General features: G+C 46.5%; 13 protein-coding genes across 13 annotated transcripts; 6 read left to right on the top strand and 7 right to left on the bottom strand.

Annotated features, from left to right (window-relative positions):
- Nucleotides 1-4884: 4884 nt before the first annotated feature.
- PtA15_11A633 (uncharacterized protein) lies at nt 4885-5343 on the bottom strand (the record flags this gene model as incomplete). Its single annotated transcript, XM_053161562.1, has 2 exons — nt 4885-4946; nt 5211-5343. The coding sequence occupies 2 exons, from the start codon at nt 5341-5343 to the stop codon at nt 4885-4887; spliced, it is 195 nt and encodes a 64-aa protein (XP_053025496.1).
- Nucleotides 5344-6472: 1129 nt separating this feature from the next.
- PtA15_11A632 (uncharacterized protein) lies at nt 6473-7499 on the bottom strand (the record flags this gene model as incomplete). The annotated part of the gene is made up of 2 exons (XM_053161561.1): nt 6473-6875; nt 6949-7499. The coding sequence occupies 2 exons, from the start codon at nt 7497-7499 to the stop codon at nt 6473-6475; spliced, it is 954 nt and encodes a 317-aa protein (XP_053025495.1).
- Nucleotides 7500-16323: 8824 nt separating this feature from the next.
- Nucleotides 16324-17680, top strand: PtA15_11A631 (uncharacterized protein; the record flags this gene model as incomplete). The annotated part of the gene is made up of 2 exons (XM_053161560.1): nt 16324-17580; nt 17672-17680. 2 exons carry the CDS (start codon nt 16324-16326, stop codon nt 17678-17680), a joined length of 1266 nt encoding a protein of 421 aa, XP_053025494.1.
- Nucleotides 17681-22838: 5158 nt separating this feature from the next.
- Nucleotides 22839-23311, bottom strand: PtA15_11A630 (uncharacterized protein; the record flags this gene model as incomplete). Its single annotated transcript, XM_053161559.1, has 3 exons — nt 22839-22943; nt 23023-23081; nt 23167-23311. 3 exons carry the CDS (start codon nt 23309-23311, stop codon nt 22839-22841), a joined length of 309 nt encoding a protein of 102 aa, XP_053025493.1.
- Nucleotides 23312-23954: 643 nt separating this feature from the next.
- PtA15_11A629 (uncharacterized protein) lies at nt 23955-25088 on the bottom strand (the record flags this gene model as incomplete). Its single annotated transcript, XM_053161557.1, has 6 exons — nt 23955-24005; nt 24078-24167; nt 24239-24359; nt 24443-24573; nt 24652-24759; nt 24855-25088. 6 exons carry the CDS (start codon nt 25086-25088, stop codon nt 23955-23957), a joined length of 735 nt encoding a protein of 244 aa, XP_053025492.1.
- A 97-nt stretch (nt 25089-25185) lies between these two features.
- On the top strand, nt 25186-26782 carry PtA15_11A628 (uncharacterized protein; the record flags this gene model as incomplete). Its single annotated transcript, XM_053161556.1, has 7 exons — nt 25186-25484; nt 25561-25730; nt 25806-25847; nt 25943-26079; nt 26161-26286; nt 26356-26491; nt 26616-26782. 7 exons carry the CDS (start codon nt 25186-25188, stop codon nt 26780-26782), a joined length of 1077 nt encoding a protein of 358 aa, XP_053025491.1.
- A 344-nt stretch (nt 26783-27126) lies between these two features.
- On the bottom strand, nt 27127-28325 carry PtA15_11A627 (uncharacterized protein; the record flags this gene model as incomplete). Its single annotated transcript, XM_053161555.1, has 6 exons — nt 27127-27201; nt 27341-27418; nt 27529-27705; nt 27832-27937; nt 28022-28161; nt 28245-28325. 6 exons carry the CDS (start codon nt 28323-28325, stop codon nt 27127-27129), a joined length of 657 nt encoding a protein of 218 aa, XP_053025490.1.
- A 9455-nt stretch (nt 28326-37780) lies between these two features.
- Nucleotides 37781-38453, top strand: PtA15_11A626 (uncharacterized protein; the record flags this gene model as incomplete). Its single annotated transcript, XM_053161554.1, has 3 exons — nt 37781-38059; nt 38131-38273; nt 38342-38453. The coding sequence occupies 3 exons, from the start codon at nt 37781-37783 to the stop codon at nt 38451-38453; spliced, it is 534 nt and encodes a 177-aa protein (XP_053025489.1).
- Nucleotides 38454-40696: 2243 nt separating this feature from the next.
- On the bottom strand, nt 40697-41500 carry PtA15_11A625 (uncharacterized protein; the record flags this gene model as incomplete). Its single annotated transcript, XM_053161553.1, has 2 exons — nt 40697-41035; nt 41201-41500. 2 exons carry the CDS (start codon nt 41498-41500, stop codon nt 40697-40699), a joined length of 639 nt encoding a protein of 212 aa, XP_053025488.1.
- Nucleotides 41501-44784: 3284 nt separating this feature from the next.
- Nucleotides 44785-46270, bottom strand: PtA15_11A624 (uncharacterized protein; the record flags this gene model as incomplete). Its single annotated transcript, XM_053161552.1, has 6 exons — nt 44785-45059; nt 45188-45272; nt 45370-45609; nt 45694-45742; nt 45827-45850; nt 46011-46270. The coding sequence occupies 6 exons, from the start codon at nt 46268-46270 to the stop codon at nt 44785-44787; spliced, it is 933 nt and encodes a 310-aa protein (XP_053025487.1).
- Nucleotides 46271-46293: 23 nt separating this feature from the next.
- PtA15_11A623 (uncharacterized protein) lies at nt 46294-48153 on the top strand (the record flags this gene model as incomplete). Its single annotated transcript, XM_053161551.1, has 10 exons — nt 46294-46325; nt 46394-46535; nt 46612-46633; nt 46710-46788; nt 46872-46945; nt 47024-47198; nt 47267-47456; nt 47550-47782; nt 47869-47984; nt 48062-48153. 10 exons carry the CDS (start codon nt 46294-46296, stop codon nt 48151-48153), a joined length of 1155 nt encoding a protein of 384 aa, XP_053025486.1.
- Nucleotides 48154-49166: 1013 nt separating this feature from the next.
- PtA15_11A622 (uncharacterized protein) lies at nt 49167-50005 on the top strand (the record flags this gene model as incomplete). Its single annotated transcript, XM_053161550.1, has 3 exons — nt 49167-49281; nt 49418-49755; nt 49961-50005. The coding sequence occupies 3 exons, from the start codon at nt 49167-49169 to the stop codon at nt 50003-50005; spliced, it is 498 nt and encodes a 165-aa protein (XP_053025485.1).
- A 1180-nt stretch (nt 50006-51185) lies between these two features.
- On the top strand, nt 51186-52993 carry PtA15_11A621 (uncharacterized protein; the record flags this gene model as incomplete). The annotated part of the gene is made up of 6 exons (XM_053161549.1): nt 51186-51215; nt 51311-51370; nt 51434-51673; nt 51746-51960; nt 52022-52496; nt 52637-52993. 6 exons carry the CDS (start codon nt 51186-51188, stop codon nt 52991-52993), a joined length of 1377 nt encoding a protein of 458 aa, XP_053025484.1.
- Nucleotides 52994-53310: the final 317 nt, after the last annotated feature.

Genomic DNA, 53310 nt, shown 5'->3' with positions numbered 1-53310 from the left:
TGCAAAGTTCAACAAGCAGAACAGATTGTACCTGATGAAATTTGACCCAAATGTGTTGGCCGATCCATCATATCAACTCCTAACCTGGGATTTGTTTGTCAGCATGGAGCTGGATGATGCCTTTTGGAGCGAGGCACACTTTTATCATTTGCAGGCCCCTTGGGCCATTTCGTTGGACGTGCGGGTTGGGATAAGGGCATCTCTAATGGTTGATCGAGCAGAAGAGGAGCTGGATCTCATTGCCCAAGAATTAGGCCGGGCAATGACATGGGCAGTGGAATACCATAACTTGCTTCTGGATCTTGCAACCCGAATACGTAGGCCTGAATTTTTTGGTTGTTTTAACTAGTACTGATGGTCCTTTTTCTGCAGAAAATCTTCCACCTGGTTCTAATGAGGTAGTTACACCAGCACGAGTTGGCACTTTTGATACTCAAAGCGGGCAACAAGTGCTCATGTGTGAGTTGCTTATGCAGCTTTCAGAACATGAAGAATTGATGCGTGTATGGGTGAAGGATGTTGACTGGCTGTGGGGCAAGAGCCGCTTGCCAGGTAGCTCACATGCATGGTTTGACTTAGTTTGATCCCTTGGCACAAATATGGGTTTAGATAACTTGACTTCTGATGACGTGCCGCCTGTGGGTGACAAGGCTGATGAGGCACTTCAAGAACAAGCATTTCTGGACAATGCTGAGGATGGAGAGGAGGCAGAGGACGGTGATGTGAATTTGATGAAGGGAAATAACAATGACACAGGGGGTACAGCAGCCAACTAGCGGGGATCAAAAACAATTTATTTCTTTATATATTTTTTTACCTTTTCCCTTCATCAACCCTTTTCTTTGTTGATTTTTTTCTTCATCAATCCTTTACCATTGGTCCTTTTTCATTGATGTATTTTCTCAATTGGCCTCTCACTGCATCAATCTTCTTTTTTTTCCGTTACACCACTTTCTATTTTTTGTATGTCACACCTTGCAGGACACTTCAACACAATTTAGAGTGTTTCATTGCTGAACAGAGTGCAGATAATACTCGGAAGCAATTATAATGAACTAAGCTTTGGGAAGATTTTGATTCCAATTGGTCAAGAAAAGGAGGTGAAAGGTGCCTTTTGAATGTTCTTTGATCTCAATAGACAGATTGAGGTACCCACTCATATTGAATTATTCTGGGCTCAGGTGGGACGCGGTGGGGATGGAGATGGCTTGTATTGGATGGGTGGAGAGGAGATGGAGTTCCCAATGGTGAGATTGAAGCAGGAACATCAGTGACACAGTGTCTACATAAGTGGTGGATGAGTGGACTTGGGGGGGAAAGTGGGCCGGGAGGCTGTGAGGTCAAGTGGTCCGCGCGGTTGGCAAAATGAAGCGGGGGATAGCCCTCTAGCTTAGCTCAGCTGTGCGTCTGAGCTAGGCTACAGGGTATGTATTACAAGGTCCACAGGTGCACACAACTCGACCATTTCACGCTACAGGCATGTAGCTGTCGCTGCGGGATGCAGCATCACCCTGTTGTTGCAAGCCCACGTGACTGCGCAAGTAGGCACAGTCACTGCGGCCGCAATCCCAAATGCAACGTCAGGTGACGCTGTGGGCCGCAATGACACCTATTTGCCCGTAGTGTCACATTGTTGAGGGTAGCGCTTTACGCATGATGAACCCCCCAAACGATGGTTTGCAATTGGTTTTTTTGTTAAGTTTTTTTTTCAATTTTTTTTTCCTCTCTTAAAAATCCAGCATTCTTGGACTTTCAAAACCTCAGGAGCAGCCTGTGGTGGTCCTGGCTGGAAGTAAAAAAAAAAAATGCTGTGGAACCGACATGAGCAACAAGCTGATGTGGTCTCCACGCGTGCCAGGAAGGCACATCGTGGAACCGACGGGGAAAAGTGTGAACCCCATTGGTTCCACGTGGAAAAAAAGCGTTTTGTGGAACCGACGGGCTTACCAAGGGGCTACCGAGCCAATCCTTGTTGGTCCTACGGATTACCCTCCTGTCGTTGGTTCCACGAACAGGTGTGGCAGGAAGTACCCCCGCTGTGTACACCAATGCGTTCGGCCACTTGGATTAGCTTACTGCAACTGTAATCCAAGCTAGTTAGTCCAGACTAACTTAGCAACGGATGCGGATGCTCTCAGGTTGTATTTATCCTCCATATTCTTTGACAGGGTTAGATTGGGTGAAGTGCTCCAAAGGAGGTGAGATCCAACCCCCGTTTCCAGTGCTGTCCGCCGCCCAACTGGTCCTTGGCCTGCATGCAGGTTCGGCCTCAGTCTTCTTCATGTTGGTGGCGGCTTTCTGCTTGCCTTCTCTGCCTGCCGGACGGCCCGCCTTACGCCAACCCAACGCTTGTTTCAAGGGACAAGGGAAAAAAACCAAAGCTCACTGCTGACAGGCAAGTGACACTTTGGGAGTGAGAAAATATTGTTCTGATTCACTAAGGATCAAACTCCAGGCGCCAATCTAGTGTAGACTAAACACAAGAATGGCCGTGTTTGGTTGAAGCATACAATGTACTAAATATAAGCATATATGTGTCTCAACAACGCTGGCTGAGCCGCGTGTCCTTCGTACGGGCCTCTGTGGGCTTCCCAGGCCAACTGGTGCTGGCTGCGTGCGGGGGAGCTGGATTGACAGCTGGGCTCTTCTTTGTCTGCCGTTTGGCTGGAGCTTTTCCCTTCACCTTTGATTGCCGGCGGGCGACTTCCTTCTCCTTGTAGGAATACAGACAAAGCGTTGCAGCAGCCTGCGAGGAAGCTAGCGCGCCTAAGCCAAAACATAGACCCAGTTGCAAAGAAAGGTAAGCCCTTTCGCAACCCAGTCCAAGACCTAACCCAGGCACAGTCAGCTAAGGCCCTGTTTGGCACCAATATAATCAGCAATATATTTCACAGATTATATTGGTGAAATACCGATGGTGTTTGGCGGAGCGATATATCCAATTTCCTGTAATTACATTACTACCCCTTGATATATCGGCAGCCCAGACCCGGCACACACATACATATCATACACCCTCTCCACCGGTCATGGAGAGGATTGACCGGTGCTCAATGTGTACACCACCTCTCGATGATCTCAATGACCAGTCAACCGGTATGGAGCTCCGCTCGGTGCTAGGCCGGCGGCAGCGCTGGGAGGGGAAAAGGTGCTCTGGGAGCTGCCCTCACGGATGGTCTGGATGAGCCGTAGGGATTCGGGTTGATAGCGTTTGGGGAAGTGGTTTTGAGATGTTTCGCCGGGGTTTGGATCCTTGGCGGCGGTTGTGTTGTTGAGAAGGGATTTGAGGAAAGGATTCTTGTTGTTTTGATGAACTCTGGGATGGGACTCGGAAAAAGATCAATATTATCAATAAGCCCTGACTTGGATCAGAACAGGATGCTATGGCCTCCTGTCCTCCAAGTTCGCTGGGAACTTGGATTCCTGGAGGCCTGTCACAAGCATGTCATCATCTCCTTGCGCGCCGTGCGCGCACACCCACAAAAGACAACAGAGAGAGGAAAAAAAAGAAAACACAACACAAAAATGAAACAGGAACAGGAACAGGAACAAAACACAACCAGACACAAGGATGAATCAAACAAAAAGGAGAACTGCATGAGAACAACCAAGAGGTAAGAAAGAAGAGAAAAAGATGAAAGAAACGACACAAAGACAAATCATAAATAAACCCACAGAATTCTGTGTTAGGACCAAGAAAGGGAAAGGAGTAGGGGAGAAGGGAAAAGAATTGAGGAGGTTAAAATGAGGAGAGGTGGAGATGGACTCTGAGTCTTGAGTATTGCAGAGTGAATCTTGAGAGATTGGAAGTCTTGAGGTCTTGAGGATTAATCTTGAAGTTTGGATCTGAAGCTGACTACCATTTAGACCACCACACCGGTCATTGAGAAGGAGGATACATACACCTTCTAATGGATGACGGGTCACACAAGTCATCCAGGTGTTGTATATTCCTTCTTGATGAACATTCAACCGGTCATTGAGAGGTTGGGCTCCTCTGGATGACGGTTTGAACAGACCATCCCAAAGCCTCTTGATGGCTTGTTTGACCGGTCACAGAGATCAACCGGTTGATCTCTTTGACTGGTCATTGAGATCAATCAAGAGGACTTCAACCTTTTGATGACCGGTTGACCGGTCATTGAAAGGGTGAAATCCACCAGAGACCAACTTAAAGAGGTCAAGTTTCCTGTTTTTGTTTTCGACGACCGGTTGAGTGGTCATCGAGAGGGAGAAGTTCCTGGCAGGGATGACTTTTTGGAATGGTCATCCCAAAGGTGTACAATCTGCGTCGGACCGTGGTGAAGTGTACATAATAATTATTCCGCATGTACTGACAAACGCTAGCGATATATTAATTTAATTTTTATTTTGGGTGTAATAATCAGCATGTCATAGATTATATTGCTCGTGATTATTTCACTGATTATATCGGTGCCAAACGAGGCCTAAAGCATATCGCTCCGTCGATTGCGCAAGCAGAATCAGAGAGAACTCTAAAGATCAAAGCCCAGCAAGAAGAGCAAACAAGCTCCAAAACCTTGTACGTCCCGAGCCAGGTGATAGCAGATCTTCTACAGAGACTGACTGAACCTTCTTTTGTTAAAGAACGCTCGCGGAACGTCTTGGACCCCAGACCAACTCAGACCTGCTCAACAGGATCACGGAAGCAACAGCTACCCGTAAGCCCAGTGGATTTCTCCATCAAAACATAGAAATAAGCTCCAAGCTAACTCAGACGAACCTTGTTTGTTAAGCAGCTCAAGACCCAGCGGACTTATTCCGTCAGAACAAAACCAAGCTATTCAGATAGCCGGCCCACACCCGTGAGTCTAGCAGCAGAACAACCAACCAAGAAAGGAAAGAAAGCTGAATAAGTGAGGATCAATGCTGGTTGCACAGGATCGCATATCTCGCTTGGATCGCCGGACATCCCATCTTCACCACTTTCCTTTCCTCGTTTAAAACCAAAACACCCCCAATCAGCCCAGCAGCCCGGGCAGCCCTTGTTCTGCTTTCAGGTATATTCAGCCTTAGCTCTATTACAACTTATTACTTAGGCACTTGTAGTTACAGCTCTAACAAGCAATAAACACTTTCAGTTGTACCAATTCTTTTACTCCTGCTTGGCCTTAATTGGGCTGCTTCCCGGAGCCTCATCCACAGCGGCTCGCCTCTTCGGCTGTCCTTTCACTGTGGTTTTCCCTCACCCCTTCGCTGCTGGGCGGGCAGCCTCAAGACGCTTGATGGCAGGGCCCGGGGGGGCTCCGGCTTCTCTTCGCCGCTTCGATCGGGTTTGGCAGCCCGAGCGGCTCGCGGCATCCGAGGTGCTTCGCGCTGCATTCTGACCACTCTCCTCCTCGGCCCGGTTGGTGCTGGGTTCAAGCGCAATTTGCCGAGATGACGTCTGCTCAACATTCGCAGCCGGTGGCTGAGCGGGTACGACAGTCCGTGCCGGGGCAACCGCTGCAGAAGGCACGGCAGTGCGTGCCGGGGAAAGCCGAGGAGAAGGCACGACAGTGCGTGCCGGGGAAATCAGACGAGAGGGCACGACCGTGCGTGCCGGGGATGCAGTTGGAGAGCGCACAAGGGGGCCTGGCGGGGAACCAATGGAGAAGGCACGGCGGTGCGTGCCTGTGGGTGAGATCGAAGAAGAGCGATATGCCAATGGCGAGGGCGGTGGAGAAGGGGAATTGGAAGGCGGTATGTTGATGCCGACTCAGGGAAGGAGATGTTGTGGCGGCGAGGAGGCGATGGCGCGGCTGAGGTCGTCGGCACCGCTAACGGGGCCAGAGACGGAGGGAATGATCGCCGAGAGTTAGCTTGTGGGCCGCGAGAGATAGCCCGGACTCGACGAGGGCTAGCGTGGATTCGAGCAGAGGAAGCCTGCAATCGGCTCGAGCCAGCCGGTGACCGAGCCGAGCGGGGAGGCAAGTCCAAGCTCACCCGCCCAGGCCGGGATCGCCGTCCTGGCAAGGCCGATGGAGGACTTGCAGATGCAGTGGAGGCTGCAGCCGGTCTGTTGAGTTGCTGGGGAAGAGAAATGCACTCTTTAACTCAACCTCAGCCAGCCCCAGAGGGACTGAGTCTACTCAGTCACTTTTTAGACGGAATCAAACTCAAGTATGCTTTGTTGGGGGCGTGAGTAAATATTGCACAGTGCTGGAATTAGCAATACATACCACTCTTGCTTATTTCTCGGAACAATCCAGCACTCGACATCCGCGCCTTCCATGCCCTGTTGTCCACACGCCGTTATGTCTATGTCACCACTGGTCCCAAACGAAACGGGGCCTACCCAATTTTGGCTTGAGCTTTGAATCACTAGTTTTCCGAGCAAAACCAGGCCAAGTGACTCTTTTTCAGTATAACTTCTCTCTGGTGTATTTTTACTTGTTGAAACATGTGGTACAGTTCTTGTTGAGGACCAAGAGGGATACATAATTACAGTGTCTTATGTGGGTCAAGATTATTATTCAGTCATCCCCAAGCGGCTGACTTGCTTAGCCAAGGAGCTACTCTGGGCATGTCGCGTGTTTGAGCGGCGGGGGACAGGCCAAGTGGGGGAGAGATGGGAGTGGTTTGCAGAATCGGGGAGGGCGGGAGAGGCGTTGAGGAGGTCGATCAGGCTGGCCTCGGAGTCCAGCCCGTCGTCCTCATCCTCCCCCAGCCAGAGCTGGCGCGGCGGCTGGGCCAACTCGGAGAGCGCATCGCCCGGGAGCGAGGAGACGAGGGAGAGAGGGTTGAACTCCCGTTGCAGGTAGGCTTCGTGTTCGTGGCTCGTCGAATGGCCGCCTTCGAGGCCTTCGAGATTCGCACGAGTCGCCGAACAGCTCGTCGAGGGTAAGAAGGACGGCGGAGGCGGATATCGCCATCTGTGGTAGGAGAGAGCAGCAGGAGGTGAGCAAACATGATGATGATGAACATGTAAAAGAAAAAACACTCAACTGGTCTTCAGAAAGGTTGTTGACGATCGAGCCGAGATTCTTCTTGATCGCGTTGACCAGGTGTTCTTCCTCCTGAGGGTCTGAGGGGGGCGTGAAGAGGACGGAGTGGCGGAGGCTGCGGAGCCAGGGAGGGGCCAGCGCCGAGTCGGGGTCGAGCGGTTTGGCGGAGGCCGGGGCGAGGCCGGAGCGGAGGTCGGTAGCGCCAGGCTTGGCCCAGAGGGACTGGAGGAGCAGCTCCTGGTCGGCCGAGAGCGGCAAGACCCGGCCGTCGGCGTCCAGGCCGAGGATGTCCAGCGCCCGCCGGACCACCTCGTCCTCAGACGCCTCCGCCAAACTGTCCAGCTCCTCCTCGCCGAACTCCGACATCTCCCTCGTCCCCTCCTCCCGACCGACCCCCTCTGCGGGCTCGTCGCTCACGATCATATCTTCTCCGGCTCGCATCGGCTCGCCGAACCGTAGATAAGAGCTCGCCTGGAACTCCGAGCTCGTCATTCCTTCCTCTTCCTCCTCGTCTTCGTCTATGTACGATCCTTCATCGTGTTCGTCGCTCATCCTGGGGATTTCGAAGAAGGGCTGTGTTCACGCCAAGCTGTTCTTGTGGGTGTCGAGAGGATCGGATTCGGATTCAGTGGGTGTTTGTTTCCTACGCGGGACTGGCTGCGAATAATATGTAGATCTTCGCATGTGGACCCGTGCCATACGGGGATACCCGACCCAGCCCCGGTAGGGTAATAAAGCTTTGATAGCTAGCATAGCGCTCTGCGCTATGGTCCCGCTATATTAGCGCGCGCAGTAGCACAGGGGCGCTGTGCTACTCAAAAAGCGCGCTTTTTGTAGCATAGCGTAGCACTTTCACCGTTGCACCCACAGAAATTCCAGAAAAAAAAAACACAAACAGCTGGATTTATAAGCACTGGTTAAATTGACCACTGCACGTGGCAGCTTGTGTGCACAATTGGTGGCTGTTTTCTTGGGTAGCTTTCTCTCAGAGGATGCTAAAAGCCCTCAAACACCACACCTTTTCACCAGATGTGAACATAACTGGATGAAAAAAATAATCAAAGTGGCATTCTTGCTGTACCAATGTGGGGAGGTACAGTGTAAGTCCCACCTGCAGAGGCTTGCTTTGCAAGTTCAGTCTACCCTCCGGAGGCCCAAATTCTTGAGGGACTTTGCTAAGTTTGTGCCTTGAATGCTAAGCTACAGAAATTATACAGCAAATCACAATAACCACGGCAAGAGCTAAAGCAGAAAAACGGCAAAGTATAACTTTAGGTTTGCCGCTATCTAGTGCAAACACATTTCGTAGAAATTTGGAGAAAGACTCGTATTCGAATGGCCTGGTACCAAAAGTGTTGTCGTAGACTTCCCTGTTGCCAGCTTGTTGACGAACTGCTTGCATGTCCATTTGCCTGGGATTTTGAAAACCTGCATTTCTCGCCGGAACCTGGGGTGGACCTGGAAGAGAATTGATGGGGCATTGATCAATGGCGCACGACAGAGCGGGCAAAGGTTATTTATGCCAGCGGTTTGCCATGAATTAATACATTGGGGGTGAAACATGTGGTCGCAAGTAAACGGACTACCTTCTTGCAAGGGAGCTTGTTTACTGTGTAGCCGAGCTTCTTTAACTGGTAACGCAGCTTGTTTCTCTGGTAACGCAGCTTGTTTCCCTGGTAGCGCAGCTTGTTTCTCTGGTAACGGCACTTCCATGACGAGGTCTAGTAAGCATATCGAACATTCCTCCGTTTTTTGGTTGGGTTGACTAGCAGCTTGACACCGGCCGTCTGCTTTTGGAGGATCTGCAATTGGGATGGATTTTGTTGTGGTAGCTGTACTGCTTGATGTGGGATCAGTTGGTTTTTGAAGAATGTAAGTTCCCAAAGTTGGTGAAGTTGGGCTTCTTTCTGCATCATCGTGATCAATCCTAATTCTGATCTCAGTCTTCTGATTCTCCATACATACACAACATTCCCAGAAACTCATCAGGTCAAGGCTAAAGGGAGGTTTAATATTATGATCAAAGACAATAAGATGGGTCACACTTACACATCCATTCTGTTCAGATGGTGCACTATTCAGAGTTAGCCCAACTGAATTTGGTGGCTGTACGTGGGCAAAAATTGGGGAGGAGTGACTAAAAGAGGTCCCTGTTATTTTTGGACCTGTCAAGCAAGAGGGTTGTTGAGTATTTCTCAGGGAAAATTCAGCCCCTAAGATCCCTCCAAAAAGTGGCTGTGAAAAGACTCCACATTGGGTGTAAGTCTTTGAATTGACTTCCATCAAGTGGAACTGAAAATATTGAATAGGATGCTTAACTGTTAGGAGCATTGAAAAGGAAACCATCTCCACAAATTATACTCTTGAGAGTGTAATTTGGGTGAAAAATTTGGTAGCCAATAAAATCTAAGAGGGGTGGATAACACTACCTTGTGTTTTTCTTTTTTTGCAATATTTATTTCCAGTCTGCTACAGATGGAACCTATTCAGTATGGTTGCTCTGACAGTCTGCATTGATATTTACATGAAGCCATGCCTGATAAGTACTGAAAGTTTCCTCAAGAGGTACAGTTTTGCAAGACTTGCTGAGACTTGAGTCTTAAATTTGTCAAAAATTATCTGCAGAGGGATAATTACAGCAGTTTCAATAATGAAGGCTCAAGGGGTCACAAATTTTCCTCAAAAATTCAATCTCATCAGTTTGATATCCAAACTTAACCAAATCACTCATTCTTATTCATAGTGATCCAGTTTTGAGGCAAAATGAATTGTAGAGATCATATAAAACCAACAGTTTTAGGGTCAATTGACCTCACAACATGTCAGGAGTGCTGTCAATAAGGGGACTGAGGTTGAAAAAATGTGGTAAAACCTTAAATCTGAGAATTCTGGTGGGGCCAAGTATCAATGATGTGCTGTTTCTGCACAGTCAAAGTTTGACAGAAGTGGAAACTTCAGTAAAATTGACTAGGTGAGGAAAATATGTGATCCCTTTCCCATCAATTTCTGAAACTTCTGTAATATGTATTTGAATATTAATATGGCTGCATTATGAATATGAATGGACAAATTTGCAAGTAGGATTTCATGATGAGATGAATCAACTGGAGCAGCAGAACAGCGTAGCGGGTGAGTTTGTGGAAGGATGATTCATTGCAATGACAAAGAGAAAACAAACAAAGAGAGAACAAAGAGAAACATGAGAGAAAAGAGAAAGAGAAGAAAACTCACCTGGAGCAGCAGAACAGCGTAGCGGGTGAGTTCGTGGAAGGATGAGGAAAAGACCTTCCACGTCTGCTGCCCCAGGTGACTAGACTACACTACATGAGATGTCACAGAGTGTGACAGGGAAGTGAAGGTTGGAAGCAGAGAGAACACAAGAGAAAGAAACCTCAACATTTCAAAGGAAGAAAGTACTGAGTTCCGCTCCTCCATTTCCTGCGCCATATAGGATCATTTGCAGCACTTTTCAGCCATGGTATCAAATGGCCAAGCCAATTTCTTGCAGAGCTCTGCCTGTTTCCAAATGTGTCACTTGATCTGCAATTCATCTGCCACCAAGTCTTCTCAATTAAAAAGGTTTGTTCTCCAATCCACTTTCTCTGCTGTGTTTCAACAAGTTTGGCAAGGCAGTGAACTCTTTCCTGGGGAGGATTGCCAATGTAGAAATAAATAAAGATCTCCACAAGGACCTGTGGGCGGGTACCTGGCACCTGTGGGCCGTTACCCAATACATAGTGTTGGGTACCTGCGGGCGGGTGCAGTATATGGGTCTGGGTGCGGGATTTTGGGGAAAATGAAGCTAGGTACCCGGGTACTCACAGGGTATGCTGCAGGGACATCCGTACTGTACAACTGTGCTGCATCAAACTAGAGTAGGGGGTGCGGGTACACCATATCATAATCATATCCACCATATCTTGATATCATTCCCCCGCTCCACCATCCCCCATCAACAATGAATCAAACACCTCAAAATTGAAAGGAAACTTTACAAAAGTCTCCATCACATTCAATTGCACCAGCTGATAAAATCAGGCTTAAAAGAAATAAATTTCAGGAAAAACAAATAAAAATGTAAATACAAAAAGAATGGTTTTTACCTTAAAAGAAACAGGAACAAAAGATAAGATGAGAACAGAACAGGAAACCATCACCACACACTAGGTTTCATGGCTAATAAAATAAGATAAGGTTAGATGATGGAATACATGGTCAACAAGGATAATGATGAAGAGAATAAGAACCTATTATTGAGCTGCCTAGACAGATGACCTCAAGAAAATTGATGATTTGAGATGTCTTGCAGGTTGAGAGATAGGTGTCGAGATGAGGAAGAAAAAGAAAGAGTGGTAAACTGGAATTGACAAAGGACGGTCAACAGCGCTCTAGAATTGAAGCGTTCGCAGTGCGTCCACAACGTTGACGTCATAGTCCGAGTCCGTAAAGCACACTGCGCACAAATCCGTAATGTACACCCCGCACACCGTAAGCTGCTCACTGATTACAACACCAGCCAACCAATCAAACACCAACAGGCCACCTCCCTTGGATGATTCAGACTCTGGTTGGATTGTTCTGGTCAACGATCTGATTAGTCTCACCAAGACAGAAGCCCCTAGCACCAGCCAGCCTATTACATCAGGCCCTCGCGAGCTCACTGACATGGAGGAACTAGGTAAGTATATCACATTAGGTCTTCTTCCAATGTTTTTCCTGTTAAATGTTTGCCAAGATTCTTTTCTCAAATGAAATTTTATATGTTGAGCTTGAGCACAGAAAAAAGCCGCCAATGCTTTCAACACAGCCTACAGCAGCTACCATAAATGATAAGCCAGAGAAACAATGCAACTGTTACGCTAAATGTAATTAGCGCCACTAAAAAAGTAGTGTAGCGCTAACGCTAATAATCTGGGCAGTTAGCAATAGCGGTCAGTGCTACATGTAGCGCGTAGCGTAGCGACACCCTTGCTACACCATTTCCCTCCTCCGTGTAGTTTAGCCTTTTGAAGGCGCTAACGCTAAAAATAGCTGTATTTTAGCGCCAAAGCCGCTACACCCGCTCAAACATTGCTACATGCCAGTTTAGCGGGATGAACACTAATTATTCAGATTAGCACAGTAATTAGCACATCAATAATGGGGCTAATGCGCATTCTGCTAAATCTTTAACTTAGCCCAAACATTAGGGCATCAATACACGCTGGGGGGACTTCTTACCGCGAGGCAGTGTGGATCCAACGGGTGACACCAGATTGGTGAAACCAACATGGAATTCACCGTGCCCCCGGCAATTGTGGGCTCCCTGTTGGAAATGGACAGGGGTCTCAGATCCTTGTCGCTCCAACAAGAAAACTTCAGTGGACTCCCCGCGAGTCAATTTATTTGCGGTGGAGTCCACAAGAGTAGCTATTGTGTGCCGTGGAAGCCACACTTCTCAATTTATGTGATGCTGATTCCCCAGCTGCTCCGCTTATGCTTTTACATATGCTTGTAGCGCGGCCATGGTGCATTGTGGGTCTCATCACTATCAAATGGCTCCACCCGGTTAGGTTTCCTTTGCTTTACCCAAAAAAAACAACAAAGTCCCCTTGTGGCAAGGTAAACCCTGATTAACCCCGACTTAACCAGCACCACCATCACCTCTACTGCCAGCACGCCCGGATCACACACCCAGCCAGCAGCAGCAGCAGCCCCCAGAGTTACCTACTCCCACAGCCCTTTTCTGGCTCGCCCGGGGAGTCCTGCCAATGATGAACACCCCCAGCCGACCAGACCTCCACCACCACATACACAAACACCCAGTCTATGCCGCCGCGCAAGGCAGATTTGGCCGGGTCAAGGAGTCCACCAAAACCGCAGCGCTTTTTGAAGCGCAGCACCTTCACCCTTGACTAATTTGACTCAATTTATTTGATCCAATAAAAATCATTGGCAATGGTTTCAAATTTTTTCATTTTTTATCATTCTTTTTGCATGCCCTACTTTGCACTCCAATTTTTCCTCCTTGGTTTCACCAGCAATTATGAAAATTCTGAGAAACTTGCAAGAATCTAGAAAATTTCCACATTTTTCATTTTTCCATTTTTTCATTTTTACTTTTTTTATTTCATGATCATTCTTGGGAACTTATTTTCCACTCATGACTGGCTGTGTCCTGAGCTTCTGCATTCAAAAATGTGGAGCCAAAAACATTTGTTAGCCCACTGTACACACCCGGGCTAGCTTAACTAAGCCTCTTGAACGGAGGTTCCGTGGTGTGGTGAGATCAATCAACCAGCAAGAAAATACAAAAGACGTAGATTTTAATATTAAAGTACAGTATAAACTACATACAAAACATATACAGTACAAATAACCTCCATATTAAATTTCACATGTCTTTCACAATTATTTTCACACCCAGAAAACTGGTAACATTTCTTTACATAAGTACCAGGCATGTAACACATCTCATAGTAGCATCCAAGAATCACCTCTAAGAAACAGCTCATAGATGTATTTTCCATATAAGAGTAGATATACAGTAGATACACAGTAGATCTTAGAATATTTTCCACTCTCAGAGTAAAATCACATCTGATACACTCTTCTGTGAAAAGAAATTCCTACTTAGATAGTAAAATACCAAGCTCTTTTGTATTTCACACAACTGTACACATCACATAGTAGAAGAAGCTTTCAGCTACATATTTCTAGTCTCAGACAAGTTTATTTACTATAAAAGGAGGTCTCTTCTGCCCCTTCCTGTTTTCTTTTCCTCATGTTTGCACTTGATAGTAATATTGTAGATTACTAGCACTCATCACTTGATATAAATAGTTGAATTATAATATTTTGAAATATTGATTGAATTATATAACTTGCCCCTTTGACACAGATAAATTTCATACATATAACAATTCTCTTTACAACACTTACATATAACAATTCTCTTCACAACACTTACATATAACAATCCTCTTTACATCACTTACATATAACATTACTCTTTACATCACCTACATATAACATTCCTCCTCTTCATCCCTTACATATAACAATCCTCTTTACATCACTTACATATAAAATTCCTCATTACATCCCTTACATATAACATTCCTCATCTCTTGCGCACTGAACACAGGTAATTAGGGTTCAGAGTCAGATAGAATTAAGAATATTTCTAAAGATTGCGCCACACTATAAATTCTTAGTGTACATTCTCCCAGAAGCTTATTCAAGGAAGGCAGCCCTTCAAGCACCCGTGTAGCCTGTCATTATCCGTGACTTCTACATTTCCCTTCCAAGCTCAGATCACGCCCTGCGTAGAAGTTCCACAGCGGGACCCCGCCCGGAGGGCTCTCTGTAGGAGAGGCTTATGAATAATGTCTGCAGGCTGGCAGACAAAGGAAGGATTTTCAATCCTAAAAACACAAAAACAGAAGTTAAAAATCAGCAACATATGTACAAGAAAAACTGAATAGACAGTTTTTTTGGCAGTACTGATGGGCACCCTCACCCAAGTTTTTGAGGCATAAACTCCAAAACTGATTGAAGGAATCCATTTTGAAGTTCAAAGGAATCCTGAAGCATATTCAATTGCTCTGAAGATCTAATTTTGGATTTTCTGATAATATGCACAATTGAATATCCTATCTGTAACAATTGGGTGGCTACAGGTGTAGGATCTGCAGATATCTGTAGGCTTGTGAATCCAATATCCACAAGGCATGATGGTTCTAATTCCTTGGTTTACATTTCTTTGTGTTTTTTTATTTTAAAAACATTAGTACAGCAAAAATGATAAGGATTGGGGAGATGAGACCACCACCATTTGAAAGCTGAGATCGAGAAGTGTAATTTGGCTCTGGGGCAGGTCCACAGGAGCTGAGGGGGAGGCTGGGAGATGCTAAGTATTTTTCCTCCAGCCATTGGTGATTTCTTTCTCAGCCAAAATTTTGACTTTGTGCACAAGTCCCTCCCTGCAGGAGGGGCCGCTTTGCAGCCAGCCACAGCAAGCCTCCCACCAGGGGGGACTTGTGTCAAGTTAGACACCCGGGCAAATTTGGAAGAGCCCCTGCACCCACCTGATGCAATTTGGGACATTATATTCAAGTCCCTCCTTTGGAGGCGCTTCACGCCTCCTCGGAAGGAAGGGACTTGTGTTAAGTTAGCCTGATGCAGGAGTTGTACAGCAAAAGCAAAAAGCTTGCGGGTGCGGGAGGCTGAAAATTGCCTGCTGCATTTCAGCCCTACACCTGTACAGCTCCACTGTACAGGATGTCACATTGCCTCTGGGCAACTGGTTGAGCTTGAGTTGCGTGTTGGGCCAACTGTTGGGTGAGGTGCTTGGTCCTGGCGAAGGGGTTGATAGGGGTAAAATTGCACCAGGATTCCAATGGTGCAACCCTCAATACCCCAATGTCAATAATGAAGGAAATAGCATTTTTCTTCCAATGATATTCCTGTATGCAGCTTGACATACAGGACCTATACAGGCTTGAAGGGCAGTGGCTCAGATTCCAAAATTGGGCCTGCCGGACTGCAAGCTCTTTTGCTTTTGCTGTATGTACATGCACCAGGTGGGTGTTACAGGACTCTAGCGTAGTCACGGTGGTGTCACCATGATACACCCCTTGGTCCACCCAAGCCCAGGAGGCGTCAGCATGTGCACTATGGTGGCGGGTCCTGGTCATGGCATCAGCTGGACGCCTCAGCGGGTTGCCACCGAGGCATTATGGTTAGGGCGGCATCCTCTGGTGCCACTGGCACCAACTGTTGACGGCACCCAATTGCACCGGTCATGCAGCCGCGCAACCAGGGCGTCCCCTGGTTGCCTGCCTGCCTGCAGCCTAGGTCGCCAATTCTGCGCCTTACAGAGGCGCAAGGCCAGTGTGCTCAACTGTTTGCGCCATCTGGCCGCCCCTTGATAGGCATCGGGGTGCTATGCCAAAGCCCTGGGGAAGTTGTCTCAGGCAATACTATTATTGGCTGGGTGTGGTAGGTGCCACGTAAACGTCCCAAAGTTCATGAGAATTCGCGCAAGGACGCTCCGCGCCAGCCCAGGCTGTACCAGGGTCCAAAGGGGGGACTTGTGTTAAGTGAGGGTCGCTTCGCGACCAGCCAAAGCTGCACGCGTGCCCGCAGGAGCAGGAGCAGGAGCTTGCAGTGTTAAGTTCGTCTCTGCCCCTGCCTCGGCTATTAGAATTCTCTCACCAGCAATCGCACAATATTTGGACTCCCGTATGCAGTTGTCGAGTGTTGAGGTTTTCGACAGGAAGTAACCAGGCCAATCATTCCAAGAACCATTGAGTACGCCATATCTTGATACTTATCCGCATCAACGGTTGTTCCCTCAAGCAGGACTGACAAACATGATTGACTTGGAACAGGAATGCCAACTATTCTAGATCTTCCGAGGGAAACAATCGAGCTGATATACAAACACCTGATCACGACACCCACCCAATGGCTGCATGTGACCTATCCGAATGCCCTTGCCAGCAGTACAGCGGCTTGCTTGCGACTGGTTTGTCGACAATGGGCGGAATGGCTATATGAACATCATCTCTACCGCGGATTGAAATTCAGTAGCGCTGATCGAACAGAAGCCTTTGTCAGGCACATATACGGTCGGCCACCCTCTCTTCCACGAGCTAGATGTCAACACTTGGTCATCGACCGTATCTGGGCAGTCCATCCTCCCCCGAACGCAGGACAACAAGACATGATGGATTCGGAGATTCTCCAATACTTGATCGACCTATTTTCTGACACGATCATCACGCTGGATCTGCAATTCGTCGACTATCCCTCGCTTTACCTCGAAGACATGGCAGCCATTGGCCGGATTGAAAATCTACGTGATCTTCACATAGATATCTCAAGCACTCCCTCGGGGGACCAACTGTGGCCTTCAACCCACCCGGAAATCTTTAACGACTTGATGGTGGCAACTCAAGGCGTAAATTCACTAGTTTTGGACATCCAGCTTGCACTGCCCGAAGTACCTGAACCCGGTCTTTGGAAAGACAAGCGATATCCAGCAATCACTCATCTGGGCCTCAATATGATAGTGCAACAACCAACACACATGCTACGCCTCGTCATGGCATTCAAATCAAGTCTCAAAGCGCTTTCAATTATAGCTAACGGTAGTGGTCCACCTGAAGAAACTTCCGTTTTCTATGCTGCGCACGGTCTCGATTACGATGCAATAGCCGATCAGCAAATTATCAGTTTGGGTTTGGAACCCTTTCGCCTTCGACGGGTGTATGAGTACATGAAAGAGACCTTAGAAGGTCTTAACGTTTCATCCTCCCACATTTTAAGTGATAGTCTTGACCTCAAGTTCACCAAACTACGAGTTTTTGCAGTTGGCTTTTGGGCGAATTCAATCACCAATTACCTTAGCCGGGATATCTTCACCCAGGCTCCAATCGAGGTTCTAGCCATTGATGCTCAGTCAGCCTTCGAGGACTGCGAGGCCAAGTTCGTCGGGAATCCGCTTGCAAATCTCCCCCAGTTGAAAAAACTCGTTTTCATGGAAGCTCGCTCGGATTATTCGGCACCCCAAAAGTTCCTTGATGCTTGTGACGCTCTTGGGGTGAAAGTTGTTTACATCGATCATTGTCAACTGCCACTCATCATGGTCAGTCGAAGATTTCAATCTTTCCTTGTGTTTTCTCATAATACCAACTCAAGCATGCTAGCAAATTAACATTTTGCCTCTTCAAACACAGAATTTATGATAAGTTTTGATTTCCTTCCAGGATTTAAGGCCCCAATTACAAATAATATTTTGAGATATTTTTGACATGGTTTTGAAATCAAAACCAACTTTGTTTTGTTTTATTTTCATTTCAAAAATGCTTCAAAAATTTTCAAACGCACCTGGGAGGTGTGTTTGAACTTGAAATCCAAAATTTGAGGAATCAAACTTTTGAAGTGGGAGTACGCCTGTTCCTGGGCTACTGGTGCCTCAGACACTCCCCATTCAAATTTCTGTACTGGGTCAGCAGAGGTTGCAAATGGGTACTTCTCAGACCAGCATGTCCAACAACTCCTCTAGCTGACCTATCCAAGAAGTTCTGGGATATGGTGGTCCAACAAGAGGTTGGACTTGCCTGTCCAAGCAGATGGGCCAATTGGTGATGGCCATGTCCAAGAACTGCTTGGACAGGCGGCTCCAAGGACTTGTTGGGCTGACTGGTCCAAACAGACAATTCAGGTAGTTCCAGTATATAATCTGACCTGCTTGCCAAGGTCTTTGGCAAGCAAGGAACATGTATGTACTCACACAAGGAATCATCCTGGGCCAGCAGAGCATCTGGTTCAAGGTCCGGTCCTGGAGCTGTATTCCAGCGGTGCTGGCCTGTGTGACAGACATCTTGCCATTGCCTACCCACTCTGGCAGGCTACTTGTTCAGGGATGCACTTATGTTTATATGTGCACCCTTTTGTGTGGACTGAGCTTGCCCAAGATATTTTTGAAATCAACATAATTTCATCATTTTGATTTCATTTTTGTTTCAAAATTCTTTTTGGTTCATTTCAAAAAACAACTCAAATTTCTGTTTATAATTGGGGCCTGAGTATTAGAGTAAAAGGGAGTCATAAGTTTTATTTTAATTGATTTCCTCCAAACTCAGCAGCATATACTGTTGAAAATGCATATTCATAGAATACTGAAACTCAACATCAAAATCTGAATATGCAGCAAAAACATCCAATTCAAACTGTATCTAAACATAACCCATCTTACCCCTCAACGACAAAACCAGACACAACCCACACCAAAGCTGCTGGTCTTTTTCTTCACGGGTTTACAACAATATCAAACCCGTGAAGAAAGAGACTAGTGAGTAAAAGATTCCTCCCCCAAATATCCAATTCAACAACAAAATAACTTCAGGATTAAAAACCAATTCCGTTCTCATTCCACTTTTTTTTCCATCTTCATCTTTCTTTCCTATCACATTACAGATCTAAAACCTCTTTGTGCGCTTCCTTCACCCAAACCATTCCTGTGTCATTGCAGGTATGCCTCATTAATCACTCCAAATCATATCCTCATTGTTTCCTTGTCATTTCTAACATTTATTCATATTTTTTCTATGTTTTTGTTGTTAGGTGTGTGAGAGTCTAAACCAGTCTTTGTTGTTGTCAAGAGTCATATTATTCATCAAAGTTATCATTTCATCTTTAAAGTTTAGCATCAATGTAGTATAAATGAAATATGAATACGTTTTTACAACAATATATTCAGACCCGTAAATAAAGAGACTAATATAAAACCTCTTTGTGTGTGTCCTTCACCCAAACCATTACTGCGTTATCACAGGTGTGTGAGAGTCTAAACCAGTCTTTGTTGTTGTCAAGAGTTGTATTATTCATCAGGTTTATCATTCATCTTGAAAGGAGTTAGAGCATCTACCACTGTCTAGGTAAATCTTTAGGTAGCCAGAAAGTCCTGTGAGGCTCAGTAGCTTAGCTAGAGAAATTTTCCACCCTTGCCAGCCAGTATTGAATTGATAGCTAACACATATTTACATACCAAGCCTGCCACCACCCTTGTACCATCTGGTCCCCTTGGAAACATAACTTTAAACCATCAACATTGGATCCCAACAACCACCTACTTCATTACATCTGGGACCTTGAGGAGGAAGAATGCGTTTGTTCCCTCCTAGAACTCCAAGCATCCCAATCTGTACCCAGAAATACAATCCCCAAACCCAGGGAGATTGTTCTCCACAATTGCATTGCAGGGTTGCGTGAAGACCTCAAGATATATAATTGGTTGCTAAGTGGCAATGAGATGGATTAATTAGCTTTCATTGCCAGTCTCATTTATTTTTATTTTTATCTCCTTTCTCTCTTGGTTTCATTGTTATCTCATTCATTTCTTGTGTAGTAGTTATTGGTTACACATGAATTGAATTGTTGCAAGCAAAGAGAGAAGCCAAACTACAAAGGAGAGAGAGATCAATCAACAAGAGAGGAGAGAGATCAATCAATCAATCACAAGATAGATACAAGAGAGGAGAGAGAGAGAGACCAATTGATTGCATGATAGATGCAAGACAGCGGGATCATTCTTGAGCCATCAAACAATACTATAAAGCACAAGATCACAACTCATAATCATCAGGACTTCTTTTGTATTGTTGTTTTCAATATCCTTGTCTTTCCCAATAGTGAGCCTTGAAGTGGGTGTTGAAGTGAGACTCAATCTTGCAAAAGAATGTCTTGCCTGACTGGTTTGTGGCAAATTTGGGTTGTTCACTTGTGTAGATCCAGGATATTGCAAGCTGCTCTTCCTCATGATGAAAGAGGAGCTGGGGACTTGATTCTCTTGATGAATTCTTGAGGGTGGTCAACAAAATAATGTCCTCTGACTCAATAATTTATTACCAATGACATCAGAAAAGACTAGAAACCAAGCTCACCTCTCACACTTGTGACAGATGAATACAACAACTTGATAAGAGAACTACATGTCTCAACTCTACAGGACACAATTGTTTTAGAATCTACACATCTAAAAAAGGCTTCCTCAAGCTCCTCTTTCAAAAGCTTCTCCTCACATCCTCAGAAGGCAACATTTGGTTTCAAATTCTAACACCAATGACCAGAAGAAAATGGGGGTATTGAATTTTACAAGGTGTGTTTTACAAGGTACAAGGCCTTGTAAAATTACACATTGAGGGGGTGATGTGTAATTTTACAAGGAGTTTTCTAAATCTTGACCTTGTAATGGAAAGTCCTTGCAAAAAAGACCTTGTAAATTTCCACCTCAGATTTTCCATGTGTAATTTCACAGGGGTGACCTTGTAAGAAAATGAGCTTTCAAAATTGCACATTTTCAGCAAAAACTTGAAGTTTACAAGGCAAATCTTGAAATAGTAAATCAGCTTGCAAAATCACCTTGTAAAATTCAATAACAGGGGTTACCCAAGTTAAATTTACAAGGTTTCAAAAAAAATAATACAAGTGCATTGCCCCCCCCCCTCCTTTTTTTTTGTTTTTTTGGAAAAACAACTTCAAACTGCAAAATGTGCCTAAGTTTACTGGGTGCCTCCCCCTGGGGATGACTTAGAGCCCTACAGGTTATTTTGTCCCAAGAGGTTGTAAGACCCCTGCACCTTGGGTTTCATAAACCTTTCACAAGACCCAAATCAGATGCCTCCTCCCCTTAATTCCTAGCTCAGCAGGCCCTACCTCAACTGAATTTCTCTCTGAGCTAGTTCAGCTGTCCATTCTGTTCTCTCTACTTATTTCTGTTTTATCTAGACAGAGCCACACAACTACCTAGAAAATTGATTTGACTTTTAGTAAAAACGGAACAGTGGAGATCAATTTCTGAAGCTAATGGTTGGGATGAATTACAATATAGGCCTAGCTTGGAGAGACAGTTGTTGAAGGTGTAATCCCTGTAGAAGGGAAAAGGATCAGCAGTGCTCTCACTGCTGAAGTTTCTACTGACAAGTATCCTCAGCTTCCTGCTGCCAAGTATGCTCAGCTTCCTGCTGACAAGCATGCTCAGCTGTCCCTTGCTACAGCTGCTCATCACAGTGCAGAAAGCAATAAGAAAAGAAATGCACCAGAGGAGTGGAGCATTCCTGCAAGGAGGAGAAAAGTATAACTACTTTTCTTCCTGTCCTTTTGATGAGGAATTTCCATGGGAATGAAGCATTCCTGCAAGGAGGAGAAAAGTATAGCTACTTTTCTCTCCTGTCCTTTTGATGAGGACTTTCTAATAAGAAAGTACGCTGAGGAGTAATTCCTCAGCAGCATTTGTTTACTATAAATACTGGGCTCTCTTTGCCCCTCTTGTACCACTCACACTCACTCATACTCACTCATACTCACTCACACTCACTCACACTCACTCATACTCACTCACACTCACTCATACTCACTCACACTCACTCACACTCACTCACACTCACTCACATTATATATTCTCAATTATCATCTCATTATCTTATCATCTTTATACATACACATCATTATCAATATTTGTCTGGTAGCCTCGCTCAACAGACTCATAAACTAAACTTACCAAATACATACACACTTTTACAACATAGAGTTAACAACAGTTAGTTAGTTTTGGTTCCCTGCTATATAGAAGACTAGACAAAATAGAAAGAGGGAAAGAGAAAAGATTGGAAAGCTCACCTAGCTCAGAGAGAAAGTCAGTTGGGGTTGGGTCTGCTGAGCTAGGAGGAACAATGGGAAGTTATGCTATCAATGTTGCTTGGATGTCATTTATTTATCAGGTCCTATGTGGTATGAAATACAGCATGAATAGAATCTGTGGGTGTCATAAGAAAGCTTGAAGGTTGCTTGACAAGATGAGCCCTAATTTGCTCCAAGAAACTGCTATTTTTCATGTTGAAATATCATTTTTAAGACCAAAAATGACTATCTGGGTAGCTTAGGCTAGATAACTAATTTTTGATGACAAAAGTGGTGTTTCAAAATCAAAAACAGGAGTTTTGTGGAAGAATTCCTTTTAGGAAACATTCAAGCTTTCTTTTGACACCCACAGATTCTATTTATGTTGTTTTTCACACCACATAGGACTGGATAACTAAATGAAATCTAAGGGACCTGGATAGTGTAACTTATCATGGGCGCATATAGGTCATTTTGGTGGCTGATGTCGCCCAGTCATACTGGAGAGACATTGATAGCAACGCTTGAGCAGGTTGCTGGATTGCTTTTGAAATCATTTAGATGTAAGTAACATGGATGCATGTAATCTTTGGACACAGAACAGCGAAGTGTGTTTTAGTACGAAGTAGTTAAGTTCGAGGCTCTCGCAGCTCGATGGAGGGCGAATCAGAGTGAGTGTATCAGATCATTGACAAGTTAGCCTCGATAGCAAGCTGGGCTCTTCTAGTTGCGTCCATGGCTGGAGTCTTTGACGGTGTCCTTTTGCAATGCAGCGGCACTGCGGGTGTCTTTTTCGGCACGGATACCGGCTTCGGAATGGGTAGCCAACTATGCGGTTACCCATGCAACAACCACTTCAGCCTTCGTTCTCTGGCTCTAAGTCGGCTGTTGATAGCGAGAAACATACCTTTTCATTCCAGTCCTTGTTCCCGCTCTTCATATGCTTATCGTGTTCCGCCTTGAGCTCTGCAAGGTGCATAGTTTGGTGGTCATCAGGTATCTGCTCGAATGTTCGGGTTCAATCCAGTTCCAAGCGGGCAGGGGAGCTTACCTTCGCCATCGGCAGCCACGTGTTGCCCGGTGGGGAGATAGGCCACTCGTCCGGCATGGATCGCTCGACGGGCGCCATGCGCAGTGGCCACGGCAGCAGGAGTGCGGAGGGCGAGTCTTCCGAGCGAGCGGTGGTTGGCGAACATGCTGATAGGATTAAGTATTTTATGTTGCGGATGATGTTGGGTGTGGGTTTTTTTGGTGGTCGAGTCGGTCTTTTAAAGAGAAGATGACATCACCTCCGGCAGTGACGTCATCGGGGGTGACGACTGGCAATCATCGTGCGGGTTTACTAAGCCTTCGATCTGCAAATTGCACATGTCCACTTCCAGCCAAGAATTCCGTAACGGTCAGGGCACAGCCGGCTGAAAGTTTCAGAACGATCGTCCAAAACCTTGGTCGGTTGGTCTGGACCATGCAGAACCAGATCTGGAGCCACTGGGGCTGCAGATTTAACTGATGACGGTCTGGAAAGAGGCCTGCATTCCCATGAGCTCCACCCCAGACCAAGCACTGACTGCCGCTCAGTGTGGCGTGTTGAGGCTCAGGCAAGACCATTTCTTAGCCCGGAGAAACATCCAGGAGTACTCTCAGAGATACTTGGGGGGATGTGTCCCAGCCACTACCACCTCAATAAGCACTTGTGGAGAAGCACGCAGCGGAGAAGGGTTAAGATTGCAATTGATATATATGTTTTTCATTTATTTTGAAGAGAAATCATTGAGCGTGCTACATTACTGCAATCAAGCCAACGGAGGGATTCGGCTGAGATTTGTCTGATCGTCACAATCAGCTTGATTTTTTGTTTGCGCCCGGCCCATCGACCCGTTTGGCCAAGGTCTGAACGGGGGAGGGGAAAGATATCGTCAGTTCAGGGCTGGGTGAGGATAAGTTATCAGGAGGACAGCTCACGTCGAGTTCTCCTTGGAGGTCTTTGATCTGTTGCTTGTACTTTTTCTCTACCTCCTCCGAGAATCCCTTCTCGCGCGATTGTCCAGCGGCCTGTGGAGCGGGCCAGACTGGATTCAGAGACAGCCAAACCGATCAGAAAGAGGGCTGGAGGGGGGATCTACCTGTTTCTTGAGCGTGGCGAGGTCTTCTTGAGCTTTGATCAGGTCGAGGATGAGGGCGAACGTGCGGGAGAGGATCAGTGACAGGAACAAGGTAAAGCCTCGCATGTACATGTCCCTCTCGCTAAATAAATAAATAAAAAGCCATCCCAGCGAATCAGATTGGTGATCATCGTCTGCATGCTCAGCCAAGATGGCAATGCTCACCTTAGAAATTTACGGCTCCTCCAATCCGTCTCGCTCCGTAAGTCTCGCCCGACACCAGCACCCTGCTCCTTAGCCGCCTCACCCTCGTGATGGATCTTCATCATCCTCTGCACCGAATCCACAAACAAGACCTGATCATCACACCCCAGAAGAAATGGAGGGTCAGTCCTGCAGTAGATCTATTAGGGACGCAAGTAAAATTAACTGACGGTGACAAAGATGAAGAGGATCTTGAGAGCGTATTGGAGCTTGGCGACCAGTGGAGAAGTGGCAAGGAATCGGAAGAGGACTCGGCGCCAGGTGAAAGGTAGGGGCATCTATGAATACATAGACCGATCAGCGGCGGGTAAAATGAATCACTCGTCATGATGGTGGCCAGGAAATCAGATTGGACGTCTTGGGAGATACTGACAACGAGGATGATGAAGGTGACGATCTCGACGATCAGGAGCGAAAAGACCATCCAATTGTAGAGCTGCAAGAAATAAAACCCATCGTTGGTCGTCAGCCCTCTACGGATCGGACACTGGCCAGGAGCAGAGATGCGCTTACCGCCATCGTGTCGATCTGATTCTGGAGGCTGGAATTCGAAGTTCTGCCTTGTTTCTGGTGAGTTGGAAGGTGAAACTGCTGGAGTGAGCGTCATCGGGTGTGGTGTTCCCCGGAAGGTGGGCTGTGCCCCCCGGGGGACCGGGTTGCAGCTTAATCCATTTCCAGAGATTTTCGGTGGAGCAGCCAAAAAAATGAGCACCAACGACCCAGCAGACCTACTCACAGTCATCGTAAGCTATCCACTCTCCCCAGCAGGGGACGCATACTCTGGGCTGACTCCCGAGGAAGCTTCTTCGCAGCTCGACCTGAACCCCTTAGCATGGGCCGACCTGGAATCCCACAGCCAACTGGGTGGACACCCACCAGAGGAGACATCCTCGGCAGCCAGTCTGGTCTCAGTCATCGAAAGCTTCCTGATCTTTGCAAACTCTCATCTGGCATTGAGGCACGAGAATGCGATCGCAGTCTATGGTGCAACTCTTGGATCAAGGTAAAACAAACAAATACACTCCAAAAATAAAGCCTGCCCTCCTCATCTCACTCGGGATTGTTTTGCTTTTTCGCAGTGAACTACTCTACTCTTCACTCCAAGCGAAGCCGATCACTAAATCTTCCAAGCAACCCGCCGGCTCACGCGATGCAAACACCTACCAGAGCTTCCGGATCCTCAACGACTCGGTCGCTAACGGGGTCAAGCACCTCGCCAGTCTAACCCAATCCGATTCGATCGCCGGAAGTGAGCCTTGACAAACAGCCAGCTTCTTGTGTTCTCAATCCTCAGCCGATCTTTTCTTCTTTCTCGTCATAACAGAACAACCGGGGATCGTCAGGGCGCTTGCCAAATCACTCTGTCGTGCGTGAGCGGCTCAGTCTTCTCTCCCTGTCTCTCTGATTCTCGAACTAGAGCGCTCCTCTTAAACGTCGCGCCTGTTTCCGATCAGGATTTAGATATCAATCGGCTTGCTCGGGATAACGAGAATAAGAAGGATTCTCTCAAGGCTAGGATCTTGATCCTCAGCGTCTCTCCCGACGCGCCTGGACAGTACATCCCCATGATGAATTGCATCTTCTCAGCCCAGAAGGCCGTCAGTGGTTCCCGTCCCTCAATTCTTTTTTATTCTCTCACTCACCTCCATCTCTCGCTTTCTCCCGACCCTTCTCCCTAGACAATCCCGATCGACGTCTGTAAGATCTCGAAGGAAAACGCGGTCTTCTTACAACAAGCAGCCCATCTAACCGATGGAATTTACTACCAAGTCGAGAAACCTAAAGCGATCCTCCAATACCTAACAGTCTGTTCCTCCTGCTTGCCACCTCAACTTCCCCCAGCGACTTTTTCCTCACTTTGCTTAACTTTCTAGATGATCTTTTTGCCTGGCTTGGCCGCCCGCAAATTCCTCAACTTACCGAGACATGAGGAGGTCGATTTCCGAGCTGCTTGTTTCTGTCATCGTGAGATTATCGATGTGGGATATGTATGCTCAGTATGCCTTTCTAGTCAGTCCCTTCTACCTTATCTGTTCTCAGCACACCATCCTCCTCACACCCCTGCCGGCACCCAAAATTGACGATTCCCACCATCGCTCCACCAAAAACAAACAAACAAACAAACAAACAACAGTATTTTGTACTCCTACTCCAGTCTGCTCGACTTGTCGCACAAAGTTTCCCATGTCTAGTCTCAAGCGCTTCCTAATGGAAAAACCGAAAGCTAGAACGAAATCTGCGAACGGGACTATCGCTTCATCTCCCCTCGGGACTAACGCTTCATCTCCCCACAGATCCTAGTTTGATCATCCCCAATACCCATGTCAAATTCGCCTACATCGATTGAAGCTTCAATTGATTCATTATTTGTTGGCATCGTCTCATCACGGGGTAGTTATCAACAAGTTTGGCGGCCAAAGGCAATGGTTCTTTGTGCAACCCATTTATGCAGTAGGCAAAATAATGTCTCATCTCCGCAAGGAATCAGAAATAACTCTTGCAGAATTGGGTGGACCCACTAAAATGGCCCATTTTTTGTCTTCCAATGATCCTTTGTTGAATTTTTGAATGCAAAGAGAAAACATCGTTTAAGTTTTTTTTTTTTTTTATTACATGATACATTTTTTTTGTCGAACGAGCAGCTTTCAGACCGGCAAGTAGCTTGAAGCTCCTCTCATCCCGATACTTCCCATGAACCTCAAGGTCGTCAAGCCGCCGGGCTATAGGAATGTACCAAAATAACAATAAGGGGTCAATGAATCGTGAGTAAAGATCAGGTGTTAAGGAAATTTAGAGCTGTTGGTTTGGGGCGAAGTCCGTTTTTGGATATGGAAATGGAAGCCTGGATAGATGACGTACGAAATACGCGACAAAATAGACGATTAGCACGACTACTTGAATTAGTCCAGATATCAGTGTTCCTAAGTACGAGTGAAGCTGATAAATTTTGATGGGCGATGAGGAAAGAACAAGGAGGATTAGCTTGATGACAGTTAATGGATGGTATTTTTTTGGGGGGAGGGAATTTTGAAGTAGAAGGGACGGACTCCGATCGCAAAGTATAGAGTGCCAGATAGACTAATTAGATAAGAGACCGTGAAGGGTAGTCGGTCTCTTGAGAAGATGTGTTTGAGGTGTTGGACGGGTCCTTGGAGGACCATGAAGCCGATCATGAAGAGGATCGAGCCTAGGGAGAAAGAGACGGCGAATTTCCGGGGCTTGATCTAACTCCATTTTTTTTTTTTGAAAAACAACATGTAGGTTGTCAGTTCGTATTCTTCTGTCTTGAGTCCGGAAAATGATTGGGTGGGATTGAGAATGGATGGATGGAAGATTTGGCGACTCAAAACGGCTAGTAATGGTAAGGTGAAAAACGAAATTATGAAGCAAATCATCGCTCCCGTCGTGCACATCAAAAACCCAATCGTCCGTTCCCATCTCGAAAGAGCGTAATAACTGTGATCGACGAGTCCATCAAAAATAATCAGTGTTCTTCAACCATGAAGGTATTGTTTTTTTTTTGAAGGGAGGAGGGCTGACGCCTCTTCTTCATTACTCCGCTCGTTACTTCGCAGAGGCACGTATCCAGAGATCGAACTTGTGAATCTCGAGAACGGGTTCGATCCAGGTCCAGAAGACGACGACGAGGAGGGCTGAAGATTTGATGAGTCGTCTGTGATCTGGTGGGGACGAGTAGATGTCAATATCTGTAGACTACTTTTCCCGGTTGGTTTGAAATCCAGAAAGAGAGCAAGTTTCTTACACCTCGTGCCCACTTGAAGCCGCTCATGTTGGCCCGGAAAGCGCTCTCGCTCGTCGGCTTAGTCTGTCCGGCCGGCGCCATCACTCATGTAACTCTCGCCGGATCCTGTTATGTTTTTTTTGACGGCGGCGATCGTCCCGGTCCAACAAGCTGGTTCGATCTATGTAGGTAGGCGCTGGTGGTCGTGCTGCTCAAGTTTTCAAGTTTGCAGATGGTGCGGTGGACTCTGGAGTGGTGGTACACAGTCGGCGGGTCGACCGGGTCGGCCCCAATGCCCCAACCCAACCCCCCCGCGTCTCCGTTCAGGCCCTCCTAGAGTAGAGGAGCCCAGCAGTGCAGAGACAAACGCGTCTTTTCCGATCTGGCTCCTCTACAATCAGCTCCTGTTTTGCTTCACAGCGTTTAGACCAATTCCCTCGCGTCCCCAATCTTTTTTTTTTCAGAAACTGGGTTGTGCTCAGCCAACCTGGCTCCGACAGCCTCAACACAACCTTTGGATATTCTGAAGTTCTATTGGTGATGCCCCAAATCCAGGTTTATTACATCCACACAAATGTGGAACCCCAGATCTAAGTTTTGGGGTGTCTTTTTTAACACAAAGCAGAAAAAATTTACACAACACACACATCCATTTGAAAAATCCCCAAAGGCCCAAAGGCCCTATGGATGACCCTCCAGCTGTGCCACAGCAACAAGCAAAAAAGGAACAGTTGTTTGAATTGTCCAGGAAGCACCAGGGGGGAATGTGTGGAAGTCTTTAGAGACCGTAATTTTATCAGTCAAATGGTCTGATTTGGTTTCAATGTCAGTTGTAACTCTTTCTTCAAGTTTCTTCCCCGTACAAGGGTAGCTGTAGGTGAAGTTGTTGCAAAATGATCTTAAACTCAATTTCAGCAGATAAAAATATCTCTGTTAACATGTTTTGTTTGATTCATCTTGATCACAACTCTGGATGTGAACTTCAATGTACAAATTTTGTTGCCATGACATTGACTGTGACTATCCTGCTCAAAAATATCCTTGACAAAGTGACAAGGATTATTTTGCAGGGCTGATTTTTTTGATTCAAAACACATGTAAAATAAAATCATGAAAAAAGCTTGTGAAATAACACTTGCAAGGTCAGCTATAAAGCACTTTCCCCTCACTGTTCTACCTACAGTCTGACACTGTAGGAGCTCCATAATGTCAATGCACAAACCTTGATTGATCCTTGACCACCCACAGGATTAAATTGACCACCCCAGGTGCCTATGGTACTTGCCTCCTCCACCTAGGACAACTATTTCCTTTTTATCAAGAAATATATCTACCAGCATATAGAGATATGTTATATCTCTTTGCCTTTAACTAGTTTTAAAGCCACATAAGTCAAAGATATCTTCAACCACACCTTTTCTTTTTCTTATTTTAACCCTCTCTACATCAGCATTAGTCAATAGGGCAGCCTCACCAGCACCTGTAGCCTCTTCTACATTATTAGTAGTATATTTGACTATTTCCCCTCCCACATCTCTATCCTAATTTTTTGGGGGTTTCACACCACTCAAACATAAATTTTTCTACATAGCATATGGCTTGCAAGAAGCTCAAGCACAAGCTCTGTTTGGGCTCCTTCCTGCTGATCCTCCCCTCTTTGCCTGCCTTCCTCACCAAGCCAACTTCAAAATGATAAATCCCACAATTCTGAGTTGTTTTCAAGAACGTTCACTGAGTATACTACGTGTAAATCATCAGTTTGGGATTTGGTGGCCACTGGTGTGTTGGTAGAAAGCATAGGTTTACTGCCCATATTGGCCAGGAATTGTCAGGTTAAACTTTGGAAACCTTGTAGAGGAGTTGATACTTGCTTGTGTGATCCTGGTCAAATGCCATTTTAACTTTAAGTTGTATTGTATTATGCTACTTAGATTTTTAACTTAATGTAGGAATTAAACACAGTTGGCAGAGAAAATGAACTTTGGATTTGCAGTAGCAAAGCCGTCTTGGCTTCTAGTCAAATGTAAAACCACCCCCACTCCCATCTGCCAGTTTTAACTCAGTAGTAACAAAGATCTTAGATGTGATAAAAATTATTAACAAGATAAAAAAGTAAAAAATATATAAAATATATAAATGCCATGTCAATCATGCATAAAGGAATAGGAAAATTTAAGCAAGAAGAATAAGATTGCACAAATATGAGTGGATCTCTACAAATAATGGGGAAAGTTAATGATCAGATGGTTCTGAATATTTTTTTGAATGAAATGTGATGAAAAGGAATACAGAATGGATAAAATGGAATGATAGTATTAGAAGGCTTCTTATGAATTCTCAAATTGAATTCAAAGCCACCTTTCTGAACCCCCTGCCTTGGGGGTTTCACAAGAAGGAGCACAGGATCCCAAATAGACCTGTATTTGGTCCAGACTTTCCCTTTTCCCTCCACTGTAAAAAAAAATCAAGAAACTGCTGTCAGTTGACATGCAATATTACAAAGGCACCTTTGTAATATTGCATGTCAAATGGCAGCAGTTTTTTTGAGTTTTTTTCACAGTGCTCCTAGCTCAGCCCATAGGGGGTTTCAAACATGGTGCAGGTACCAGTTCAGGAACCCCAATTCAGGAAAACAAAGTTCCTGCAAAATGAATTTTCAAATTATTTCTGTATGTTTCTTGGGTAAAATTGGGTGGGTGTGCTGCAGGTGCCCTGATTTTGTGAATTGGGGGTTCCTGAAACAGGACCTGCACAATGTTTGAAACCCCCTAATATTGTTCTGACATCTCTCCTGAGCTAGTTGAGCCCAACACTTCTCTTTCTCTCTTCCTGTCAGGGTGCGTCCAACACTGGGTCGCTACGCTACGCTACGCTATTTCAGCACTACGCGTTAGCGTAGCGGCAAAAAGCGCCCATCTATTTTGCATAGCGTTAGCGCGCTGTTAGCGCCGCTACGCTGCGCTAATTTTCAGCGGCGCTAACAGCGCGCCAATTCTTTGTTAGCGTTAGCGCGCCGCTACAGTCGCTACGCTACGCTACGCTACGCTGCGCTACGCTGCGCTGCGCTACAGCGCTTTTAGCGAAAAAAAGCCCTTTTTTCCCGCTAAAGGCGCTGTAGCGCAGCGTAGCGCGCGCTCTTTTGCGCCCTGCATGCGTAGCGTTAGCGCAATTGCGCGCATCTGCGCTAACGCTACGCTATCAGCTAAAATAGCTGCGCACCGCGTGCGCGTAGCGTTAGCGCATATGCGTGCAATTGCGCTAACGCTACGCTAAAAAATAGCGCATTCGCGCTGCGCTACGCTACGCTAACCGCTATGGTTAGCGTAGCGACCCAGTGTTGGCACTGCATCTCTAAAGTGACGACGCCCTGAATAGAACAGAACAATTGGTGAGTTCCTAAAATGGAAAACACACTCAACTCGACCGCGGCGCAGGAGGAGAAAGCTGCGCCTCCTGTGGAGGGGCTGGTAGAGCTAAGCCGTACCTGAACCTGAAAAGGTTTGTAACGGAAAACTCTAGCTTACCTGGTAAGGTAGCGAGTGAAAGAAGCTAGGGAGAAAAGGAGAGCAGTTGACGGCGAAGGTGACGGCGGAAGGGGAAGTGGAGGCGGAGGCGGATTCAAGGGAGGCAAGGAGGAGAGGTCTTGAAGGTATAAAGGGAAATGAGATATGTATAGATAAAAGCCCCAGTCGTTTGTATCAAACAAGGTAGACGGGCGTAGTAATCTAAAATATAATCTGAGGAACCTCCTTTTGCTTGGACGTCCCAGGTCTTTATAGCCTAGGAAACTGAACACGTAGTGTACTATAGGCTTCATGTCCTCGCGGTCTTCTTGTTTGATAACAATCCACGCGTAGAACATTTGTGTGTTTGTGCTCACTCAAGCACGACAACCGGTGAGAATCACCTAGCCAAGCGTGACAACCAACAGCTCACTCAAGCTCAACAACTGGTGAGAATCACCTAGCCAAGTGTGACAACCAACAGCAGGGATTCACATGTGGTTGAATCCCCAGGTTATTTGCGCTTATGCGCGCGCGTCAACTGTGGTGCGTCTTGTGCCCTGAATAGCATTTGGCGCGCACCCGTCTTCTGTGGCGCGTGTTGTGTCAGCGTTGGCACTGTCTGGACTAGCCAATGGCCAACGGTGGGCCGCTACGCTACACTACGCTACAGGGCCACTTAGTGTTAGCGTAGCGGCAAAAAGCGCCAGCCCATTTTGAGTAGCGTCAGCGCGCTGTTAGCGCCGCTACGCTGCGCTAAGTTTCAGCGGCGCTAACAGCGCGCCAATTGTTTGTTAGTGTTAGCGCGCCGCTACAGTCACTACGCTGCGCTACAGCGCTTTTAGCGGAAAAAAAGGCCTTTTTTCAGCTAAAAGCACTGTGGCGCACCGTAGCGCGCGCTCTTTTGCGCCCTGCGTGTGTAGCGTTAGCGCAATTGCGCGCATCTGCGCTAACGCTACGCTAACAGCTAAATTAGCTGTGCACCCTTTGCGTGTAGCGTTAGCGCAGAAAAGCGCAATTCCGCTAAAGCTACGCTAAAATTTAGCCGAATTCCGCTACGCTACGCCACGCTAACGCTACGGTTAGCGTAGCTGGCCCACCGTTGCAATGGCTGACACTTCCCCTCCCTTTTCTCATTACTGTACATAGATCTGACCATAGAGATTGTTCTGAAATTGCTCATGCACTAGATGTAATCCAAGACTACATTTGTTCTAGACCTGCTCAGTGGCCCTTTTCCCGTAAAATTTTCCCAATCTAGTGAGGTCTCCATTTTGGAGTCTTACAGCTTGATACCCAATCTACGGTTCAAATCTTTGGAGAAGAATTTATCACTGATTATTTCCAATGAAAATAGTAAACAGGAGGATATAAATTACTGCTCTATTATTTTATTTTTCTTCTTTTAACTGTGAAAGTTAAACTTGTGCAAAATGTGTTATATTTAGTATCTGCTCTTTTGCAGCCTGACACACAAGCACAACAAATCTTGATCCTGGTAGCATGATATTCATACAAGACTTGATCCCATGGGACACTGTTAAAATTGGAAAACATAGAGATGAATGAGGGTTTAACTTACGGTCAAGTTTATGGAGATAAAGATGGGATCTAAGGTCTGGAGTTATGTCCTTTCTGGATTCTATATGGTAGATTGCAATTTGCAGGATGTGGAAGAGTTCTGGATCTCCACTCCAGGATCTAGAAACCATGAGTGTACAATCTGTGAAATTTACATGAAAGCCCGTGCTACCTCTCATAAAGCTATCCCCCCTTTAATGCTGAAGTCTCCCCTGTTTCCATGTTAATCAATGAAAAATAAAAAATAAGGAGAAAAAAATCCTCCTCTTTTGGCTCTGCATTATGTCCCCAGGTAACATTAAAGGACCCAATGGGAAAAGGCTTTCCCCCTCCGGGAATTTCTCGGTGAACTCTTTTTCTGCAGTTCTTTAGGTTTGTCTCCTGTCCCCACAAGTTTTCCTGTACTCTATTGTGAATCAAATTGTTACATAATAAATGATGTGATCAACACATCTCAAAGCCTAAGGGCGAGGCTTACTAATACACAACTCACATTTATCAAGTCGGAGTCTGGATTGTTTTTCCTTGCGGTAGAATTAATCCTCAAATGCTTTCATTTTTTCAAATCAAGAGCACCATCCCAATGCTTCAGCCTGCTTTTCAGCAAGATGACCAATCCTCAGCAGTGGTCAAATAGTGAATTCCTTGATGCTGGCTTGGTGTTTAAGGGGAGTTTGCAAGTGATGTAACATTGCGCACAGTTAATACCTGTGGCAAAAGTATATACAATATCTAACCCGTGTAGAGTGAGAATAGGACATCACAAACGCTTCTGGCAAAAAATGTGTTAACATTTGGGCTTCCATGGAAATGGAAAGTAAGATCCCAATGTAGAATATAAATTGAAGGGATCTGAGAGATAGTGCAAGAATGAAGTAAAGAGAGCGGTAGGTTTTAAAGAAAAAAAACTAGCCTTCTTTTTATTCTTGCGTTGCTTAGGGGGTCGAGGTCTTTTTTTAATCCAACTTGTAATTGTATGGTTCCTCTATTCGTTCCAAACAATCTAGGCCAGTCAGTAAAATACCCGCGGCTTTCATCAATGCAACTCTGCATACCTGCTCTTTGGAAGTTATTGTACCTCTGTTTATAATTAGTATTGCAGCGTGAGCACCGTATCTTTAGATGTAACCGCTGCCCAAATGGTGCCCCTCTCTGCTTAGCCAAATCTGCCATACAATCACAGCCCTCCACATCGCACTCCCCCCAAGTTACCCAGCCACGATCTAGTCGCTCGTCCGTTTTTCCACAATCTGTGCACCAACCAGTGGCAAACTTGGTCCCACAGCCCGCCTCAATGCCCCCGACTATGGCCATAACTAAGACACACGTCAGCACGATTGAAATTCTGTTCATCGTGGGTATGGAGACTTCGTTGCTAACAAATTGGAAGGAGAAAGATGAATGAGTGGAAGTTGAACCTTTCTTTTGAAAGTCACGAGAAGATACGAGTCATTTTGACACACCTTGAAAGCACTCGAAGAAGGTACAAATACGCGCTTTCGAAGCTACCAAGGTGGAGTAGTTTATCCTGTCGCGTTGGAAGGTGTCTTGCTATTGAGAGGCGTCTATTTGAAGGTCAATTGTCATTCAATCAGCGCTACTGCTCCATGTATTATATTTAGGACAAGATATCGTGATAAAATAATCACGGACTATCTATGCCCGGCTAGGATAAGTCGCAGATCCTTAGGCAAGAGTGTCACGTACACGGAAAAGTTGAACGGTCGAAGTGGCTATTGTGAAAGGAAAGATGTGGTTCTGAGGTTCTGGGAATCCTTAGGAATTGCCTGATTCACCTTTTGAAGAAGAGGCGATGGAAAAAATCCAGAAGAGTGCAAACACGTCAGCTTTTATAATCTTTCTAGCTTCGTTGCACACATGCGGTCATTCATCGATTCAGTGTATGGTGGCTCCGCCAGATACCGACCCGCGATCATCCGGCCTGGTTAAATTTAGCTTCCGATAATGGCACTACAACCTGTCAAGGAATACGTAGTGGCATGCCAGCTTTACTTGATCAGGTCGGCCAAAGTCAAATTAGAATCGCTTTAAGATTTCACCTTTCCCTTTCTCTGATCAAGCTGAAGGATGCTTGAAACAGTCCACATAAATCGTTTGGGACGTTGATCGTGACAAGACAACGGGAAGGACCCGGCCGACGGTAGACCGGTAAAGAATTTAAGGTTGAACTTGAAGTCGAATATGTCGCGAACCTACAGTATTTCCGGATTTTTTTCGTAGGCTTTGACTTTGTCCAATGCAAAGCTGTCAAGAATCAAGCATTCCACAATGCTTTCAATGAGCGCAGTCGCCAAGTTCGTCATGTAGCCGACGAGCCCCAAACAGAACGGGACGTCCGCAGATGGCCTTAGACTTTCAGTGCCGCGTAGCACGATCGAGACTTGTAACAGTATCAATCAACGGAAGAGTAGAGCTCTGGCAAATGAAGTACTCTCGAAAGTGAATAAAGTTAAGTTTGTGCTTCGAGCGTGACTAAACTTATGAATGATTGATCGGCTGTGGGTCAGAGTTTTTTCCTGCCTGCCAGAACCTGTTTCGCAATCCAAGTCACTCATGTGCATCAGAAGTTTATACCGTACACGAGAACTTGGCTGGTGTTGCCGGGCTAACTTATCTAGGTCCCAAAGGTGGAGGCGCTCCCAGAGAAAGACCTTCGGCCTCCCTCGGGAGGGACTTAAGTTAGGTTGCCGGGCGGGTCTCGCCGATAATGACATCACACTCAATTAGGAGTTGGGACGGCCGGAGCCTGTCATGCATCAAATCACTACTCTAACCAAGTCCTTCATGAAAATGGAGGAGGTAGCGCATTCCCGCAGGTATCCTCCAAAGGGGAGACTTCCGGTAAGTTAACCCCGTGGCCCTTGAGAAACACCAGAAGGGCGCGGTGAGCTAAGGTGCCCAATGATGGAAGGCCGACGGACGAGAGAAAAGAAAAGGAAATGATTTGATGCTCGCGCGAGCACCCTCCCGCCAGGGAGGGAGCTGCACATGTTGAAGTAAAAAAACGTTGAAATATCATGAAAATCTCAATCTTGTCAGGCCACACCTCCAACTTTAAGCCTCTCCTTCGGAGACAAGGCTTAGATAAGCTTGATGATTTATGCGCCTGAGAAACACCAGAAGCGCGCGGTGAGCTAAGAGCATTCATGGAGGCAGCTAAGGATGGCTATCGGGCGGGCTCGGGCCGTCCGCGGGCCGGCCCGCGCTAGCCCGTGAAGTTAGCGGACAGGCCGGGCCGGGCCAGTGCAGCCAAGAACGCAGCCCGGCCCAAACCCGTTTACTAAACGGGCGGGTGGCGGGCAGCCCGCGGGCCGCAGGCCGCCCGCTATTTGGTGAGCTTACGCTTTTTGAACAAGCTCCCTTCGGCGGTTTCTTGTGATTCACTCAAACTGTCGGCGGGGGCTGGTGTCTGGGGGGCTGAAGCATCAGTTCTAGGTGGCTGCCTATTGATCTCCTGCTGCGTAGTCAATGGAGTTTCTGGTTCCGATCTCTCGGCGACGCGGATATTGTCAGTTTCGCCTGCTTCCTCGGACAAACCAGGGTGTGCGCGTGTCTTTCTCTTTGCCATTGTGGCCCGTGGGGGTGAGTTGGTCACCGGTCGACTGTCGATGGCTAGCTGGTAGTTGGCTGAGGTGGCACTGCAGCTGCCAGCGGCAGCCAGTCCCGCTTCGAAGAACACCGGTCCCCCGACCGGGGGCGGCCCACGGGCGCCCGCGGGCCGCCCGCGAGCCGCCCGTTTGCTAAACGGGTCGGACGGGCCGGGCCGATTTTAAATTATTATCTGAAATGTGTGTCCGAGCCCGGCCCAAACCCGCGCGGGTTCGGGCGGCCCGTTGGCCGGCCCGCCCTATAGCCATCCTTAGAGGCAGCCAAGGGCTAACTTAACAAAGTCCCTCCCTATGCGGGAGGTCGGAGTTCGGAGTTCGGGTGGTGGTACGGGGGATAACTCATTTGGGTGGAGCTTAAGTTTGGCTGGTGGCAAAGCCACCCCCTCCCGCAGGGAGGGACTTACGCCTAAAGCGACTGTTTGGGTGGCAGAGCACCCACCAAAAAAGGATGAAAATCCACACTTTGATTTTTCCAGCCTGCAGCTTCAACGCTGCCCCCCCCATTGTCGGGACTTAAGCAGCTATACACGTCATTGAATTTTCAAGCTCTTCAGCTCATCGCAATAGCATCAGGGTTCCTTCCAAAAAATTTTCAAAGAAATTACGAGCTCTGGGCTGGCTGAGCGTATGTGTATAATCTTCTTTTTTTCGTTTGGCCTTTTTCCTCTCTCTCTTTTTTTCGATCACACTCAATTAACACTCAACGGTCCCTCTCTCCAATCTCTCTTCTAATTTCCATACCCCTCGGATCGGACTATCCCATACCCGGACTCGGATCACACCATACAATTCACCTCCCTTTGTGAAACAACACTACCTCACAATTCATATCGGATCACCAGCGATGGCTCAAAATACCACTTCATCGACTTCGAATATCACCTCAGAAGAAAGCAAACTGAAGCAAATCTCCGACCTCATCGAAAAGCTCCACTGGGTACCAAAAAGCTATTTCGAGCACTTTCTGAATGCAAAATCAGCGGCCTCAATCTGCAAGCGACGACTCTGGGGATCACCGGGTCCAGGCTGGGACTCGACAAAGAGGCTATTGGAATCAATCAAGCGCGTTGTACGGAAGTATAGCGAGGGCAAGCAGCTTTGGGATGACTTCATCATGGAGGAGGTATGTGATTTCCTCCATCTGCCGCTCTTCTTTTCCTTTGAACTCAGATGTTTGATTTTTGGATTGTACAGGCCACTCTTATCATTTGCAGGCAGAAACCAACGACTGGGAAATTTCCGAGAGGCTCGTACTACAGCTCGCACGATTTGAATGAGGCCTTTTTCACTCCGGAGGCACGAGCGGAGCGTTCGGATCATATCACAGATTCGATGAAGTTTTTGTACAATTTACTGATGAATAAGCTAGCCCGACCTGACACTGGGGACAATTCGGACGATGAAGAGGAGGATACCAATACCAGCTGTGTCAATCTTCCTCCTTTGGAGCCTCCCCTCCCTTCTCCGGATGCACCACATCCACCACCCCTCGATCCCAGTCCATCCGAACCACTTGATCCCAATGCAAAAATTCCAATTGCTTTGTCCGAGGACGACGTAATGGAGGTCGATATTAACATACTGCGCCCTAGCACCGACCCCAAAATTCGAAGGCAGAAACAAAACGAAGATATAGCTCGAACTATCTGTTCTATGGTTGCTTTTGGACGAAACCGGCGCCATAATGGTTTTCAAATGACAAATGGCTTGCTTTTCATCGCGTGCGGGGTCACGGAGCGGGTAAACAAGTACCTTAATTACATTGGCCTGGCTTGTTCTCGGAAGACTGCCCATATTGGACTCGCATCGCTAGGAAAGGAAGCCGAAGAAAAAATCAAGAAACGATTCTCCGATGAAAACTCCAAGGTATTTGCGCCATCAATCTGCATTGACAACTTGGATTTCCAACAATCCATCCACACGAAGTCGGTAGGCCACTCGAGTACGATGTTTCATGGGACGTGGGGATATATCCATCGCTTGCCGTGTAGTTTTTTTGGTAATCTTGACCAATCAGAACTTACTCTCGCGGCCTTGAAAGATGCACGCAAAAAAAATATCAACCTTGAAGTTCAGCCGCGCCATTTTGGACCGACCCTTGCGAGCGATCAACACTTCAAAGCGACCCTCAAGTCTCAGCTAACTAGCGTCTTCCTTTGGTATATTGGCTCATCGAATGACAAACACTCGTCTCCTGTAGATCACCCACCGCAGGTCCGACCAGTCAGCCCAGAGAAACCCAACCTGAGAATGCTGAAGCTCATGATGGCTTCGGACAATTCCTCTGAAGGCATTGGCGATGTCCTCACCGGTCTAGCTGAACAAGCAGGTTTGACTTCCGAGCAGTTTGCTAGTAAATTGCAAGTCATTGAAGGCGACCTGGGGACTTGTATGAACATCTCGAGTCTTTGCGAGCTCCGAATCCCAGCCGGCTATTCACAAACAAGTCTTGCGAATCTTCTTTCAATTCCTGGCGGAGCTCATACTATGTGGAACTTTGCTCAGGCGATTTTCTTGCATCACTGGGGTGATCACACCAATCGAAGAGATACTGGCGCTTGGCAAATCCTCAAGGCCCTGGGAATCCCGGCTGACAAACCCGTGACGAAGCGAGATTTTACGCTGATGATATCAAATATGGAGAAGATCCACCAGGCTGATCTGCTCTATTGCATCCTGTAAGTAGTTTCACTTCCCCTTTTTACACTTTCCAGAGCTTTACTAAATGAATTGTATTTCCTGATTTCAACAGACTAGTCATGGGTAAAGAGGGCGAAACGCTTCCGGAAACGCTTCCAACCATGTCCCCATTGGACATCCAGGAGATCATTGATAAGACCTACGATCGCTTCTTGTCAGGCGAGGCACTCCAGAACGCGGTTGATAAGAAGCAGACCAAGTTAGTTAACCTTCTCTTGCGGCTCCGGGACTTTGCGACGGTGATTGAAGTCAATCAAGCGACCAAGGAAGGCGACACCGGCCGCCTTCTCTTTATGTGGAAACGATGGGCAGTAATGGGTCAAGGATTGAAGAAACTTGTCCATTACTCCCGTCACCTCCCACAGCTAATTCTCTTACTCGAAATCATCCTGCCAAAGTCACTAGCGAAAGTCATTGAAGCCACACTCCTCTTGTGTCCGTCTGGGAGGAAAGGACATTTTGTAGCGACTGACTTCTACCTAGAAGTTCAGAACTTTTGGCTTAAGTATTTTTATAATCACTCGGGCATTGGAACAGTTATTGAACGCTTAAGGGATGTTTTTTCAATCAATATCCCCATTGTGAGTTTGAGTCCCAAAGAATCTTCAGACCAAACATATCAAAGTCCACACTGATTTAATTTAATATGTAACAGCTCAAACAACTGATGCATTTACTGAACATTGAGTCGGGGATGAATGTGATTCAACAATCACACCAAAATCAAATCACTAACATATCAATGAACTCTTTTATCAGCTTTGCAAAGCAGTACAACATCTGCTTGGCCGAGGAGAAGCCCGACGATTTTATCCCAATATTAACTTCGGATGTTTACGATGAAGGCATAAGTACAATGAAAGAAGACTTCAAAAATCGGAAAGGTGGACTCGATCGATTGAAGCCCGCCTACATGTTTGACCAAGCGATGGATTTCGGTTCCGAAAGTTCTCATGGGTCCAACAATTCCAGCACATCCGATAATTCCAACGATTCCGACAAGTCCAAGAGTTCCAAAGAAACCTCTGAATCATCTGGCACATCAGATGATTCAGATTCATCAGGTGAGTGATGTGCTCTCGATTTCTCCGTCTTTCGCGCGTCTCTCCACCACTTCAGCAGCTCGCGCTTTCTTGAAACCTTCTAGCGCACGGGCATCTTCTGCTTTCTTAGCCGCTTTATCGGCTTTTATTTTCTCATCGTTTTTCTTTTTCTCTTCGGGAGACAATCTGACCCGCTTTGCTTTTGGTTGAAGTGTGACAGGATTGGAGGAACTCGTCAGAAGATCTCCTCTACAGCGTCTCTCCTCGGCTTCGATGACTTCGGCGGCTCGAGCGCGCTTGAAACCCTCCAACGCAGTTGCATCCTCTGCGTGTTTGGCCAGTCTATCCGCCTCTTTCTTTTCATTCAACCGACGCTTTTCTTCTTCTTGTTGCTTCTTCTTCCGTGCTTTTTCAGCTTCTTCATTTTCTTTTTGTCTTTTTCCTTCTTCCACCTCAAACACGATCTTCTCAAAAAACTCGGATTGTTTGTAAACTTCAATAAAAGAAAACATGTTGTTGACCTGGTCATCAAACCACTTGCCTCCGATAAGCTTTGCAATTAATCTGGGTTCTTCGATATATTCAATCGCTTGGGCCACCGCTTTCGCATCAGTCTTGGTAAAATACTTTTCCGCTTTGTATTCGGGCTTTGAGCCAAAAATATTGGTATAAAAACGTTTAAAATGAGCGACTAGATCGTCGGCGATCTTCTTTACATTTGATTCGGAGAAACGGCTCTTGTATTTGGTTTTCTGATGTCTCTTCTTCTTTGGTTTGATGTACTCAGGCATACCCTCCATGAAACGGCTAGGATTGCTCATAATATCTTCGAAATTATCTTTTCTTAACAGGTGTGCGCAATTGTGTATCTGTGTCGCAGCCTCTGGCTCGCAGTTAGAGCAATCACAGGGATCAAACTTGAGGGACACGTGACGAGATCTTTCCTTCAGATAGTTTGGATCTTCCTTGGAGACAGGTATGTAGCCATAACTACACAATAATTGGTGTTAGCTGAAATTTGATGATGGTATAACAACAAACACAACATACAGATTATCCACTGCGTTAGCTACTCTCAGGCAGACAGGTGTCACGGCATACGCATCCATTCGATCATCATCGGTGAGCTGCTTCTTTCCGTGTTCAAATTGCTTAACACTATTCTTCCCCTTCTTTCTATTCGGCTCCATAAACAAGATTGCTAGTCCAGGTCTTCCGTCTCGTCCGCAACGTCCCATCATCTGGCTAATGGTCGACGGGTCGCCCCGACCCATGTGTATGACACATCGCACTCTCTTCCAGTTCTGACCTAAGCCGAGGGCCATCGTACTTGAAAAGATCGGAAACTTTTCTTTTTCAAAGGCTTCAACACAATCTATCTTGTCTTCGTCTCCGGTACACGCATGTTAGCGTCTGATAAAGCTGCTTTTGCTACTGTAAGCATCTCTCTTTTTCCCTCGTGCTTTATTCAGGACATTTATTACAGCTAGGGTTGCCTTCCGGGTGCCGGAATAGATCAGAGTAGGAAGTAAATCTTTGTCCTTTATCTCAGTTTTCTTTGAAAACATTCTTAACAGGTCTTCGCAAGATTTGAGCGGGTATTCCATATAAAATCGTAGTATTCGGATCTCGGTTCGTACAAGTTCACCACGAAAGAACGTAATATCGACCGGTTTGAGCATCAAGCTCCCTAGAATTGAATCAATGGCCACCGGACGACAGGTCGCAGATAATAGCAGTATTGGAACACCGTTTGTGGCCATCAAGCGATCTCCGAGTTTGCCGTACGATGGTCGAAAAATCCCGTAATCTTGAAGACGATCACGTACCGAAAGGAATTTTGCTTTCCCTGATTCCACAAGGCCCCAGACGTACACCATGTGTGCCTCATCGAGAACAAGCAAGACTAGGCGGCTCTGAAATTCGTTGCTGAAGTACAACTCAGTAAAAAGGGGGTTGTTGAGGAAAACCTCCGGGCTCTGCAAACCCAGCCAGATCAGAAAACAGATAGCAAGGAAGAAGAACGATAAAAAGACGAACCAGGTAAACAAAAGCATAGTCTCCTCTTTTTATATCCTCCACTATAGCCTTCGTCAACTTCATTTTTCCAAGACTGATTGCTTTAATTCCTGCTTTTGTCTTTTCTCGGACCTACCCATAACCATTTCCACTCAGTTCTCTTCAATTGGCAGCTGTCAAGCCGACAAACTCACTTGATCTTCGCCTAACGAGTCCAAAGGGTTGAGGACGAGCACAACCGGCTTCTTCTCCGGCGCATACAGGTGAAAGTATAGCTCTGCGATCCGGGACTTCCCATATCCCGTTCCCGCAAGCACAAAGCTGTGATAGCCACGGGCGAGGTTGCAGACGGTATCAACCTGTAGCTTCTTCGGTGGTTCTTCATATTGTTTCTTTGATTCGTGATTAGATTATCGTTTTCCAGATTTGTTATCTCCGGGCTCAATTGTAATGGTTTCTTTTTTCCTTTTTCTCTTGCTTTAGCCGGCTGCGATGTAGTACTTTCAACATGTGCCTCTTCTGGCATTCGTGCTGATATCGCTAGAGATGATCCATCCATTCTACGTATGGAAATCGGTACATATGTTTTGTTGTCTTCGACTGAGGTGCCGGTTTGCTTCTTGTATAATACAACAGGCAATCGATCTCAGTGCCCTCAGGTGGATGTATGCATGACTTGAGCTTAATCATCCAGTTCAATTATGTGTTTACCATTCTCAACGGCTAAATTTGCCCAAAAAGGATTTTACTGCGAACAGGGGAACACAGCGCTACCCCCAATAACCTCCAAACATGTTTCTCGGGATTAAAAAGTAAACAAAAAGGAAAACTGCAAAACAGACACCATGGCTGGATTGCCAGGATGCAAGCGCGTCCATTGGTGCTTGGGACCTCATATGTAGCTCGCATAACGAGCGAGCTACAGCCTCTTGAATCTCAACCAGATTTCCGCCCGATGCTCTCAGGCGAGCACCCCCGCTTTGGGTATAAGTCCCTCCCTGCGGTCGGCGCCCCCCCCCCCCCCCCCCCCCCAGCCACACGCAGAGGGGGACTTAGTTAAGTTAGAGCCAAGGGCGGCTTTGATCCACCCCCGCCAACTTTGGCAGCCTATTTGGTGGCTCCGCTGGAGGCAAAAATGCCTTCCGGACCGCCAAATTTGGACTCAGCTTGCGCAACAGCGGCTCCGTTGGAGATGGATTTAAGCAGGCCAATGATGGGAGGCCGGCGGAAAAGAGAAAATACAACAATGGGAAGTTATGTTACCAGTAAGGGTAGCATAACCAAAACATAACAGAATCGGTGCCGTTATCATTACGATAATGGCAACAATACTCACAGAAGACTGCAATACTCTTGGGAGTAAAATATCGGGTTTCAGTCCCAAATCCAAGCAAAAATGCACCACCAACATTTCATACTGTCCTCACGAAGATGCTGGAGGATCTCGCCGACACCACGCCCGAATAGCAGGGACCTGGGGAAACCGCCCATCCCGCAGATCGGCATTCCAACTTCTTCTAGTGCGGGTTGTGAAAAGTCACAGGCTGCAGAGGGCTGCAGGTTAGCGCGGGCAATGTCGAAGTCATCCGAGTCGGAGTTTGCCTCGGTGTGGTAGCGCGATCGGCTGTCCTGCTGGCTTGTGTCTACGAGCCCACAATTCTTCGAGCTCCTTGGGTCACTGTAAGATTTTGCAACCGCTTCACGGTCGCGTCCTCCTCCAAGCCGAGTTTCCCAGCCACTTCCTCTAGGCTCTCGACAAATTTCAGTCTCTAGATCTCAACCAGCTTACCCACAGTCTGACTGGCCCAGTTTTCCAGAGGAAGTATTTGCGTGATTTCATCATGTATGTATTTATCTAGGAACCTATATATTTACAAAAAGTGGGCAAGACCAACTTCAGATTTTGCCGATGGGGAAAACAGTTATACACAGAGGGGTAAGACATCCTTGTTGATTTATAAAAATCGCTCGCGACTTTCAAAACTCCATCAAAACATAACTTTTGATCAAAAAGTATCGCAAACAAACATCCGTTGGAGAATGGGGCCATACATCACTGGAACTATTGCTCGGCTTGAGTTGCTGCTTAGAAAAACTCTAACTTGATTAGGACCATCCAAAGCAAGTAGGCAACGAAATCGGATGCTCGTTTTCTGGGCTGATGCTGATGGTCATAAGTGGAGGAATGGTGATGGGCTGCCGTTGATTGGGGCGGATGGGTATTGCCAATGAGACTGCGAGCGAAAAAGGCAGGCATGTACTCAACCGGAGCTAGTTCGTTGATGAATTGATTCACTTGATTCGAGATCCTCAAATCAATGAAGATCTTGATCGTCAATAAAATTAGAATCAACCGACGAACTTGATTCCCGCGTTTCGCAACAAGCCCTACCCAGATGTTAGTTCAGGTTCGTACAAGTATCGTTTTCGGTGCAAGGCACTAAGGTACACATGCACTTGGAAAGAGGAAAGCAGGAGGATGGACTGACTGGTGGAAAGGTGCATGGCCAGTTTCCGCTCATAGTGCCTTTGACGAGCGATATGTTTCTCGAGCTTCTTGTTAGCTTCCAAAAGCTAATGATAATTCAACGGTGTAAAAAAACAAAGATTGGTCAGAATATTGCCGGTGGAGATATAGAGAGAGGTGAGGAAAGGGGAAAAAATTGGGCACCTTTGTGCGAGCTAATTCGAGTTGATCCCCGCCCAATAGGTCCGACTGGCTATCACTGAAATCCTTCTCACGGCCGACCGAATCCGACTCGATCTGCTTGTATATGTCTTCTTTTGCTAGTTGGATGAATGCGCCCGATTGTTGATCGATGAGATCTGAAGTCTTTTTGGCCCTTGATGCCAGATGACTCAAATGTGAGACTGCCGTTCTTGTGGATAGGATATGTGGATGTAATGATTCCTGTACACTCAAGTTTCGTTTATTTCTCATATATTTTTTACTAGAAAGAAAATGAGCTTGATTTCAAAGAGACTAATCACTTACTTTGAGTGTATTGATTCTCTTTTCCTGATCTTGGTATCGTCCCAACAAGCTTTAGATCCTTCGCATCAGTTACATAAGTTTTGATTTTGCGTTTTCAATTCAATAGGAACGAGAAGGGAGGGTGATCACCTACGGCTCGATGTCGGCTTTGATTCTCCTAGACAAATTCAACAGAACGGGGAAGTGATTGGTTTCTTGTTTTAGCATTCAGCAGCCCTCACTTCTCTCTCTCTCTCTCTCTCTCTCTATCCGTCTCTTTTGTTGAGAGAGAGAGGAGGAACTTATTCAAGCCATATCGTCAAGTTGTTCGGCCTTACTCAATCATCCCATCGATTTCATCAGACGATACACCCTGCATGATCTTGGTAGACAGAGGCTTAGCAGTGATTGGATTGAGCATGTTCTGACTGGACAGCAAGTTTCTTGATGTAGGCTGATTGGGTTTTGATGTGTTGTTTACAGCGGCTGGGGGATTGTTCTGGATTTCGTTCGTTTTCGTGGGGGTGGGGAGGAAATCTTTCTTGAGCAGTGGCTCGCTGGGTTTGGGGGTGACCAAGCTGTTTGTCTTTGGATCCATTCTGCGCACCGAAGCCCCTGTCTATGTGCTCGGACCTGGTCGGACTACGGATAGCGTTTTGGGTGATCTGGGGTGGGTCTTGGCTCTGGGAGTCTGTAGTCTGATGTCATTGATATGACCCAGCGAGGGTATCGGAGGGTATCCGAACAGCACCCCGGGGTTACAACATGCCTCAACCCTGCACCCAACCAACACCAGAGCCGAGCCCACAGCCTCCAAGCCGAACACGAGTATCGTAATGTCTCAATCAGACGCCGCCAAAAAGGTCAGCACATTGCTCGTGGATTTCTTATCGTGCGCAGAAAACTCACAGGGCATTGCTTGCACATACGCCCATGTAGGTCCTACTGATGGGCAAGTCAGGTCAGTTTCTGCTTCATTGAGAATCCCTCCTATCCCCACGGCTGATTATTTCTTATTGTTTGTGTTGTTTTCACAGGATCGGGCAAGTCGTCGATGAGGAATATGATCTTCGCTAATATGGCCGCTGCTGATACAAGGAAGCTGGGAGCTACTATGTCAGCCTCATCCTACAATCCACCTTCTCGATGGTTCCATGTGGAGCCCATTATGCTGATACTTTTACTGAACTGATCTTAAGAGACATGGAAACCACTCCAATCAAATTCTTGGGTCATTTCGCCCTAAGGTTAGTGGATTGTGGGGGCCAAGACTGTAAGTTCAACTTTGATCACATCAAAAATCATCATGATCCCGTAGCTGATCGCAATAATCAATCTGATGAGTCTCTAGCGTACATGCACAACGTCTTGTCGATGCCTGCCCGCAATCGAAGCTCCGTTTTCTCTCAAATCGGATGTCTACTATACGTGTTTGATGTCGAGAGTCCAGATTTTTCAACAATCGATATGATCTGGTTTTCCAGAGTGATTTCGGCGATCTTGGAAACGCTCAGTGAATCAGACAAGTGGGCACCCGTTTTTTATTCATCAAGAGATTTGCAGTGCACATCTCACGCGAATCCTCGCTTCATAGTATGGAAGAATTCAAATTGCACATCTTGATTCACAAGATGGACTTAGTGCCAGAAGAGCATCGACAAATGGTCTTTGAAGCCAAGGCTAAAGAAGTAAGAAACAAAGTCGGGGACTACTCCAGAGGAAAGATCAGCGCAGACATGATCCATATATTCAGTACTTCGATCTGGGACGAGACGATTTACAAGGTTGAATTTTCCCCCTTTGCTTTCGATCTCACGTATCACCCAAAACGAAAATACCACCTCATTCATTCTTCTGATTACGCTTTTTACCACCAGGCTTGGTCGACGATTGTGCAAATGTTGATTCCCGAAATCGGGACATTGCACGCTCCATTGGAGCGGTTTGGCAGGTTCACCTCTGCTTGTGAGGTGATTGTTTTCGAGACGGCCACATCGTTAGTCGTCGCAAGATGGACGGATGATGATGCGACCGAGCAAATCCAAGCTGTGGATGAACGACGGTTTGAACGGGCTTCAGCGGTCGTAAAAGCGTTCAAATCCGCATCAGCGTGGGTCACGATGTTCATTTGATTCATTGATACCCACTCTTAACCATCGTCCAGACATTGAAAATGCTTCCAATGGCCCTAGATAGTCGGATAAGATCTCGTTTCAAGTCCATGGAAATTACCCATCCCATGTACACTGCAGTACTCGAAAGTCTGACAGAAACCACTGCCATTCTGGTGGTGGCTGTAGATCCCAAAGTTGGTCAGTAACTTATATTGAAAGAGTATGGACCGACTCTTTTCATCAATGATTGAGATGGATGCTTTATTTGATCATAGTACCCGCCGCGATTCATCTGAATATCAACCTCTCGCGGCCCTCCTTTGCCAAGCTTCCTGGACTATCTCCAAAAGCACCAGGTTCACGCTAAACTATGTTGTGATTGGTGATCTATCTGGTTGGATGAGGGCACGATTTATCGACTCTTGGTATGTGTGTTCGGTGGCATCTTCAAATTCCCGAGCCAGCGGCACCTTCATATTCCCGAGCCAACGGCCTCTTTTTGCTATCACAAAGAGAGAAAACAAGGAACACGTTGAAGTCTGTAGCTGTCCGATACTTATCTGCTAGCGATTGCTCAGATTTCTATGATCCGTCGGCTACGAAACTTCGAAAAAGAAGAGCAAGGAAGACATCGTTCTAGGCCGATCCTTTGGATGATTCCTTCGCCATTCCATGGGCTCTCTCTATCTCTTTTCAATCCACAGAATCAGCTGGCCTGCCAGTGCAAAAAAAAAAAAAAGATAAGGTCATTCACCGCGAGCAGTGACCAAGCTGCTTTCCTCTGCGTTCTTCTGACAATTTCAGCACATAGTTCTAACTTCAAATAATGCCCAAGACCTTCTCCTCTGACCCTCCTCCTGTTCAGCGTAGTCATGATCAACGATGTTGATTTGTTTGATTAAAAAATAAACAAAAAAGAATTTTTGCCAATGTAAATAAATATGCAGTTTGATGCGGGGTTTGTGAGAACAGGAGTCACAGAAACGAGTCACTCGGTGTGATTTGTTTGCAATGTCTGACATCGCACTGCCATGAATCAATGAAAGTGAAGAGTTGTCTTCATTCCTCTGGTTTGAAGACTTCATCTGTAGATATGGGTAGACAAGCCACACAACTGTGTATTCTTTCTTGTTTCCGTTCCCCATTGACCACCAAGCGACCCACATCTTGGTTAAGGTTTATGGTTGTCATGATGAAAACAGTTAATTTTATGCTGTGCCGGGTGTTGACAGTCTGGTGGATGTACCAGTTTCCGAGAAACATGTGCTCTCTCCACTCCCCCGACCCAGAGAACTAGCAACTTCGATCGATCCCTACTTAACAACCAAGCAAACGGCAAAGGTAACAGACAGGCACACAGAACGAGGAAAGAAGCCCAGAATGATAATTGTTAAAGTGCTCAGTTCGCTACCCTGCTCAGACGAAAATATTCGAAGTGATCTGGCTCGGAGGTTGACCATAAGTTTCAAAATGTGCTGTGGGGAGGCCTGGTTTGGTAAGCATCTTTTTAAATACTTTTCTGATTCTCCGAAACACCACACACCCTGTAGTTCCATCCGACCAGAGACCACCCGAGAATTTTTGTTCGCAGACTCAAAAAACTTGAATTCTTAACATCCATGACGGCACAGATCCGGCCGATCTTCGGATTTCCTTCTCAGCGACTATAGCCCATTATGAAGGAGCAACATTTCTGCAGAAGCCGGCCACCTCACCGACGGCACCGGTCGCCATGCTATACCTGGATGTCATCGCTCCTCCGGCCGCCGAGTACGGAACTGCTGAGTTCAAAACGCAGCTCCTCACCCGTCTCAAGAAAGAGGTTGACGATTGGATCAGTTCATCCTTCCAGTTCAAAACCTCAGACGATCCTTCGGCTCAGACAGTAGCTTCGGGTCTTACCGCCCCAGTCGAATTTTCAGACGTGATCCCCGTCATCGAGTATAGACAGATGAAGTATGGATGCCACGTAAGAGTCCTTCCTTGCTCCATCCCATCACTTTTCATGCTCAAAGGTCAAACACCAAACGTTTCCTTTCATTTGAATTTTCCACATGCATCCGACTCTCCAATCACCGCTTCTCTTCAATCTCAAACGGTACGCCGGATGGTATGTTACTGAAAACGATGCGTGGTTTGTTTCTTTTCATTATCGGCAAATACGATACCCGCAGGCCCTTGATGGGAACATCGTGGTATCCCCTTACGGAGTCATGTAAAATTACTAACCATCAGAATTCAAAACCTTCATCATTCTTGCGTGGGTTATGTATAATTAACCGCTTGAATCTTTACATAGAGCAGTTTCTTTCTAATTGTTTCTCGCCACTCTGTACATTGTCGACGTGTTGTTGTTGAAATGATTTTGTTGAGTATTGTCAAAAGATTACTCGCGTTTCTACGGTCATGTCTCAAGAGCAGCTCATTGAAACTACTACTTAGCTGGTCCTCAATTCATGAAGATTCCATAGGGATCACTTCAGTTTACTTTTCAGTCACATCCGGCTCCCCTGCGCTGTGAATTAGACAATAGCACATGTGGTTGTATGATCCACTTAGTTCTTTGAAGCCTGATTCCTGACTTTTTACTGGGTCAGGGTAGACTCTCTCCGCATGCCCGGGGCACAAGGTTTTCTGCAATCAATAGTTTGACTTGCAGCCAATCATTTTGGATTGTCTGTATTTTCTCTGTTGTATCATCATCAATTACATCATTTTCTATTAACTTACCATCATCATTAGTGTTGAATTCCTGAAAGTGAACACCCTTAGGTTTATTATCTTCTGGAGCATTCTGATGAATTTTTCTGGTGTTTGTGGATCTAGCGTCTTGAACAGAAGTGGAAAACAGATTCTTAGCAGCTATTTGATTTTGAGGTTAGTGGAATTATCGTGAAGATGGGTCTGAGTTTAGTAGAATTGTTGTGAAGATTAACCTGGACCAACAACTCACTGGAACCAGAATTATTGAAAAAAAGATTGTGCTAACACACCATATTTTCACAGAAAACTTATGGCCAAACCTTGGCATGCCTTGATTGACTTTGGCAGAGTTGGCTTGAACAAGACAGCTCACTCCTCAAAAGAATTGCGGCCCCAATGGACAGGCCAGCAAGGGTGGCTGTTTGGTAGATTTAAACTTCACAGGCAGCTGACAGGTGTTGTTGCAGTGGTGTTATTGAAGCAAAGTCTCCACACCGGGGCATGCATGATGAGTAGTCATACTCCAAATTACGACATCCCCGACTCGGCTCAAGATATCCAGGATTCGCATGGCAACTGGGCCATTTATAAACCTCCACAAGCCAACTCAGTCTCATCAACGAACGACAACTAGAATCATCGGATTATCGAATTAAGACCCATCGTTCCTTACTAAAAAACTCGAACGCTTTCACGATGGGTGGCGGTGACTTGAACATGAAGAAGGTTAGTCCCAATCTCAGTCTTCGGTGACCTCGAATCCTTGGTACAACTATATGCTAACCAAGCGTTTAATCCTTCTTTCCATCGTTCAAATATAGTCCTGGCATCCGCTTTTGATGAAGAATCAGGAGCGGGTGTGGAAGGAAGAACGTAAAGCAGTAAGTGAATTCTATTTTTCGGCCTTTGAGGACACGGTAACTGACGGTTTAATTGCCTGCCAGGTCGAAGAACGTAAGAAAACGGCTCAACTGCAGAAAGAGTTGGCTGAAGAACGCCAACTACAGGAACTCCAACGAATCCAGGCCGAGCAAGGTGGCGGTCGAAGAGAAGAGCGTGTGGATTGGCTCTATGCTACCCCTGCCATCGGAAATGGGGTCAACGCCGAGGAGCAAGAGGCTTACCTTCTCGGGAAGAAAACCGTTGATAAGCTGTTTAAGGAAAAGGATGAAGCTGCTGCTAAGGTTAGTCAACCCTCTCGCCATATTCAACTCGCCCTAAGCTGTCAACTAATTCGTTGGCAAACCTCCATTCAGTTGCAAGCAAAAGCTGCGAGCCAATCAGATGCCGATAAAGCTGGTGGCGGGTTTATTTCGTTGCAGAATGCCAACACGGCTCGGGACACTGCTTCCAAGATTCGAGAAGATCCACTCCTTGCGATCAAACAGCAAGAACAGCAGGCATTGGAAAACCTGAGAAAAAACCCAGCAAGACTCAAGGCGCTACAATCCAGCCTGACGACCAAGGAGCAGTCTCGAAAGGAGAAGGAAGAAAGAAAAAAATTGAAAAGAGAACTCAAAGAGGCCCGCAAGAGACGTGATCAAGATGATCGCGGTAGGTCTCCGGAGGAGAGAAATGAATCTAAACGGGCAAGAAGTGGAAATCATCACTCGAGGGAATCAGACCAGTCTCTCAGTCCCGATGGCCATTCCAGATCTTACCGAAGAGCGTCTCCAAATCGCCGACGCTCTCCTGATCGTCGCCCTCATCGTCGTGGCAGCCCTCTTTCCCCCGAAGGCCGCTATAGACCTGGAAGTCCCAATAGAACTTCCCGTCCTTCTCGACGAACGTCTGATCACCGAAATGGCTGTAATCGAACCTCTAGATCTCCTGATGATCGGCATCGCGACTCTCGTCACACCGAGCGATCTCGTTCTCGTTCTCCATTGCGTACCGATCGAAACCGATCTCGTTCTCCCTTACGCACCGATCGGAACCGTCCTCGCTCTCCATTCCGCACCGATAGGAATCATCCATCAAAACACACAGCTGATCGCGGCTCTTCTGGTGCGCATCATTCATCGAACGACAGGAACTACCACAGGGCCCCGCCACCCGACCGATCGTACCATGACTCATCCAGGCGTCACCATCCGGATTCGGGAAGACCCAGGGATCCTCTGACTTCGACCCAACGATCAACCCAGGGCCCTTCGGATTTACGACCATCAACATCGACCGCGGATGGAGCCGAGCGGGTCAAAAGCACCCAAAAGCTTTCGGACGCGAAGGCGGCGAAGCTAGCAGAGATGCAAGCTGCTGCCAAGTCCCTGCATGAATCTCGCTCCCAAAGACTCGAGAAGCTCGAAGCTGAAGATCTCGAACGGACAAAGATCGAGGAAGCCGAGCGCGAGCGGAACCGAATCAAATCAGGTGGCGTCGGCGACGGTAATAAGGCCAAGTTCGTCATGGAACAGGAAAAGAAAGTCTTCTTCGGTCAGATGGGCTTGGCTGAAAGAGTCAAGAGGAGTGGTGGAGTTGGATTGCTGAAAGACAAGGAGTAAAAAAGTTTCTTCATTCATTGATATCTGTAATATAAATTTATGTGTATCCGGTCTGCCTGCTTTCGCTTCCCCACATGCAGCTGAGCAAACGGGAGGGATCCCCAAAAAAGATAACTAGCGAGAGTCGGTTTCGATCCGACGACCTCTGGGTGTCCTCGATTAATGCTTTCGAATCATGGGTATGAGCCCAGCGCGCTACCAGCTGCGCCATCTCGCTGCTGTGAAAGGCTCCCCAAGTTGGGCACTTTGATCACTTCCCAGGTTGAGCTGTGCATTCCCCTTGTTTTCATTGTTTTTTGCTTGAAGAATTGGAGCCA

The sequence above is a fragment of the Puccinia triticina genome, chromosome 11A (genome assembly GCF_026914185.1).
Source record: "Puccinia triticina chromosome 11A, complete sequence".
Lineage (NCBI taxonomy): Eukaryota > Fungi > Basidiomycota > Pucciniomycetes > Pucciniales > Pucciniaceae > Puccinia > Puccinia triticina.
Note: the sequence above shows the minus strand (reverse complement) of the source record. Positions and strands in the feature narration are given on the sequence as shown.